At 41.5% G+C, this 60000-nt stretch overlaps 2 protein-coding genes, 1 long non-coding RNA gene and 1 pseudogene across 4 annotated transcripts; 2 read left to right on the top strand and 2 right to left on the bottom strand.

Moving 5' to 3' along the window:
• The first annotated feature begins 21397 nt into the window (after positions 1 to 21397).
• On the top strand, positions 21398 to 22950 carry LOC310737974 (uncharacterized protein). Its single transcript, XM_083562790.1, has 4 exons — positions 21398 to 21548; positions 21648 to 21989; positions 22573 to 22610; positions 22783 to 22950. The coding sequence occupies exons 1-4, from the start codon at positions 21497 to 21499 to the stop codon at positions 22900 to 22902; spliced, it is 552 nt and encodes a 183-aa protein (XP_083418916.1). The 5' UTR covers positions 21398 to 21496; the 3' UTR covers positions 22903 to 22950.
• Positions 22951 to 24980: 2030 nt separating this feature from the next.
• LOC310738414 lies at positions 24981 to 28906 on the bottom strand (annotated as a pseudogene). Its single transcript, XR_014538214.1, has 5 exons — positions 28453 to 28906; positions 27972 to 28322; positions 27784 to 27885; positions 27657 to 27691; positions 24981 to 25124 (listed from the first exon to the last, which is right to left on the bottom strand). The product of XR_014538214.1 is annotated as an uncharacterized misc_RNA (transcript).
• Positions 28907 to 31198: 2292 nt separating this feature from the next.
• On the top strand, positions 31199 to 32831 carry LOC310738468 (uncharacterized protein; the record flags this gene model as incomplete). Its single annotated transcript, XM_083563445.1, has 2 exons — positions 31199 to 32488; positions 32586 to 32831. The coding sequence occupies exons 1-2, from the start codon at positions 32159 to 32161 to the stop codon at positions 32829 to 32831; spliced, it is 576 nt and encodes a 191-aa protein (XP_083419571.1). The 5' UTR covers positions 31199 to 32158.
• A 25925-nt stretch (positions 32832 to 58756) lies between these two features.
• LOC310738016 lies at positions 58757 to 59343 on the bottom strand. The gene is made up of 2 exons (XR_014536960.1): positions 59228 to 59343; positions 58757 to 58927 (listed from the first exon to the last, which is right to left on the bottom strand). It is a non-coding gene; the product is annotated as an uncharacterized lncRNA (long non-coding RNA).
• Between the last annotated feature and the right edge of the window lie 657 nt (positions 59344 to 60000).

Below are 60000 nucleotides of genomic sequence, written 5' to 3'. Positions count from 1 at the left end.
TGTTCACTGAGATATTCAACCTCTCACTGGAACAGTCTGTTGTCCCCTCATGTTTTAAACAGTCCACCATTGTTCCTGTCCTAAAGAAGCCCCAGCCTGCCCACCTTAACAACTATCACCCTGTAGCCTTGACCTCAGTAGTGATGAAGTGCTTTGAGAGACTGGTCAGAGACTTCATCACTGCATCACTACCTGACCCACTGGACCCACTACAGTTTGCATACCGTCAGAATCGCTCTACTGAGAATGCCATTTCACATCTCCTCCACACTACAATCAGCCACCTGGACCAAAGAAATGGGAATTATACAAAGATGCTGTTTGTGGATTACAGTTCAGCATTTAACACCATAATTCCCTCCACACTCACCTGTAAGTTGGAGGTCCTGGGACTCAGCCTGCTGCTGTGTCAATGGATCTCTAACTTCCTGAAAGACAGACCACAAGCCGTACGGGTGGGAAAACACACCTCATCCACCCTTACCCTCAGCACTGGAGCTCCCCAGAGTTGTGTTCTGAGCCCCCTGCTGTACTCACTGTACACATACGACTGTGTGGCCACTTCCAACTCCACAACCATTATCAAGTTTGCTGACGACACTGTTGTGGTGCCCTGATCTCCAACAACGACGAGACGGCCTACCTACAGGAGGTTAAAAACCTGAAGAGATGGTGCCAGGAAAACAACCTTCTCCTGAACGTCAGCAAGACTAAGGAGTTGATCGTGGACTTCAGCACGAAGCAGGAGCGGTCATACCAACCGCTAAACATCAGCGGGACTCCAGTGGAAAGAGTGGACAGTTGCCGGTACCTTGGTGTTCACATCACACAGGACTTGTCTTGGTCCTGTCACACTAACACCCTGGTGAAGAAGCCCGGCAGCGTCTGTACCATCTGAGACGCTTAAGAGACTTTAAACTACCCTCTCAGGTGCTAAAGACTTTCTACACCTGCACCATTGAGAGCGTTCTGATGGGTAGCATCACTTCCTGGTTTAGGAACAGCACCATGCAGGACAGGCGAGCCCTCCAGAGAGTGGTGCGTTCAGCTGAACATACCATCCACACCGAGCTCCCTAACCTGCAGGACATCAACAGCACGCAGTGCAGGACCAGAGCCAGGAAGATTATGAAGGACCTCAGCCATCCAACAATGGAGTTTTTTTCTTTTTTGCGTTCAGGAAAACGCTTCCGCTCCCTGAAAGCGAACACAGAGAGAATGAGGAGGAGTTTCTTCCCGCAGGCCATTCGGCGTTTAAATACGATATAGAGATAAAAAGATATAAGATATATATCTTTATATCTTATATATTCTTATATTATTTTATATAGTTTTTATACTTTATTTATCAGTCTTCTTTTTTTTTGTTTTATTTTTCTTCCCATCTGGAAGGTCCCTGGTGGTCTAGTGGTTAGGATGCGGCACTCTCACCGCTGCGCCCCCCCGGGTTCGATCCCTGGTCAGGGAACCAACCCCAGCCACTTTCAGTGCCGGTACCAAGCCCGGATAAATTGGGGAGGGTTGCTTTACAAAGGGCATCCAGTGTAAAAACATGTGCCAAATCAAACATGCGGATCCTCTGCGACCCTTAATGGGAGAAGCCGAAAGAAAGTTTTATTTTTCTTCCCATTTTTCCTATTCCCTCATGCCGGACCATTGTAATAAGCATTTTACTGCATGTCGTACCCTGTATGTATGTGTATGTGACAAATAAAATTTTATTTGAAAAAAATAAAAATAAACAAAATAGTGCCTGAGGGCCAAACTTGGCTCATGGGGCCATCTGATTTGGCCTGACATGCCATATATAAGAAAAGGGGGAAAAATAGGGAAAAAATACATTGACTAATTTTATTTCCAATTCAGTATATTTTTCTGGTATACAGAAGCTCCAGCATCTTAACCTGCATTTAGACCAGGGGTGGGCAAACTTTTTGACTCACGGGCCACAACGGGTTCTAAAATTTGAAAGAGGGGCCGGGCCAGGATATATATATATATATTACATTAGAGATTTGGCCTGTAACATGTAGCAAAACATGAATATGCAAGGCTCATTGTACAAATTGTTTTCCAAATGCATTAATTAAATTAATAATTAATTTATTAAATTTCAGTTGAATAAACACAGCATAAAAACTCAAGTTCAGTTTCAGTAGGAACAGTGTTGTTGAACTCCTTGTTTTGCCACTTCATCAAAGTCTGGAGTAAGTTTTGTTGTGGCAATTCTCAGGATAGATACGAGGTGTTGGTCAGTTAACCTGGATCTGTGAGGGGCTTTTTGATCGGACCTCAGTGAAAAAATATTTTATTGTCCACTCCGTATTAAACACTCGGCGCTCACTATCCACTTTTCTTTTCTTTGATAAGATCATTTTTGCAGAAGGGCTCATAAGAGAAGATGAGAGTAATACACGCGAACAAGGTCAATGTAGCTGAAGTGCGCCATCTTTTGGGGAAACGTGGGCATTACAGGGGAAAGGTAAATTAAACAAGGTTAACCCGTACCTATTTTAATATAATTTGGTCACGTTCGGCTTTAAACCCAAAAGGCTGTGTGTGACCCGCGGACCGTAGTTTGCCCATGTCTGATTTAGACGGATGTTCTGTAACTACTAGTTCAACAGTAAAAGACCTGGGAGCAACTTGTCTTTTAAAAATCATATCAACCAAGTTACAAAAACAGCTTCTTCACCTTAAAAATATTTTTAAGCTAAAAAACATGTCTATATATGATGCAGAGAAGCTCGTCCATGCGTTCATGACCTCCAGACTGGACTACTGTAATGCATTACTAGGTGGATGTCCTGCATCATTAATAAACAAGCTTCAGTAAGTTCAGAATGCAGCAGCAAGAGTCTCACAAGATCGAGAAAATATGATCATATAACCCCTATCTTCTCATCCCTACACTGGCTTCCTCAATAATGACAAAACAGTAATAAATTGACATTTGGTGTCTATTCAGTGCCCTATGGGTTTCTTTCTGAGTCTGGTTCCCCTTAAGGATTTTTGCTTCATACCATCTCAGGGAGTTTATCCTTCTCGCTGTCACCACTGGCTCGCTCATAATGGATACATTTATAAGGACTAATTTTTGACCCATATATAATTAAAATTTTTTTTGCAATGTATATATATTACAGTGTATATAGACAAAAAAATGGAAAAGAATGGAGACAGACAAAAAAGAAACCAAGGTGAAATCAAACAGTCCACAAATACAAAAATCAATAATCCACTATAGGAAAAAATCTTCTCAAAAACTCTTTCCAGACAATGACTACAAAAATCTTCACTTCAGCAAAAAACTTCTCAAAGTAAACCGCACAAACAGACAAAACAGCATGAGATCGGACTTAAATACAAATATGAAATGAATCACATGTGGCAGAGATTAAATGAATGAAAGTAAGAAAACATGAGGGGGAAATGGGGACATCTGGTGGACAAAGGGAGTATAGCACAATCCTAAGTGTAAATAATAAAATAACAGGTCCTTTGAAGCCAAAAACTTTGACAACCACATTGACTGCATCTTTCCTGTTCTACAACTGTGACCAGAACAGAGAGAGAGAGAGAGAGAGAGAGAGAGAGAGAGTGTGTGTGTGTGTGTGTGTGTGTGTGTGTGTTTGTGTGTGTGTGAGAGAGAGAGAGAGAGTGTGTGTGTGTGTGTGTGTGTGTGTGTGTGTGTGTGTGTGTGTGTGTGTTTGTGTGTGTGTGAGAGAGAGAGAGAGAGAGAGAGAGAAAGAGAGACTGAAAAAAAAACAATATTAGTTTGCTTTGATCTTGGTTATGTGCAGAGGAGGAACATGGGATATATTGGTAGAAGAATGCTGAGGATGAAGCCACCAGGTAGGAGCAAAAGTGGAAGGCCAAGGAGGAGGTTTATGTTTACTGTTTACCTAATAATGCTATGTCAAATATTGAAATTACATCCCATGTAGCAACTGTCTCTACATAATAGTGGTTGAATAGAAAGTCCTCTGTGTCTATAAAAGACCTTCCTTCTCTTTCCTTTTCGTTATCTCAAAACAGTCTATGTGCTGTTGCATGTTGGGCTGCAGATTTGACCTATTGTAGAATCAGCTCTAGTCCGGGTGTGGAATATTTCAAAGCTGTTTATTTAGAAAGTTCATGAATAGTTGACAGTAGTTTTAAATTTCATTCGGATGTGATGTGAGCTCGCCTTTGACCTCTTGAGGTCCATATAGCAACATACAATTGACATAGGTTGTAATTCTTGACAATCTGCAATCAGCTGTAACTGCTGCTATAATGGTTGGTATTTCAGAGGATGGTTGAGCAAGTTTGATAGGACAACTCCAAACCTTGGCATACATGATTAAACCTTGTATATACCCTGTATATCATTGGCTGTTATCCAGAAATGATGAGCAGTCTGAAGAACATTTCAGTAGCCTAAATACAGACATGATGTGTACTGTTATGAGATCTTCACCTTAAGCCAGCTGCTGTTGCTTCCTACAGTGTTTATATATATATATATATATATATAGATAGAGAGAGAGAGAGCGCCAGCATTAGCCAAAAATACACAGTATTCACTGGCAGTTGTGTTCGAGCGCTTGTTATTGCTGGTGCGTGGGTCTTTGGCCTGTCTCCACAATACAAAGGTAATATTCATTAATAATCCCAACAATAAATACATATATCTATTAAAAAACTTTTTTAAATAAAGTTAGTGCTATTGTCAGGCTGCAGACGCGGAAGCAGATAAAGTCCAATCATGTTCTTTATTGAGGTGCAAAAAACTAAACACTCATAAACCGATGAAAACAAAAGCAAACACAGACATCCGCTCGTAACGGAGTATCCACTATGAGCGCGAATGTCCAACGCCTAATCCCAATGCAAGTAAAGCTTTCGGCAATGAGTACTTCAATAAGGAAATGGAGTTCGGAGAAATAGCCAGCGGTGAATCCCGGCGTTTGAGCAGCCACGCGATTTACCTGCATGACAATACAACGACCGACAGCCTGTGACTCAAGAACGTGAGTTTATGTAGTCTGATCTTTCATGAGCCACAGCTGTCGGTAATCTTGGGAAGCAGCGTGACTGCTATCGAGGGGGGCGTGGCAGGGTGAATCCCTGACAGCTACAGAGGGGGGCATGGCAGGGTGAATCCCTGACAGCTACAGAGGCCGGGTGAATCCCTGACAGCTAACAATTAAATGTCCCCCCTCAAAAATAAAACCTGTCCATGAGTCATTAATTTTATAATGTCCATATTTTATCATTGACATGAGAGAATTTGTATGTCAGCTTGGACAAGTAGACAGAACTTGCTATTTGGCCTGTCAATTATACTTGGCATTAATACACTATAAATCAATCCACTTTTATCCAGTGTTGTATGAAAGGTTTTACCCACGAACACCAAATGGTGCAAGAACTCTGTTCTTGTCTCTCGCTACTGCTTATCATTAGTGAAATGAAGATGTAGCCCAGTTTGTTTACCAAGAAAATTCACACTAATGCCAAGGAGGGGCAAATTTGCTGGATCTTGTTTACACAAACATGATTATTCAGTATTTTGGAATTTTACTTACCTAACATAAGTACCAAAACTAATCCTAACTGAGTACACTAGGCTAAGATAATAAGAATACAATTGGTGGTGTGGTATTTAGAAAATCCAGTGGTGGGCCGTCAGTGTCAGCAAGGCCTTCTCTACTGGCCTAAACACTATCAGAAGCACTGACCTACATTTACAACCTAAATTCTAATATTTGTTCCATGAAATTGTATTAATTTATTCCCAACAGTTTATTCTCTTCATTTCATAGTTTTTTATGCCTACGGAGGAAGAGAAATCGATTTGGTCTTGGACATACTTAAAATTCATTTTCAAGTAAAGCTAGACATCGTAAAAAGACGTCTGCCACCCGAGTAGCTAGCTTGTCTCAGCCCGGGAAAGGGTTTGTTCCCTACTTCCAGACCAGTGAATACGAGCGGTACCACTGGATTACAGCCTATGAGGGGCGCTGCACATTATGAGTCTGCATCTCTGGTGAGGAGGTTGTATTTTATTTACATTTTTATGTTTTTGTCATGTTATTAGACAAATATTGATTCAGAACTGCTCCAGATGACGTAGGCGCACAGTTGTGTTTGTAGTGTAGAGGTTTGGAGCTTGCTTTTGTCAAAATTGTATTCACCCTCCATTTGCGTAATGCTTCTCTCTCTGTAATGCCATGCGTTTGTTATATTGCGTTTTTGTATAGTATTGATGCTTTTTATAATTGTGACATGATAGTGGTGGTATTAGGTGGTAGATTAAGTCAGGTAAATCCACACTGAAGGCCCAGGTACCAAATGCACAGCCAGCCATTGAGAAAATAAAAAAACCTTCATGGTGGAATGTAGTGTAGGTATTCCACTTCTCACTATTTCCAGCTATCTTATTGATTTCCATTTTTCTCACTATTTCTGGCCCAGCTTGTCTCCCAGCAACTGCCAGTCGAACAGGCGATCATACACTGGATCCTACATTGCTTCTATGCCCATACACTCCTTGAGGTCGACTGGCCATTCACATTTGCACACCAACTCTGCGATGCTTGCCGGAAGTGTCTGCTGGTGGAGGGTCGAAACCAGATGGGATCCGTGACCTGTTGGTGCTAAAGCAGTTAATCACACAACTTCCAGTGAGGACTGTGGAGTGGTCAAGTTCCAGCTTCCTTAGATAACGCAGTCAGATGGCTGTAGACCATCGGGCATTATATTTGTTGGGCGGCGAAACCTCCACCTCTCTCTCTCTCTCTCTCTCTCTCTCTCTCTCTCTCTCTCTCTCTCTCTCTTGCTCTCTCTTCCTTCCTCCCTGCCTCTGACCACTTCCTTCCCATTTTCATTCCTTCAAAGCAGGTGCCAATCCACCCGAAACTAATTGCCTATCCACAGGCTCCTCCCCTCCCTCTCCTACTTCTCATCTTGCCGCATCGATGTTCCTTTACCGCAGGTGGGTGACATTTCCAGGACCAATGCCCCAAAATGGAATTGGGACAATGATCCGGGTCCCTGACATGCCACAGGCCGCCCCTGATTGAGGTGGAACATGTCACATACAGATAAGTATGTAAGGGGTTCCCATCAGGATTGTGCTAAAAGATTTATGACCAAACTTTTGATGTCACCCATATGAGGATGGGTTCCCCTTTGAGTCTGGTTCCTCTCAAGGTTTCTTCCTCATATCATCTAAGGGAGTTTTTCCTTGCCACTGTCGCCACGGCTTGCTCATCAGGGACAAACGCACACCATTCACCTTCACTGTTGTTTTCTGTAAAGCTGCTTTGAGACAATGTCTGTTGTGAAAAGCGCTATACAAATAAACTTTACTTGACTTGACTAAAAGTCTTTGCTCGATTCAGGCTTTGATCAGACTGCCTGGTTTGGTGCAAGACTTTGAATAATGCATGCCTAGTGAAGGTGAAGTGTGTGCACAGTGATATCCACAAATATCCAGTAGTGGCCATTATGGTTCGATTTGTGGGAGAAAACCATAGAATTGAGGAGTTAGTCCCCACCTCATACATCCACCACTAATTCTGGAAATGAACTGGCCCGCCTTACCACGTCTACTGAGAGAATTTTTGCAAATGGGTCCTGCTATAAAGTTAAGCAGTGTGGGATGTGTGCTGCCACACAACGTCAGCTCCACATCTGACAGACCACCCCTCTTTCATGGAAATTTCCTTTGGTAATTTTTCACTGGAGCAGACACAAGACAAAGCCCTCCAGCAAAACCTCAGTCCACCTAACAGCCTATTTTTATTGGCCTGGCATTTATGCCGATGTGCGTAGGTGGTGTGCGGCATGTTGCAAATGTCAGCTGGAATATCCACCAGCCATCCAAAAAGCGCCACTTCACCCATTACTGTTAAACAAGGTCTCCTTCAATAGATTTGGAATGGACCTCATGGAGCCAATAGAGTGGACTGCAGAAGGGCATCACTTTCAAATCAAATCAAATCACATACACATACATACAGAGTACGACTTGCAGTGAAATGCTTTATACGACTGTCCGGCATGAGGGAATAGGATGGGGAGAAAAAAAAAGCAAAAAAAAAAGTAGGCAGATTAATAAAGAGTATAAACTAAGGAAATATAAAATATATATGGGGAAAAAGTTTATATGCAAGGTATGCTTATGGATACAAGGTATGCTTATGTACAGTAAACAGTAATCACATAAAGTGGTTGATGTAATTGTCCTTAAAGTGACCGTGTGCAGTGTGGTGTGTTATAAAGTGACCGTGTGGGGTGTGGTGTGGTATAAAGTGCACTGTGCTGTGCAAGTCCACAGTTAAAGTGACAGTTGTGTTAAAGTGTTGTAGTGTGAAAAGAAAAATATTTCCAGAAAAGTGTGCGATGCAGAGAGTGGACCAGCTTTTAGATCCTGGGTGTTTCCTGGTTCAAACTCTGAATGGCCTGTGGGAAGAAGGTCCTCCTTATTCTCTGTGTTCGCTTTTAGGTAGCGGAAACGTTTCCCTGAACACAAACAAAGAAAAGAGTTTATTGTTGGGATGGCTGAGGTCCTTCACAACCTTCATGCTCTGGTCCGGCACCACGTGCTGTAGTTGTCCTGCAGGTTAGGAAGCTCGGTGTGGATGGTACGTTCAGCTGAACGCACCACCCTCTGGGAGCTCGCCTGTCCTGCATGGTGCTGTTTCCGAACCAGGAAGTGATGCTACCCGTCAGAACGCTCTCAGTGGTACAAGTGTAAAAAGTCTTTAGCACCTGAGAGGGTAGTTTAAAGTCCCTTAAGCGTCTCAGATGGTACAGACGCTGCCAGGCCTTCTGACAGGACCAAGACAGGTCCTGTGTGATGTGAACACCTAGGTAACGGAAACTGTCCACTCCCTTCACTGGGGTCCCGTTGATGTTTAGCGGTTGGTATGACTGCTCCATTGGCACAGGACCTCCAACTTAGAGGTGAGTGTGGAGGGAATTATTGTGTTAAATGCTGAACTGTAGTCCACAAACAGCATCTTTGTATAATTCCCATTTCTTTAGTCCAGGTGGCTCATCGTAGTGTGGAGGAGATGAGCAATGGCGTCCTCAGTAGAATGGACGCTATTGCTCTGCTTTGTAAGGTGATATCTGGCAGCATTGCCTCACTGCAGCATCTCAGCATGCAGTGTACTCTTCTGTGTTATCTTCTGGGTCAGGATGTCGAAAGAGATGATGACTGATCAAGGAAGTTCATGTCTTGAACACAACACAAACTTTTAGAATTATTGTGGATTAAATCTTTCCATTCTAGCGTTTATCATCCGCAGACAGATGGCTTAGTGGAGTGATTTAATCAAACCCTCAATAAGTATGATTCAGACTGTTGTTTACGAGGATGCATGGAACTTGGATAAATGGCTTAAGTCCCTATTATTCGCAGTATGAGAGTTCCCACAAGCCTCCACAGGGTTTTTTCCTTTTTGATGTATATAGCTAGATACCATCCATGGAAATTTTGAAGAGGAACCTTCCTACAGCAAAAATCTTATTAATTACATTCTTGACCTGAGAGCAAAACTCAACACTTTGGGTCAACAAACACTGGAGAATTTGCTCCAGGCTCAGGAACAGCAGTCCCAGCTGCATAATAGAGGTGCTCAGCTGCATAATGTACTTATGTTACTACCCATGTCGACCTCCAAATTACTTGTGAAGTCACAAGGACACTTTGATAGATAATAGATAGATAGATAGATAGATAGATAGATAGATAGATAGATAGATAGATAGATAGATAGATAGATAGATAGATAGATAGATAGATAGATAGAACTTTATTGTCATTGCATAGTACAGGTACATAGCAACGAAATGCAGTTTGGCATCTACCAGAAGTGCAAAATGTAGGCTACCATGTAGCCTCAAAATTGAGGCTACATGGTAAATTGGAGATGTGGTACCTGGAAACTGGGATTAAAGGTAAGTCAGAAAGTCACAACGCAATTCAATTTGCTCACCTGTGGAGACCTCCTCTCATCATCACAGAGAGCACCGGTTACGAATAGGTTGCAGAAAGTTTTTGAATGTGTTTTTGCCTCTATCTAGATAAACGAACCTCATAGAACACCATAATGAGACTCCTCCAGCTGTAGTGGTGTGCATACCGACTACCCAAACACAAATAAAAGGTGGTTCGGGATAAACTCAGGGCTATGCTTGACATGGGGGTTATTGAGGAGTCACACAGTGAATGGAGCAGCCCAGTGGTCATGGTGCCCAAGAGCAATGAGTTGGTCAAGTTCTGTGTGGATTATGAAAAGTCAATGTAGTGTCTAAATTTGACATACTGTATATCTAATGTCTCACATCAATGAACTGCTTGATCAGCTAGGCATGCCATGCTTTCATTCAAGCCTGGATTTAACTAAGGGATATTGGCTCATTTGATCCCCTTTCACTCCAATGTGTAGTGAAAAAAAACAGCATTTTCCACTCTGTTTACAACAGTTCATAACACTTTCGTTTGGTTTCAAGCCACAGCAATGTTCCAGCTCCTCATGGATGAATCTTCCAGCCCCGTAATGCATATGCCGTTGCCTACTTGGAAGAAAAGCAGCACTGTGTGTTGGAACGCTTTTATATTTCCCTGACTTCGCTCTCCAAATTGTTTTACAGACAGACACATCGAACAAGGGTCTGGGGGCCATGTTGTTCCAGGTGGTGGAGGGACAATCTTTGGTACAATCTGTTAGGATGGGCCTTCACTCTCTGTTCAGACCACACCCTGCTACAATGACAGGGGGTGCAGTGCTGCAAGCTCTATGGCAGTGAGGGCATAGCCAAGTGCTGTTTTGTGAATGAAGGTCAGAGCTGGAGGAGAAAAGAATAGAGAAACACACACCTGAATCCGACTAATCTGTGTTCTCTATTGCAGTGAGCAGGAAAAATATAAAAGGAAAGCGAAAGAAGCCTTGAGATATAGAGATGTGTGTAGGTGTGAAAGTGAAAGCAAAAGCATGAGATAAATATAAAATAAAGCTGGTTGTGCAGGTAACTTTCTGTCATCCCACTGTTCTTTCTTTTCCAAACCCAAAGCTCTTCTACAATCTGAATTTGAAAACTGTCAGGGGGGTGTGCTGCTTAAGCCCAGATCAGCCATATGCAGGCAGGTGGTCTGCCACAGGGGAGTGCGTGAACCCATATACAGAGCCTAACTAGGAGCTGAGGTAAAATTTATGATTATAAATGTGGACACAATATGGAACAGGAAATACAAAATATAAATTCAAAAACCAGCAACAAAATACCCAATGGATTTGGACAAAAGAAATCAGTCCACAAGAAAACCAAAAAAATAGATTCTAACAAGGTGGCAAATGCAAAGAGTACATTTACAATCCAAAACAAGGGAAACCAAAACAAAAATAACCAATAGTACGAGAGTCCAACAACAAAATAATGACTCCGGATATACGGAAAAATTTAAGGGACAAAATCACGAACAGGACGGCCATAAGATAGATGTTCCCTTTAAAGTATGGCTCCTGAGAAATGAAATGCTTTCTTCCTTAGTGACAGGTGTTGCACCTTTCATCTAACCTATGGGCACTAGACAATTACGAGACCTACATGTGGATGTGGTAGATGTGTGCACAGTCTTAGTTGTTCTGAAACCAAATGAGCTAGTTTACTAAACAGAGTTCCTCCTCTATATCTCTCTGACATAAGCCTTCAGGGTGCTTTTTTTTTAACTCTAGGCTTCGCCTCCTCTGGTTGGGTTCTTGCTCTTCATTCGTTCATTTTTCAGCCAGCACTGAATTATGAGTGACAGGTGACTCCACCTACGGCAGCAGAGAGCAAGAGACAAAAAGTAAAACACCAGTGGTCGGGGAACATAAAGAAACCCAGAAAATAGCACTGAACAATCATGATAGCACATAACAAAATAATGAATTATTTTGCCCACAGGGATTTGCAAAAAAATTGAGGCACTTTTCCAAGATAATCTACTTTTGTGTTTGATCATGTTGATATTACACTATATAGACATATTTTCTCTACATATGTGAAGCTCCTTGATGTCAGACATTTTTACTGTAAAAAGTGTGTGATATTTAATGGTTAATGATGTCAGTAAATGAGGTAAATATGTAATATTACTATTTGAAATGAAAGATTTGAAAATGTTCTCACCAGCTGTGCAGAGACAAAGCAGAGAGTAAAGCGCCACAAAGAGTGAGATCATCGTTCCTGTTCAGACACAGTGATAGTGAGGAAATCAACTCGTGTGTTCAGTAGAAAAGCAGCTCTCACTCACACCTGATTGGCTGTTCTGAAGCTGTGGACTGATCTGATTGGTCCATTAGCTGTAGTGAGATGTGAAGCTCACAGTAAATTCATGTCTATTCTGATACTGTGATAAGTCACATCATTTGGTGGTTAAGTGAAAGGTAAAAGAAGTGTTGAGATTTTTCTTAATGTAAAGTTCTTTATTTATAAAAGTTGGTTAGCTTGGTGAAGTGTCAAAGCTGTTTTTAAATCCAGGGGAGAGATATCTCTTCCTCTTGAAAATGGAGGTCTGAGGTTTGCCTCAACCAAACCCTGCTGCTCTGAATATAAAGAAGATACATAATCTCTGTGCAAATTCTGGATCCTGCTGGAATTTCTTATTTATTTAACAAATAGAGAAGAGAACATACATATTAGGGTCAGGAAGGAGTTATTCCCTGTAAATACAAATACTGAGGTCACATATATCAATAATGAGTATCTTTTCAATGATATATCCCTCTGTGTAACCTGAGATTATGAACTCCCCTTCCACTAACAAGCTGAGAAGCAGTTATGAGAGTGGATTGAAGAGTTAAGGCCAAGTGTGAGAAGGTTCTGACCACATTAGTCGAAGTGTTTGTGGCTACAGCAGTTCTCTCTCACCTGCACTTGTTTCAGTTGAATAAAACAGCATTGTGGTTTTGAGTTTCTGAGACTGAATGTTTTAGCCCGCAGCTCACAATGCATTATTTTGAGTCACTTTAACAATTCTATAAATAGTTTATATTATAATTTCATGTTAAAACATAATAAATATATAAATATACACTTATACAAATATCTTTAAGAATATACTGTGGAATGTTGATTCACTACTGATTCACACTGCTTTAGAAGGCCTGTGTCCACCCTGACAGACATGACAGAAAAATAATTGGTATTATTTAAAGTATAATCTCACACCTTTTGGTAGATATGAACTTTTTGCTGACTAAACTGTATAAAACAAGTCCAAACTTATTCATGCAAAATGTTTAGATAATGTGCTTCTGCAGATTGAGTCGTGTTCTTTCGTACTTTTGATGTGGTAAAACCCTTTTACAGTCAGATATGGTTATAAAACCAGGAGCTACTGAGCAACTCATAAAATAGCTCAACATTTGCGATCATCATAAATCCAACTCCAGCTTCTCCATGCCAGAGCCTTTAAACACTCAAGGAGGTCCAGTGTCCAAACTTCACATGAAGTGGGATCCTAATGGCACTGGTACGTCTCTAGATGGTTCGGGATGTTTGCAGCATCTACTTCTTTAAAGGTCCACAATCTTTATGAGGTGGGACATGACTGGGGCTGGGGCAACCTCAGGATGGCTCGGGATGGGGAGAGAAAGAGAAGCAGTAGAGAGGAATTAGCGTAGCTGCTGTTCATGATATTAACAGCACAAGTTGATAATGTGCATGTGATCAGATTGTATTCGATTTGAAACTTAGCCGCTGTTATTTGACTCCATTCCTACAGACTACAATGTGGAAAAAACGTTCTTGGTCTTATCCCTCTTTGGAACATAGATCTGATTATGCCTGGCTATATCCATAGTAAAACTGCTAACACCTGTCCAGTGACTTCCCCGTATGGGTCAAAAGAAATGCAGCCTTCCTGTTTTTTACATTCATTTAATAGTAGTTCATACTACTATTACATACAGGATAATCTGGCAAAAGGCAGTCCATAAATAATATCCACGGTGCTTTACGGAGGAAGCCCGATTGCGATGAACTCAATGTGGGCCGGGCACGCATGAGCGAAGGAACAGGGCATTCCCTGAAGCACCATGACAGCCACCGTAGGGGGCGTGGCAGGGGATTCCTGACTATTAATACGGCTAAAAACAGGAAAAAATAAAAAATTAATTATTGGGTATTGGTGGAGTTCGGGAACGGATGAATTGGTTTTCCATTATTTCTTATGGGATAATTAGGTCCGGTTTTCAAACATATCGGATTTCGAACGGTTTTAAGGGACGAATTAAGTTCGATAAACCGGGGGACCACTGTACATGCTTGTCAGAGTAGACAAGATAGCTAATAGAAAGAAGACATCAGAAGAACCGACACTGATGCCCTGCACACACTCAGAGAATCTAGAATCCACACCAAAGTGGGTAAAAACCAATCATACAATCACTTAACCAATAATCTGGTAGCTCAATAAACAGTGAAAAAAACTGCTCTACACAGGTAGCCACTACTAAAATAAGGAATATGGAATACCCAAGGGCCACACAGTTTAACCTTAAGTAAAAAAAAAGCTAAAAACAATTCACTTTTAACTGAAAAATACAATCATTAGCCATGCTACCATTTAAGCCTTGGATAATCCCCTCACACAAGTCTAGAAGCAGGTATGAGACTGGATACAAAAAAGTTTAGGCCAAATGTTAAACCATTCATAATGTGTGTATAGAAGTGACACTGGCTGCGGCAGCTCTCTCTTATATGCAGCAGTTTCAGTTGAATAAAAATAGCATTGTGGTTTTTGAGTTTCTCTGACTGTGTGTTTTAGCCAGCAGCTCACACTGACTTATTATGGGTCACTTTAACAGTCCAAATGTGTTTAAAACTCCAGGCAAAAAACGTAAAAGAAATATTTATATCTTGAAATATCTCTAATATTTTTATATAGAATGTTGACATTATTGTTAAACGGTGCTAGAGACTGTGTTCTGTCTGTGTCCACCCTAAGGGACATAGCAACAGAGAAAGGTTTATTTTATTTAAAGTATAATCTCACACCTATTGATAAATATGAATTGTTTAACAACTAACCTGTAACATGTTCCAAATTTATTCATTTAAAATATGTAAGCAAAGTGCTGCTACAGTCTATAAATCCAGCAGTTTTTACGCCTTTGATGTGGTGAAACTTTTTATGGCCTCAAAGCTGGTGTTTAATTTGAGACATGTGACTTTTAGTTTCCATCTAACACCGGAGAGTTGACAGTGTTAATGGAAACACACCGTTGTTTAAAGAAAGAGCGATTTACTAAGGAGGATAATTCTTTAATAGGCCTTGTTTGAAATGTCAGAATTTTATAAATCCAGTTTAAAGGATTAAATTTGTAAATAATTCAAGATGGAGATTTAAAACATCATGATATTGACACAATGACTGTTAGGATGTTAATGTGACGGTGCATGTGAGAGTTTATCTTCCACCCACTGTCAACATGAAACAACCAACAAACATTGACTGTTGTTACAAAAATGTTTAATGCTGTTAGTTAAGCTAAAACTCAAAGTTGCAGCTTTGGGCAGAATGTAGGTGATTTGGCAAGCTGAAACCTACCGTCATTAAGACCATAAAAACTCTCAGACATTTTCAATGGCAGAACTAGACGGCTTTCTGGCCAACATGTTAAAATCAACTGCAAGTCCTATTTGCAATCTTGCAGTTGATTTGAGAGCATTCTTCCTTTTAAACTTGACAACAGGCAACGATTGTGAGTTTCTTAGTCTTATATAGTCCATTAGCAAACTCCCTTATCAGCCTGCCATTGACTTCCTGTGACAAAGCGTCCTGTGTTTGACTTGTTTGAGTTCCGTGTTTGTATTTCAACCTAAACTTGACTATTTTTCTATCCTTTTTTCCTCCTTAAATAATTCTGAATTGTTTTTTTGTCTTCCTGACTTGTGCCTGTAGCTCGTTAAATCAACTGCCACTAGTGTTGACTACATTCATTGCCTCTCACTTTATAATAACTCTCCCACTTTATCTTAACTCTATGTCTATGTCTCAGGTGAGGACTCGTTCATGTTGCAAACGGTGAAGTTGGAGCTGGAGGCTTTGGAGAAACAGATTCGTGACCTACATGCAAAGCATGCCCAGCTGCAAGAGCGAAAAGCGGCGTTGGGAACATCTTGGGCGGACGCTCACTCGTCCCAAGTAAATTTTCGGGTTGAACCTAATGCTCTCAGCACCTCAACTCCACGTGTCTCCCTGCCCAGGCCCAGCGCACCTACAACGCAGCCCGCCCAGGTATCGTTCACTCCTGCACCCTGGATGCTGCAGCCATGGAAGACTCGAGTTAAGCCCCGGTTGAGGACGTCTCCCCTGCCACCTCACCGGCCTTCGAGATCTCGACCGAAAACCGATTCCTGCAATTCTGAACTTGAACTTCTGAGCTGTTGTTCTTAATGCCGGAACGAACAACACCAGGCTGAGGCAAATGGAGATCTTAAAGAGGGATTTCATGATCCTGGTGGAGACGGTACGCAGCACATCACCCACAATGAGGATCATAGTGTCAGGACCTCTTCCCACTTACCAGCGAGGGATTGAGAGGTTTAGTAGACTTTTTGCACTAAATGAATGGTTACAGTCATGGTGTCAAGAGCACAAACTTCTCTTTGTTGATAATTGGAATTGTTTCTGGGAGCGTCCTAGGTTCTTCTGCCCTGATGGCCTGCACCCCAGCAGAGTTGGAGCAGCAGTGCTGTCAGACAACATCTCTAGGATACTTCACACCATCTGACTGGTAAGACATCATGCAATTTATCACTATGACAACATTTATACAACAAACCAAATAGTTACAAGTTCACACACAGCCCAATTTATAGAAACTGTGTCTATTACTTGTGTAGTAAAACCAAGAAATAAATACACAAGATCAAGAAATAATCTTATTGCAGTTAAAACTGAACAATGGTAGATAAACAAACACAACAAAGTTTTAAAGTTTGGTCTTTTAAATATTAGATCACTTGCACCGAACGCACTCATTGGAGATGAAATGATCACAGAGAATAATCTCTCAGCACTCTGTCTCACTGAGACCTGGATTAAACCAAACGAGTATATGGGTCTAAACAAGTCTACACCGTCAGGATATGTTTATAAGCATGAGCCCCATCAGACTGGTCGTGGGGGAGGTGTAGCTACCATTTATTGTGCCCTTCCTAATGTTAGTCAGAGATTAGGATTCAGCTTTAAATAATTTGAAGTGCTCGTTCTTAAAGTTGTACTTTCGGAGATACATAGGAAACCCCTATTATCTCTCGCTCTGGAATATTATTAACTCCTCACTATCTTTAGGTCACGTCCCTAAACCCCCAAGTTGGCAGTTATTAAGCCTCTCATTAAGAAACCTAATTTGGATCCGAACACACTATTAAATTACAGACCCATTTCAAATCTCCCATTTATGTCTAAGATTTTAGAAAAGATTGTGTCTGCCCAGTTCTGTTCCCACTTACAAGAGAACAATATCTTTGAAGAGTTTCAGTCAGGTTTTAGGCTCCATCATAGCACAGAAACTGCTCTAGTCAAAATCACTAATGACCTGTTTTTAGCTTCAGACCAAGGCTTCATCTCGCTGTTAGTTTTACTAGATCTTAGTGCTGCATTCGACACTATAGATCATGATCTTCTCCTAGATTGCTTACAAAATTACATCGGCAGGCATTAAGCTGGTTTAAATTCTACCTGTCTGATCGTTACCATTTTGTAGACTTAAATGGAGAGCTATCCTGGTTAATGCAAGTTAAATATGGGTTGCCACAAGGTTCAGTTCTAGGACCCCTGCTTTTTACAATATACCTGCTTCCCTTAGGAAATATTATTAGAAGGCATGGGATTAGCTTCCACTGTTACGTGGATGATACCCAGCTATATATCTCAACAAAACCAGGCGATACAGCTCAATTGGCTCGGACAACTGAGTGTGTTAAAGAATTAAAAGACTGGATGACCCATTACTTAAACAGAATTATTAAATTTTTATAAGACAGAGATTTTGTTCATCGGCCCAAAAAACAGTAAACAGAAGCTCCAGCATTTCAACCTGCATTTAGACGTATGTTCTGTAACTAGAGTTATTTTAGACAGCAACTTGTCTTTTAAAAATCATATCAACCATGTTACAAAATAGACTTTTTTCACCTTAGAAATATTTCTAAACTAAGAAACATGTTGTCTATATCTGATGCAGAGAAGCTCGTCCATGCGTTCATGACCTCCAAACAGGACTATTGTAATGCATTACTAGGTGGATGTCCTGCATCATTAATAAACAAGCTACAGTTTGTCCAGAATGCAGCAGTCAGAGTTCTCACAAGGTCGAGAAAATAATCACCATATAACCCCTATCTTCTCATCCCTACACTGGCTTCCTGCTAAGTTTCAAATCCACTCCAAACTACTGCTTCTTACCTACAAAACACTAAATGGTTTATCTCCCTTGTGTCTCCAGTCTTTTAACATGCTACAATCCGCCACGTTCCCTGAGATCTCAAAACTCTGGACTTCTAGTAGTTCCTAGAATACTAAAGTCCACTAAAGGCATTCTCATATTTATCTCCTAAACTCTGGAATAGTCTTCCTGACAGTGTTCGGGGTTCAGACACACTCTCCCAGTTTAAGTGCAGATAAAAGACGTATCTTTTTAGCGAGTTCTACACATAACACACATCACATCATAACCTTGTGCTCCAGAACATCTGATCACATGCACATTATCAACTTGTGCTGTTAATATCATGAACAGCAGCTACGCTAATTTCTCTCCACTGCTTCTCTTTCTCCCCCCATCCCGAGGCATCCTGAGGTTGCTCCAGCTCCAGTCACGTCCCACCTCGTGAAGATTATAGACCCTTTAAAGAAGTAGATGCCCACAAACATCCCGAACCATCTAGAGACGTACCAGGGCCAATTGGATCCCACTGCATGTGTGGAGTTTGGACACTGAACCTCCTTGAGTGTCTAAAGGCTCTGGCATGGAGGAGTTGGTGTTGGATCTGATGATCGCAAATGTTGAGCTATTTTATGAGTTGCTCAGTAGCTCCTAGTTTTATAACCACAAATGACTGTAGAAAGAACATCACTTATAATCACACACTCCAGTGCTCATGTTAGTTCTCACTTTTCAGTGTTCTGTATTGATTTATGATCAAACTCTTGATGTCACCCAAATGAGGATGAGGTTCCCCTTTTGAGTCCGGTTCCTCTCAAGGTTTCTTCCTCATAACATTTATGGGAGTTTTTCCTTGCCACAGTCACCACGGCTGCTCATCAGGGATAAACACACACCATTCACCTTCACTGTTGATTTCTGTAAAGCTGCTTTGAGACAATGTCTGTTGTGAAAAGTGCTATAAAAATAAACTAACTTGACTTGATATAAAGGAGCAGCCAACTCAGCAAACTCTTATCTAAATATTGATAATAGCTAGTGAAACCAAGAAAAGTACACAGTTTAGTGACATAGGCCAGTTGATCCCACCGAAACATACTTTTCCAATTTTCTCTATCGCATCACCCAACAAATGATGAAAAAAAATCTCATCAGCAATTGACAAATGGCAGGCTCGGATTGTCTAGTGGAGTGTCTGGCAGAAGTGTCTAGTTTGTGTGTATATCAGTGTCTAAGACCAATTAAATTTATCTTCCTCCGTCAGTCATGGTGGGCATAAAAAAAGTCTTACTTTGATGTATTAATGTGTGCAGAGCTACAGACATGTTTTGCTAGTCGAACTGGGCTGCAAAAGTTTCCCTCTGACCAACCAATCAGACGACAGATGCTGACTTTATTCTGGGCCAGCGAGCTGCCCTGTGAGGCGAATTTGAAACCTGACTAGTTAAAGGAACAGATCCATTGCTGATATAGTCTAAGGTACAAAGGCCAGCACTACTGATTCTAAAGGCCCTGGGCAGATTAGATTGACATGGCAGCACATAGAAGCTGAAATCTGATTGGACAAAAAATCTTACATCCACATAGACGTACTGGAAGCAGTGCAGCCGAGAGAAACCCAAGGAAATTAAGAAAATAAACTGTTGAGAATAAATTAATACAATTTCATGGAACAAATATTAGAGTTTAGGTTGTAAATGTAGGTCAGTGCTTCTGATAGTGTTTAGGTCAGCAGAAGGCCTTGCTGGCCCTGACGGCCCACCACTGTTACATATATATATATATATATATATATATATATATATATATATATATATATGAAAAAAATAGGAGATTTGTATATACAGGGTATGCTTATGATACAGGTATGTTTATGGATACAGGATATGCTTATGATACAGTAAACAGTAAACACATAAGGTGGTTGATGTGATTGTCTTTAAAGTGAACGTGTGAGGTAAGGTATATTATCCTTAACCATATTTTCCTACTTTTTATTATACTATACTTTTAATATACTTATACTTGATATTTTATTTGTTTACTTTATTTTTATCCTCATATTCTATTTATATTTTTCATGTTTACATGTTGGACAAGCATTCAGCTACATGTTGTAGTCTGTATCAATGTGTATGTGACGAATGCAATTTATATTTGATTTGAATTTGGATGCAAACATGTGCTTCCTCTACCCATTCTTTTGTAATGATACTTGACCTCACATTTGTAGTCTCTTGTTATAAACAACAGGCTGCACACCTGATATTACACCAGTCCTGACTAACTGACAAAGAGTTCAAGAAGTTCAAGAATTTTCACCTAGAGGACTGAGTGGAGTGGCATGGCTCTGTTTGTGTGACAGCTTCTGAATATCTTTTCATGTTTCCTCTATTATTAACCAGAACCCTATGTACCAACTTAAGGAAACCTTCACACAAATGGAGAAAACATGAAAGAAGAATACTTAGTCAAAAAATAGATATTATGTAAGTACATAATGCGAAGGAATGTCAGTACTTATCCATCATTGACGAAGGCAACAACTATGATATTACATGAACACTAGTTCAACCCCTCAATATAACATTTTTAAAAGACAAACGCAACATCTCCTGTAAACCTTTCTTGTGTCTCCATCTTAAATAAGACAGATGAGCTTTTACCCTAATTGTCTTATATTTACGATAAGACCCCATATCCAATGATGTGTGAAAGAACCATACCGTACTGCATGTCCTGCCCAAAGTGGAGTAACATTATTCCTGTTTGGGAATGTTAGATCTGCTGAGTTAATAGCACTTCATTACACTTCTTCTAGGTTCCAGCACACAGGATGATGGCGCTCAAGTAGATCACCTCTAAAAAGGTCTTACGAGTCAACACAGTATCAGAATAGACCAAAATTTACCGTGAGCTTCAAATTCCTTTAGAGTGAAAGAACCAATCAGATCAGTCCACAGCTTTAAATCATCCAATCAGGTGTGAGTGAGAGCTGCTTTTCTACTGAACACACGAGTTGATTTCCTCACTATCACTGTGTCTGAACAGGAACGATGATCTCACTCTTTGTGGCGCTTTACTCTCTGCTTTGTCTCTGCACAGCTGGTGAGAACATTTTCAAATCTTTCATTTCAAATAGTAATATTACATATTTACCTCATTTACTGACATCATTAACCATTAAATATCACACACTTTTTACAGTAAAAACATCTGACATCAAGGAGCTTCACGTGAGAACAGTAAAGAGTGGAGAAGATGTAACTATAGCATGTGATCTCAGTCTGATCAGAGACAAAAGTAAAGTAGTCTGGTACAGACAGAGTTTTGGAAAAGTGCCTTATTATTTCGCACAATATTACGGGACAAATAACTACACATTTACTGATGGATTTAATGATAATCGCTTCAGTTTTACTGTAAATGAGCATCAGTTTGATCTCAACATTACGAACCTGAGAGAAGATGATGGAGGAGAATATTTCTGTGGAGAAATGGAGGGAACTACAATAAAGTTCACATCTGGAGCACGTCTGCAATTTGAAGGTAAACAGTTTGACTCTGATAAGCTGTTAATTCCAGATCAACACTTTAACCAGTATTATGTGTACATATGCAGTAAATGTTGAGGATTTCACTTTATTCATATTTACTATCATTTCTGTTCATCTGCTGCTTTTCTCATTGATTTATAAAAATCCTACACTTGGAATAGGAAACACCACCACAGATTGTGTTACACACCAGGATTCAAATAGCAAAGAGGAAAAACTTAAGTGTTTTAATCAAATCATTTTCTTTTCATTTTGTATAACAGAATTTTTTATTGTGATTTCCTTTCTCTGTTAATAAATCATCTACTATTCATACGTTTTACATGTTCATTGTTTCAGGAGATAATTGGATGATTTTTGCCTTAGTGACCTACAGTATAATATCTGTTATTGTAATGGTGGTACTGGTCGGACTTTTATTAAAAAATCTTAGAAAAGGTTTGTTTACTTTTATTATTATTATTATTATTATTATTATTATTATTATTATTATTATTATTATATACATTTCCCCTAAAACATTAAAACATGAATATATTTTCTTCATGTAAATATCCTTCTGTTTTATTGTTCAGGTGCTTCATCACAAAAGCCTGAAATCAGCACCAATCAGGTAATCCAGTCTTCTATTCACTGTGATTCTATTCTGATAAAGAAATCCACATCTGACCTACAATCCACAATGTACAGAGAATTTTACTAAACCATTTACTAAATATCAATGGACTTATTCTTTTTAGTCTTTAATCCACTCTGGTGTATAAACACCTCTTGTTCTTTATCAGGCTGATGATGAAGATGTCTTGAACTATGCAGCTGTGAGTTTTGCTAAGAAACCTTCATCCTCCAGAACATCCAGAGACCAGAGACATGAAGACGTTTATGCACAAGTTCAAATCAAATAGATCCAAAGAAATGAGTTAAAAATGGAAAAGAACAATTAAAATGAAATGATTGCCCCATTTTGTAATCAGATGTGTCTTATTTTATTCAAACAGCAAAATGTTCACCATTTCCAAACCTTTTTAATGTAATGATTTTCCTTAAATTATGGATGTAGTTTACAGTGGAACCCGGTTATGTCGCCGGCCTAGGGGACGCCAAAAAGCGTCGAGATAACCGATGATCGAGATAAACGAAAACCAATATGGTGGCAAAATATTAACGTGCTTGATTGCCCCCCCTTGTGCTCTAAATATTAGGGTTCGGTGACATAAAAAAATCAACATAACCGATTAAAAAATGTTAAGACAAAGCGAGAATTTGGCGGTTCCACTTCAAAAACGTCGACTTAATAGGGTTGGCGAGTTAACCGAGGTCGAGATAAGTGGGTTCGACTGTATTTACTATTACTTTTACTCAAAACCATTTGTTTTCTGAATTCTTTACATTTAACTTGATTTCTACATTGTAAATAAATACATTTTATAAATATAAATAAATAAATAAACATTAAGTATTATGAATAATGTACTTAATTTTGATTACTTACAAATTATTGTATTTTGTATTATTGAAGCAAAGAAGCTTACAGGCTTTGCCTCAGGGTCCAAAATGTATCTTTGCTATACTAAGCATAATTCTGAAATATCAAACACTGTATCAAGACTCTTAAATCCAGTTCTGACCCAGCAAACATGCAACTTTCGGGCCCAAGTGTGCCCACTGTGGACAGCTTACCCTAGGTCCTGTTACCATCTTGACATGTGAGGTAGATGCAGAGACCCATTGGGCCAGCTAAACTTGTGGAATGAGTGTGGGCTGCCAACACTAAATTGAACCCATAAATGAGCTTGAGCTGGGGGTTTGCTAGCCCCTGCAGCCTCATAGTGTTTGGCCTACACATACACCACATTTCATGGTGTAATATACACCATAGTGGGCCCCACACAATGCAGACCCCTATTATTGCCATAAGATGCGGGGCACACATGGGCAGTTCATGAACTTGCAGTTCATTATATCATTATTGGCATCCAATGGGAGGGTATACAGTGCCTTGCGAAAGTATTCGGCCCCCTTGAACTTTGCGGCCTTTTGCCACATTTCAGGCTTCAAACATAAAGATATAAAACTGTAATTTTTTGTGAAGAATCAACAACAAGTGGGACACAATCATGAAGTGGAACGAAATTTATTGGATATTTCAAACGTTTTTAACAAATAAAAAAACTGAAAAATTGGGCGTGCAAAATTATTCAGCCCCTTTACTTTCAGTGCAGCAAACTCTCTCCAGAAGTTCAGTGAAGATCTCTGAATGATCCAATGTTGACCTAAATGACTAATGATGATAAATAGAATCCACCTGTGTGTAATCAAGTTATTACAGTTTTATATCTTTATGTTTGAAGCCTGAAATGTGGCAAAAGGTCGCAAAGTTCAAGGGGGCCGAATACTTTCGCAAGGCACTGTATGTACACACAATATATTTAAAAAGGTTATAATACAGGGATTGTTAAACAGGGCAGGGCAAACTCAAAGTCAGGATGGGTGTAGGTCAATACCAGGCTATTACAAAACAGAACCACAGAACAAAGTGAGCATCGGCCAATTGAGCCCCGCAAAACCCAGCTTCCAACCCGACTTTATATGGTAGCCTCCTGGTGACTTTATCTACAGAAATTCCTTGGCATATACAAATAAGCCAGTACACTGTTTAGTCTTTATTCTTGCCCCAAGTGTTTGGTCATTAGGTTGTGCTGCAGGAATAACAACTGGGTCGTCACATCCTTTGTTTGAGTATCCTGTGTCACACCGTCATATGACGTCTAAGGCCCCAGCAATGCTTCCCCAGAGAATGCTACATACATTCACCCTAATAAGTGCTGAAAACTGGGTAGGTGAGGTTGGGAATAACCACATATATATAATATCATATTATGCTATGAATTGAATAGAGATAGCTACCAAAGGGGAAAAAAAAAATACATGAATACACACCTTACCTCCACCCGGCATGCAAACTTCAAAGCCTCATACTGAATCAGGCTGTGGGGCATCAGAGATTCCAAGCACTGCCCCACCTCCATCACAGGTAATTGGTCCTGAAAATTGGCCCAGGCTCTCCACAGCACTTGCAGACTGGCCTAGGCTTAACAATCAGTCCTGTGATACCAGAATCACCCACCTGTGAGGAAAGAACAAGCACAGTAGAGAAAAGTGGCACCTGGATTTGGGCAACAGGTCTTGGCAGAATTGACATTTTCCTAGGAGTGGGAATGGGAGGAGTACTGCTTCAGTACCACAATGTTGATAATATTATCAGCACCACGCCAATACGGCCAACCTGATCTAGGAACACTTGCTTTAGTTTGGGGTACTCCAGCATGCTCACAAAGTTGTTGGGTTATGAGCCAAGCTTCCTTGACAGCACTGGCAGAGTGCATGCTTGGAGTCTGGCCAACACCATGTTTGTCACCTTTATGAGCTATACTGTATATGCTCAAACAGCTCCAAAACAAAGGCTGTTGCTTGAGTACCCTTCTTCTCCATGAAGATTTGGAGTAATGTCTTGGAGAAAAGGTACTGCTCCTGCTAAAGCTAGAGGAGGGCCTAATGTCGGTGGTTTGCTGGACATGGGTGAGTTTACTAAGCAGTAAGGGCTCCATAATGGCATAATTCCCTCACTCCTGGGTTTTGGCACCAGTGTAGAGAGAGTTCTGGCCGAGGCAGGAAGACTAGGTAAAAGGTTCAAACTTAAATAAACTAATCTAAAGTGTACACAGCTTTTTTTGTCTCTCTTTCTTTAGGTTTCTCTATCTCTCTCTGCCTTTTCTTTCCTATGCTACTCCTTTAAAGAACTCTCATTTATCAAAATACTTTCTGGTGTGTACTCCTTACCACTCATTTCCCTCGCTTCAGCTCTCTGTTAACAATCTGGAGCTTGACCATGCTTTGTGTGCCACAATGAGCAAAATGTGACTGTAAATGTTAAGCATACTTTCATCGCAGCAGGCATCTCTATGAGGGTTAGGCCCAGGAAAACAAATAATAGTTGCTGTGTGATATTCTGTGTCTACCAAACTGGGGATTGCTAATTGTGAGCTTAAGACTTGGTTATTGGTACATTGGAAATGCTGCTCTATGCTAACAGCTGCTACAAACCAACGAGTAGTGAGAATACTTGGCTTGCTGTCTTGTTTCTGTGTGCAGTTTTTTATGTTATGTAAGTCTTAGGCTGTTAAAATATTATCGGATGTTAAATGTTTGACAAGGTATTGTTTATAATAGGTGCATGTGTGGGATTTCTATTGGCAATCTGACAGCTGAAATACCCAGAGAAAACATTTATAGGGTCTAAATGGGTACCACTGCTGTGGGTCCTGTATAGACTCAACCACATGGGGTCTAAGTGAAAGCAGTGTATGTTTGCTTTGCCTTGTCAGGGTTCTTGTTTAAACCCTGTCAAATGATTTGATGTTTTATTTTGATTGTTCATTTGTTTTAATTAGTTTCCTTTGTGGATTTAAACCTTCCTGTGTTTGTATGCCAGTGTAAAGACCTGTCCATGTGTGTGTGTTTCTGATGTGAAATGAGAAACATGGTATTTAAATTGAGAGCAATTAATTGAGAGAAATAATACTCATATTTTACATAATGAGATATTTGAAACTGGCCATGTCCTTTGCACTGTGTACTTTCCTGTGTCTCACTTGACAGGAAGTGATGCAACCCTTCATTTTCTCCACTCACACAGTCACTGCCTTTGTGTGTCTGCTGAAGTAGTTTTTTTTTTACTTAAATTAAGACTAAAATAGGCATCAGATTTTATCTGAACCTTGTTTTACACACAAATCCTTCACAATCATATGCCTTAATATCCTATGTTACCTAGCTACTTATATTTTCTCTAAGAGGGAGATTGATTTACTATTTACTATGTTTTTTATTGTGAGGATCATTTGTTAGCCATTTCTCAGCAATGTACAGATTTGTATTGTATTTCAGCATCGGGAATGAAATGTTTTTGAGTTAGTTTGTTAAAAGGTAATGAACATTTGGAAGTTCATTTATTGAAATATATTTAATGTATGGTAATATGTTAATGTATGCATCATATAAATGAAGAAGAATTATTATTATTATTATTATTATTATTATTATTATTACAATTATTATTTTGAATTGCAATAAAAGAAACATCTTAAATGTAAAAGCATAAATTTAATTAAAGCTATTTATACTAACGTAAATGTGAAATAGAAAATAAAACAAATTTCACAATATATAATTTTTATTGCATATATTTCCCCCTTTTACAAACTGCCATCCTAAACAGTTTCTTCAGCAATTATTTATTCTTTTTGAATGAATGAATACATTTTAACAACAATAAAACTTCAGTGTCTGGATTAATTTCCTTTTGGATCTATTTATATATAACTTGTGCATAAACGTCTTCATGTCTCTGGTCTCTGGATGTTCTGGAGGATGAAGGTTTCTTAGCAAAACTCACAGCTGCATAGTTCAAGACATCTTCATCATCAGCCTGATAAAGAACAAGAGGTGTTTATACACCAGAGTGGATAGATGGATGAGTGTATCTTGTAAGATGATATCACTAAAAATCCTACATTTCCTGTAGACTTGAACAGATCTGCATTTATATCTAAAAAAAAAAAAAAAAAAAAAAATCACACTGGATAAAACACTGGATTACCTGATCTGTGTTATTCTGATGCTCGTTGGAAGCCCCTTAATACAACAATAATAAATATCATTAATGTTGAACTGATTGTGAAACTAATAAAAATTCATTTTAGAAAAATCCTAAAAAGCAAACAAACCTTTTCTTTGTTTCTGAAGTAAAACCCAAACCAGAGCCATGATTACAGTAATAGATATTATATTAGAGGTGATTAAGACTAAAACACTCCACTGGATCTTTTCTGAAATGATAAAAAGCCATTATTTGGATCAGTATCACTAAAACTGACTCTGAGTTTTCAACAGGAAAATGTATAAAAGCTCTTACCTTCTCCTTCACCTTCTTTAAATTCAGTTCCATTCCCAAAGAGGATTTGTCCACACGCAGCCACAGCACAGTAGAACGTTCCCTTATCAGAGGTCTGGAGCTTCCTCTTGGGGAGAGTGTAGACACGGCTCTGTGGAGGAGAACCAGCCTCAGAGTTCTTCTTACACTCATCACTGCCGTCTCCATGAGTGTAAACGATTCCTGGAGGAGATTCTCCTGAGTCGTGTCTGAATCAGTACACACTCTGGTCTCCACAGCTTGAAGTAAACTCTTGTACTGAACACTGGAGTGTGAGCGAGTCTCCGTTCGCCATCAGCGTTACAGTCGGAGGAAGTCGTTTCATCTCCTCAGCTTTAACATCAATTAGTAAGAATAATACTATAAATAAACAGTGGTGTGAAATTCGAGAGAATTCTAGATAAAGTGTTGATCTGGAATGAGTTTGAGTTCAGGAGCAGGTTATCAGAGTAAAACTGTTTACCTTCAACAATCAAAAGGGTTCCAGATCCAAAGAATAGTGAAGATTTCAGCACTTTTGCACAGAAATATGTTCCTGTATCCTCTTCTTTCAGGTCTTTAATGGTGAGAATAAACTGATTATCACTAATACTGAAGCGTTCATCTGGAAATCCTTCACCAGGTCTGATTTTACTATGAGCTCGTCTCACTACCATCTGAGGAACTTTTCCAAAATCCTGTTTATACCAAATTAAATCATCACTGGACAAGTCACATTTTATAGTAACACTTTCTCCACACGTTTCTGCACCTGAAGCTTCTTGATGTTAGAAGGTTTTACTGAAACAAAACCGACCATCTGCATGTCAGTAATAAAGACAAATATATACTGAAATTATTTTATCATTTTTAATGTAATTTATATAAAAATATACAAAATCTAACTGACCTGATGTAAAGAGACAAAGAGCTACAAAGAGTGAGATCATTGTTCCTGTTCAGATGAAGTGATAGTGAGGGAGTGAACTCGTGTGTGCAGTGTAAAAGCAGATTCAGACTTACCTCTGATTGGATGCTATGAAGTTGTGGTTGGTTTAGATTGGTCAGATGCAGTGACCTTGATTTTATACAAGCAGATTTTCTACTACAATGTAAAGCTAATCTCAGGAGATAGCAGTCAATTGTAAAGTTATTTTATGCATCAATGATTGTGAGTTCGTCTGGAAATATTGTGGACCTACACAATATCAGAAAGGTGGGTTGTGACTGATCATAGTTTGTGGAGGGGAAACTTATATTTATGCAACATAACCAAGACTAAATATTTTCCTCTTGTGGTAAGTATTGAATGTTTGGCTATTCTTTGTTTAATGTTCACCTACAAAGCCAAAACAGACCAGCATCCATCCACCTCACAAATCTTCTCTCACCTTTCATTATACTCTCTCTCTAATCCTAAACCACTGCTCAACTGATCTTACTCTCCATCATTGTATAACTTTTAACAATGTACATCAAACTCGAGTCAACTGCATTTTGGAAAGAAACTGTAGCAGTATGCTAAGTGATAATCAATGACTACAACCGCACTTTTTACTTCAGATTTAGCAGGAGTTGTATTTGTTTTTTGTTTGTTTCTTTTATTTTCAAATGTCAAAAAGAGGCAAACAAGGGGAATGGGAAAATAGCAGTGACGGAAAACTTCAAGAAAATACAGTAGAAAATAGAAAACTAAAGCCACACATACTTGGGCAAAAAGAACATTCAGAAAAAACAAAACTTACACTCAGGAAAAAAGGAAAGTGTAGAAAAAAATCAGTATTACCATTGGCATACAAGGACCAAGCAAGGAACAGACCAAAAAAGCGGAAACTTAAATATACTATAAATTAGGCACAGGTGGAAGACATGGGTATTAATAATTGGAATGGGAACACAATTGTGACATCTGGTGGGGCAAGAAAGGAAAGACACAGAAAAAACAAAGAACAGGGCACAAAAAATGAAATCCTGACAAGTTTAACACTTCCTAAAAAAAAGCCTTTAGACTAATGGTATTCTTAGTCTGACTCCTAATACATTAAATGTCATAAATATAAAAGTAAATGTGTAGGCAGCCCACACATTATTTTGGGCTGGCCCACTGGGGCCCAAACTGGCTCAATAGTGTGGGCCCACACAACATTATCCACATTTCATTCCAGAAATGGGACCCAGTGTTGAATGCACACAGTGAACCCACATGGACCCCTCAAAAAAAGGGGCCTTTTAACTGAGAGAGTGTCTATAGTGATACATTGAATAGGCACATTGTACAGTATATTTTTAACTGTGGAGTGAACTACCTATTAGATATTGGTGTGTGGAAGCCTCTACTTACCAGTTATGACCAGGAAATCCTGGCCCATGACAGTAAGTGAAAGAAGGCTGCTGTTTGTTAATTGTTCCAACAAATCCAGCCAGCAGGTAGGTTTGTCCAAGTAGGCAGATGATGGCAGCTGGAGCCCCGTCCTAGGTATCAAGGAGTTGCTGTGATCGTAATGACCTTTCCCTATGGAAAATATTTTTGTCTAAATTGACCTAGAATTTTGATGTTCAGTCTTGAATTTACCCACTGAGGTTTCCTCACACTAATTTTCATCTATGGTGCTAACTTACCTGAATTGTTAAACAAAATAGACTATTCAGCAAAAATGTAAATTGTAAAGCTCTAGCATGCATAGTCTTTATATACAATTGAGTAATTCTGACCTCTGGGCTGTTGGAAAAAATACAATACAATAAATTTAGTACTGGTAATACAATTGCTAGTTAACCGGAGACAACCATCACTACAGTCCTCCACCGATCTGGGCATAATGGCAGAGTGATTAGACCGAAGACCCACAAAAAACCCACATAGAGTTTGCCAACAGGCACCCGAAAGACTTTCAGACTGTGTGGAACAAGAACTGGTAAATCTCAATTCTAAATGTTATGTTTGGAGAAAATCAGGCACCCCTCATCACCTGCAAAAACCATCTTAAAAGTAAAGCGTGAGGTGTAGAGGTGTTTTTCTGTAGCAGTGACTTGGCAACTGTTCATAGTTAAGGGAAAGCTAAATGGAGCTAAGCACAGCAATATATTTATTAGAAACTTGTTTTACAGCATTCAGTACCCCAGTCTGGGCCCAACTTTCACCTTCCTACATAATAACAACCCTGAGCATGCAGACAAGACAACACAGGAGTGGCTTAGCACTAGAATTGCTGACTTTTTTATTTTCTGGTGCAAGTCCCGAGGTGTTAATCCCCCCTGTTGAGATTTTCACAGTTCTTCAGCTTGATTCTTATCCTGTTTTTGTTGTGCAAACCACCCAACACCTGTGAGGCCTGGCACATTTGCATTTGTTTACTCAGACTAGCTCAGATCAGAACTGGCTGTATCTCTAGGCTCTTCATTAGGGGCATCTATGACTTGCTGTCGTCAGGGGGCTAGCAGAGTTGTCTGCAGCTTTACTGTTAAATTCTGCATATCCTTGAAAAGGACCCTAAGTTGTCGGAGTTCCTCCAGAATGGCTGCCTTATCTTCACGGAGTTGCCTAATCTCCTTTGATGTCATAGGTAGCTTGTCATTGCTTGGTAAACTGTGTGTCTGCCTCTAGTGTAGAGCCTGGAGATATAGCCAGTTCTGATCTGTTCGCCCTCGAAATTCAAGCTCTCGTGGGTCTCCTGAACTCATTAGGCTCTGAGGGAGATGGTGAACTACGATGTGAACTACATGTGGCCATTTGACATTGTGCAACCTTTCACTTAGCACTGACTGTTCAGCAGAGTCACTCAGCAATGACCATTCAGCAGTGGTAAACCAGCAGTGGCCTTTCAGCATGCATTCTGCATCACGCAACCTACCGAACAGCAGCTAACAGAAGATAGCAAGAATCACCTCATATATGATCAGTTCTATACCCAGTAAAGTTGAGTGTTCTGAATCCTGTACCGTGTTTTGACTGACACGCTGGGGCGAGTACAAGCCCCTAATCAGCGCACACCAGATAGTAAAAATCCCAACATTTGGTCATTCGAGCTGGATAGGAAACCTTCTTAACAATTGGTCGTGATTCTGTCCATTGTGACTGTGTATGTAAGGGAGTGGCATTGCATGACTACAGCACAGTGCTGTGCATAAAAGCAGACCGACCCAGGCGGGAGAATCATTTCTTCTTCGCATTTTTGAGAACACACATCAGGATGGCCTCCGTATCACTGCTACGCAGGAAGAACCTCTCCGCGCAACAGGCTTTAGCCTGGCTTCAGGAAATGGACAAAGCTGACTCTGATGGAGGAGAGATTTCATTTGTCCAGCAAGCCACTGATACCTCCTCAGAAGAATCCGAAAAGGAGACGGAACAAGAACCCAACATGCCTCCACGGAAAATGCACCGTGGTACTGGGAAGCCCTGTCTGAGCCAGACAGCAAAACACGGCATTGTGTGGGTAGAGGAGGACATTGGAATGCCCAGTGCAGTAGCAAATCACTCGTGCTTCACCTCGCAAGCTGGACCCACAGAGTCTGCTATGGTTTGTCATTGCCATAGTACATATGATATTTATATAAACCCATTTAGAGTGAGGTTCATGTAAATTTACCACTCTCTATTTGTTTATCTTCCGACAGCGTAAACTTACAAGCGTGCTCCAAAGCTTCCTTTGCCTGTTAGACGTGGAAATGCTGCAGACCATCAGGGAGTGCATGGTCCTTCAAGCCCGCAGAACAGAGCCGGACTGGAATTTGGCAATTCATGAACTAATGGCATTCATTTCAATTCTGTTTGTAAGAGCAATCATGTGTCCCGTTGGTGCCATTGTGGATTGCTGGTCAGAAAGCTTTCTGGTGCCAGTAATCAAAAAGACAATGCCCTGAGATAGATTAATTTCAATTATGCAACACCTTCGATTTGATGACAAGGACATGCGGGCAGAACAGGTGAAAACAGACAAATTTGCTGCAATCTCCGACATCTGGACACGCTTCAACAAGACCTGTGCTGAGAGTTTCACTCCAGGAGAACACATGACCATAGATGAACAGCTGTTCCCTACCAATGTTCGTTGTCCATTCACACAGTATATCGCAACCAAGCCAGACAAATTTGGGATCAAGTTCTGGATGGCCACAGATTTGGAGACCAAATATGTCTGCAATGCATCTCCTTACTTGGGAAAGGACCCCAGTCGTCAGAAGGGAGAGGGACTGGCAGAGAACGTGGTCATGAATCTGATGGAGCCATTTTTGGATGATGAGAGATATGTCCCCTCCTTGAACTGCCACCTTAACGTGGTGGAGGGGTTTGAGTACCCGAATGACCCTAGGAGCTATGTTGTCCGGGGCTATATGCCCCTGGTAGGGTCTCCAAAGGCCAACAGGTCCTAGGCAACGGGTCAGACTAAGAGCGGTTCAAAAACCCTTATGAGAAAAAACAGATCTAGGACCGTGATGTCGCCCGGTATGGCCCAACCCCGGGCCTGGCTCCAGGGTTGGGGCTCGTATGCGAGCGCCTGGTGGCCGGGCCTTCCCCCACGGGGTCCGGCCGGGCTCACCCCGAAGGAGCGACGTGGGGCCGCCTTCCCGTGGGCTTACCACCTGCAAGAGGAGGCTGGTGCTAAGAGGATCGGGCAGCAGTCGAAGGCGGGGGCCTCGACAGCCCGATCCCTGGACACTGAAGCTAGCTCTAGGGATGTGGAATGTCACCTCGCTGGCGGGGAAGGAGCCTGAGATTGTGCGTGAGGTTGAGAGGGTAGAGATAGTCGGGATCACCTCTACGCACGGCTTGGGCTCTGGAACCACACTCCTCGAGAGAGGATGGACTCTTCACCACTCTGGAGTTGCCCATGGTGAAAGGTGGCAGGCTGGTTTGGGATTGCTTATAGCCCCCCATGTTGGAGTTTTCCCCGGTGAATGAGAGGGTCGTTTCCCTGCGCCTACGGGTCGGGAATAGGTCTCTCACTGTCGTGTGTGCCTACGGGCCAAACGGCAGTGTAGGGTACCCGGCCTTCTTGGGGTCTCTGGGAGGGGTGCTGGACAGTGCTCTGACTGGGGACTCTGTCGTTTCACTGGGAGACTTCAATGCCCACGTGGGCAGCGACAGTGACACCTGAGGGGGCGTGATTGGGAGGAACGGCCCCCCGGATCTGAACCCGAGCGGTGTTCAGTTATTGGACTTCTGTGCTAGTTACAGTTTGTCCATAACGAACACCATGTTCAAGCAAAAGGGTGTCCAATAGTGCACGTGGCACCAGGACACTCTAGGCCGTAGGTCGATGATCGACTTTGTGGTCGTTTCATCTGACCTGCGGCCGTATGTTTTGGACACTCGGGTAAAGAGAGGGGCGGAGCTGTCAACTGATCACCACCTAGTGGTGAGTTGGATCCCATGGCGGGGGAGGAATCTGGACAGACTCGGCAGACCCAAGCGTACTGTGAGGGTCTGCTGGGAACGTTTGTCCGAGTCTCCTGTCAGAGAGATCTTCAACTCCCACCTCCGGCGGAGCTTTGACCGGATCCCGAGGGAGGCCGGTGATATTGATTCCGAGTGGACCATGTTCTCCACCTCCATTGTCGAAGCGGCCGCTCGGAGCTGTGGCCATAAGGTCTCTGGTGCCTGTCGAGGCGGCAATCCCCGAACCCGGTGGTGGCAACCGGAAGTAAGGGATACCGTCAAGCTGAAGAAGGAGTCCTATCGGGCCTGTTTGGCTTGTGGGACTCCTGAGGCAGCTGACGGGTACCAGCAGGCCAAGCAAACTGCAGCCCGGGTGGTTGTGGAGGCAAAAACTCGGGCCTGGGAGGAGTTCGGTGAGGCCATGGAGAAGGACTATCGGCTGGCCACGAAGAGATTCTGGCAAACCGTCCGGCGCCTCAGGAGAGGGAAGCAGTGCCCTACCAATGCTGTTTACAGTGGAGGTGGGGAGCTGTTGACCTCAACTGGGGATGTCGTTGGACGGTGGAAGGAATACTTCGAGGATCTCCTCAATCCCGCAGGATCAGCACTTCCAGAACTGCTAAGGACCAGAAGGCATTCCAGAGCACCCTTAGGAAACAGACTGTTCTTGCTGCAACCTTTGTGTCTGCTGCTCATGTCCTGCTCAACAAGATGGGGCCACGGGGCAATGTGGAAATGTTACTCCAACTTCTCTCCAAAGAGACTAATAATAGGTTATGTTGGACTACACAACTCCCGAGTCAGGTTCCCCCCCAAAAATCAGGACTGATCAAGGCATGGCGTTCAGTCATGGACACTACTTGAGCTTAATTATTACGTATAGTTTAGACCGATGGTTTAGTGGAGTGATTTAATCGAACCCGCAAAAGTACAAATTCATGAGGATGCCAGAACTGAGATATGTGGCTCAAACCCCTGTTGTTCAAAGTAAAACAGGCCCCACAAGCCTACACAGAGTTTATGCAGTTAAAAGTATTATATGTCTATAACCCACACAGAGTGCTAGATTTTATTCACAATAATTAGGATTGACTTCTAGCAGCAAAAATGTAATTCACTACATTCTTGACCTGAGAGGAAAACTCCACAATTTGGGTCAATCAACACTGGAGAATTTGCAACAGGCTCAACAGTCCCAGATGCAGAATAGGGGCATGCAGTTGCATGAGAGATAAAGTACTTGTGTTACTACCCACATCAAGCTCTACATTACTCACAAAGTGGCAAAGACCCTTTACGTTTACATGGCAAGTTGAAGAAGTTTATTATGAAAACAGGGTGCACAGATAGAGGCAGGCAGGGCATTACAAATATACCACCTCAAACCATGGAGAGAGGTGGCACCTGTGTCTCTAGGCATTTGGTTTGTTCGGAGCCCCAGCAACATTTAAAGGTCTCATGGACTTAATTCTCCACTTCATAATGCGTATGCAATGAATTTACAACACCTCAAAGCGGTCTTGAAAACTTTGAGGTGGCAGAACTCACAGCAAACGCAAATAAGTGTGCAATCGGGTGAACGTATGGTATCTCTGCTTCTAATTGAGTCATGGGTAGGTGCATACCTAAATTGATGACAGCAGTAATTGCAGGCCCATAACCAAAAAAGGAGGTGAGCCAGTTTCTAGGTTAAGCTGGCTATTATAGGAGGTGTGTTCCTAATAATTCAGACAGCAACAGCTCCCTGACTGGTTTCACTGATTTCACCAGATCTGGCCCAGTGGGTGATGTCATACCAGCAGGCTTTCACTCAGATAAAATCTGCTCTCTGTGGTGGGACACACCACAGAGAGCACAACACAGAAAGCTTTTACATTTCCCTTACTTCACCTCTCCCTTTTCTTCTATAGACAGACACAGAGCATGCGTTGGACAACTGGCACAGGTTTTTACTAACATTTTCAACCTGTCACTGGCCCAAGCCACGGTACCAACATGCCTAAAGACCACTATTATCATACCAGTGCCTAAGCACTCAGCTGCTAAATGCCTGAAATGACTTTCGCCCGGTTGCACTCACCCCCATTGCTATGAAGTGCTTTGAGAAACTGGTCCTAAATCACCTCACTCTGGGCCTACCACCTACACTGGACCCACACCAGTTTGCCTATCGCCCGAACAGGTCAACTGAGGATGCAGTTTCCACAGCTCTTCATTCTGCTCTCACCCACCTGGATAAGAGCAACACATACATCAGAATGCTGTTCATTGACTTTAGCTCTGCATTCAATACAGTCCTCCCCACTGTACTGATCACTAAGCTCAGTGAACTGGATATCTGCACCTCCACTTGCAGATGGATTCTGGACTTTCTCACCAACAGACCTCAATCTGTCAGGTTGGGAAACCAGGTATCCTCAACCCTCATTCTGAACACTGGCATACCGCAGAGCTGTGTTCTGAGCTGGCCAGATCGAAAACAATGACGAATCAGCCTACAGGGAAGAGATCCGTAATCTGGCAGCATGGTGTGCCACCAACAACCTGACTCTCAACGCCACAAAGACCAAAGAGCTCATTGTGGACTTCCGGAAATCCAACAGCGGGAGACATCTACCAGTAAACATCAATGGAACTGAGGTAGAGCGAGTCTCCAGCTTTAAGTTCCTGGGAGTTCACATCTCTGAGGATCTGTCCTGGCAGCAGAACAAGTCAGCTCTGGTAAAAAAAAAAGCACAACAACGCCTGTACTTCTTGAGAAGTCTCAAGAAATCTCATCTGTCCCCAGGGATTTTAACGAGTTTCTACCGCTGCATCATTAAGAGCATCCTGACCAACTCCATCACTGTATGATACGGAGGCTCCACTGTGTGTGAACGTAAAGCACTGCAAGGGGTGGTCAAAACCGCCCAACGCATCCCTGGCACCCAACTACCTGCCATTGAACACCTTTACCACCGCAGATGTCTGCGCAGAGATCACAACATTATCAAGGACTCTTCACATCCCAGTCATAAACTGTTTAACCTCCTTCCATCACGAATAAGATGCAGGAACTTACGCACCAAAACCAGCAGGTTCAGGGACAGCTTTTTTCCATCCACCATCACATTACTGAACTCTACACTACACTGCTAAATCACTACAAAACAAACACAAACAAACAACTGTATATAACCTCTGTACAATACATGTACATACTACATATTATATCTTTTTCACTCCTCATTACATCTGCACTTTTTATATCTGTATGTATCTTTATATCATTACTGTACATTCTGCCCAACATTTCACATTCATTTGTGTATATGATGTATGTGTGTGTATATATTTTGAGATATATATATATATATATATATATATATATATATATATATATATATATATATATATATATATATATATATATATATATATATAGTATACTGTTTATTCAGCTTGCTACTCCTTAATGCCATAATCTTGTGATCTTGTAACCTTTCATTTCTGCACATTTTTCTTAATTACTGTACGCCTCTATATTTATTCACTGTATATACTTTCATATATACCACTTGCTGTAAATATGCTAGGTAGTTATCTACACTGTAAATATGCTAGATATTTATCTGCACTTTTGCACAACTGCTACATTTTGCACTTCTGGTAGATGCCAAACTGCATTTAGTTTCTGTGTACCTGTACTATGCAATGACAATAAAGTTCTATCTATCTATCTATCTATCTATCTATCTATCTATCTATCTATCTATCTATCTATCTATCTATCTATCTATCTATCTTCTGACAAGAGGTCAGAACGCGCTTGCCATTTTCAAACAAACTTTACTATTTTATCTATCCTTTTTTCTCCTTAAATAATCCTAAATATTTTTTTGTCTTCCTGACTTGTCTTCCTGACTTGCTCGTTTTCATTGCCTCTTACTTTATCATAACTCTCACACTTTATCTGAACTCTGTTTGCTATTATAAGCACCATGCCGGTTGTATGTCTGCCTTTGACCACAGGTGAGGACTCGTTTGAGTTACAAACGGTGGAGTTGGAGGCTTTGGAGAAACAGATTCGCGAGCTGCATGCTAAGCATGCCCAGCTGCGAAAGCGGAAAGCAGTGCTGGAAACATCCCGTGCAGACGCTCACTCGTCCCAGGTAAATTCACGGGTTAAACCTAATGCTCCCAGCACCTCAACTCCGCGTGTCTCCCCGCCCAGGCCCAGCGCACCCACAAAACGACTCGCCCAGGTATTGTTTACTCCGGCACTGGTGCACCATGGACCCTGGATGCTGCAGCAGCGGAAGATGCGAGCCAAGCACTGGTCGAGGACGTCTCTTCCGCCACCCCCACCGGCCTTCGAGATCTCTACCGAGAACCATTTCGCTCCTCTCCACGATGCAGTTATTCTTGGAGATTCCTTCGTCAGGCATGTCCGCGCTACTGGAGCCAAAGGTAAGGTGCACACTCGCTGTTTCCTGGTTCTTGTGTTCTTGATGTCGCTGCTCAGTTTCCTGCAATTCTGAACGAGAACTTCAGAGCGGTTGTTCTCCATGCTGGACCGAACAACACCGGCTGAGGCAAACAAAGATCTTAAAGAGGGATTTCAGGATCCTGGTGAAGATGGTACGCAGCACATCGCCCACAATGAGGATCATAGTGTCAGGACCTCTTCCCACTTACCAGCGAGGGATTGAGAAGTTTAGTAGACTTTTTGCACTAAATGAATGGTTACAGTCATAGTGTCGAGTCAAGTTTATTTCTATAGCGCTTTTCACAACAGACATTGTCTCAAAGTAGCTTTACAGAAATCAACAGTCAAGGTGAATGGTGTGCATTTATCCCTGATGCGTCAGCCCGCATGAGCACTTCAGGCATTACCACAGAGTAATTTAACAGAGTGGGAATTGGCTGCCTTCGTCGACTCTGGGGCTGATGCCGAATTCATCGACCTCAAGCTTGCCCAGCAACTGCTGGTTCCCATGGAACCCCTACCTGAAGCTCTGCTGATCAGAGCCCTGGACAGCAGCCTTTTAGGCCGGGCCACGCACCGCACTTAGCCTCTACTCATGTCAGTGGGGGAAAGACATCAGGAGTGGCTTTCCTTCCTGGTCATCTCCTTTTCCCAAGCCCCCATAATGCTCGGGTTCCCTTGGCTTCAGAAACACAACCCACGTGTTGATTGGATGACAGGGCGTATTCTGGATTGGGGTGTGCATTGCTTTGGCCACTGCCTTGCTTTCCCTCCACCCAAACCACTGCCGGCTGTCACTCCCGAGCACTCCGATTTAGCATTGGTTCCTGAGATCTATCATGGCCTTGTGAGCGTGTTCAGTAAGGCCTTGGCTACCTCCCTGCCTCCCCACCGGCACTTCGACTGTGCCATTGAACTGCTGCCAGTCCCCCTAGGGGGCGCCTGTATCAGTTATCCGCCCCAGAGAGGACTGCCATGAACCAGTATATTCTGGAGTCCCTGGCAGCAGGTATCATCCTAACATCCTCCTCCCCAGCTTTCTTCTTTGTCAAAAAGAAGGATAAGTCCCTACGCCCATGTATTGACTACCGGGGTCTTAATGCGATCACTATCCGGAACCGTTACCCCTTGCCGCTTATGGCCTCGCCGTTCGAGCTCGAGTGCCACGATCTTCACTAAGCTGGATCTACGCAACGCGTACCACCTGGTGCCTATCAGGGAGGGCGATGAATGGAAGACCGCCTTCAATACCCCAGCCGGTCATTACGAGTAGCTCGTCATGCCGTTCGGCCTAACCAACGCCCCGGCCGTCTTTCAGGCTCTAGTCAATGAGGTCCTCCGTGACATGCTCAATACATTCGTGTTTGTCTACCTAGATGATATCCCTATCTTCTCCCATTCCATGGACAAACACGTCCTGCAGGTACGTTAGGTCTTGGAGAGACTTCTCAAGAACGGGCTCTACGTAAAACCCGAGAAATGTGAGTTCCACACCTCACAAACCTCGTTCCTGGGATACGGTTAATACCCGGATGGACCCTGCCAGGGTCCAGGCAATCCGGGACTGGCCGACCCCACCTCCCGCCGCCAATTACAAAGGTTCCTGGGCTTCGCCAATTTTTTATCACGCTTCGTAAAGGGCTATAGTTCGGTGGCGGCACCCCTCCACCTCCTGACGTCTTCCCTCCACTCGTTCTTTTGGGGCCACGAGGCTGAGGAGGCATTTCTGGAGCTTAAGCGGAGATTCACGGAGGCGCCCATCCTCATCTTTCCTGACCCAGCTCGGCAGTTGTTGAAGTCGACGCCTCTGGCATAGGAGTAGGGGCGGTGCTCTCCCAGGTCTGCCCTGAGGATAACCGCCTGCATCCTTGCACCTTTTTTCCCAGGCGCCTTAGCTCCTCGGAACGTAACTACCCGGTGGGTGAGAGGGAGCTCCTTGCTGTCAAACTGGCCTTGGCGGAATGGCGCCATTGGTTTTAGGGTGCGGAGGTCCCCTTTCTGGTCTGGAAGAATCATCGCAACCTTGAGTGCCTCCAATCGGCTAAACGACTCTTCCCCCGACAGGCTAGATGGGGCCTTTTCTTTGGCCGCTTCCAGTTCTCTCTTTCGTTCCGGCCTGGGAGCCGAAATGTCAAGCCTGATGCGCTCTCTAGAGTTCATGCCCTGGAGGAGGAGGAGCCGTGCCCAGAGACCATCCTTGCCAAGTCTGTGTCGGTCCACGCTCTTAGTCTCGCCTTGGAGAAGCGGGTCAAGAATGCCCGAGACAGGGTCCCTGTCCCCGAGGGTTGCCCCACTGGTCTCCTGTTCGTCCTCGAGGGTCTCCGCTCTGGAGTTCTTCAGTGGTGTCACAACTCCCTGTTCTTCTGTCACCCCGGTCAGCCTCGCACCTTGTCTCTGGTCAAGGCACGCTTCTGGTGGCCTTCCATGGTAAATGACACCCGGGACTTTGTTGCAGCCTGCCTAGACTGTGCCCAACACAAGAACCCTTGTCGCCGCCCCCAAGGTCTTCTTCGGCCCCTTGCTATCCCGAAACGCCCGTGGTCGCCCATCTCCATGGACGTCATAACGGTCATTGATCGGTTTTCTAAGATGGGCCACTTCATCGCTCTACCCAAGCTGCCATCTGCCAAGGAAACCGCCAAGCTGGCCCTCCAGCACATATTTCGCCTCCATGCTTTCCCCAGAGATGTCGTATCGGACCGCAGACCCCAATTCTCAGCGCAGTTTTGGAGGGAGTTTTGCCACCTTCTGGGCATCTCGACCAGCCTCTCATCTGGGTTTCACCCCCAGACGAACGGACAGACCGAGAGACTCAACCAGGATCTTGAAACTGGTCTCCGCCTCCTTTGCAGTCGGGAACCCTCCTCCTGGTCGGACAAACTTTTGTGGATTGAGTATGCCCATAACACTCTTCCCACTGCTGCCACAGGACTTGCGCCCTTCCAGGTGGTCCACGGTTTCCTGCCGGCAACTTTCTCCAACCAGCAACCCCGGTCCGCCATTCCTTCTGCCGCCCTTTTCTTCCGAATGCTGCCGTCGAGGCTGGAGAACGGCCCGAGCAGCATTGCTCAAAAATGGCATAAGGCTTTGCCAGGGGGCCAACCGTGCTGGGCAACGTGTATGTCTCTCTACTCGGGACCTTACCCTTAAGGCCACCTGTCGGAAGCTCACCCCATGCATCATCGGCCCCTTCCCCATTTCCACGGTCGTCAATCCCGTGGCCCTCCAACTCAGGCTCCCCAGGGCGCTCCGGGTCCACCCTACATTTCATGTGTCTAGGGTTCGACCCGTTCGTTGATGGGGGTCCTGCCTACACCGTGCGCCACCTGCTCCGCTCTCGTCGTCGTGGTTGGGGCCTTCAGTACCTTGTGGATTGGGAGGGCTATGGTCCTGAGGAACGCTCCTGGGTCCCCTCCCGCTTTATCCTGGACCCTGACCTGATTTCTGGCTATTATCGGGCTCACACAGGGCAGCCTGTTGGGGCGTCCGGGGCCCTGGATGGGGGGGGAACTGTCAGCCCGGTTGAGCACTTCAGGCATTACCGCGGGAACGCCCCTCCCAACCAGCTGCACGGAAATGGCCTCTAATTTTCTGCCACTTATAAGGACGCCTGACTCCTCCAGACAGTGCCAGATTGTCTTTAGGCTTGCCCTGATAACTCTCCAGCGTATTCTCTGTTTTGTTTGTTCTTTTGTTTCTGACCTGACCATTCTGTCCTCCGGTTTTCTGGCCCTGCTCTGCTCGCGCTGAACCCGCTCCGGTTTCCGGCTCGCCTCTGCTCACGCTGAACACGCGTTTCGGTTTCCGGCTCATGCTGAACGCGCCCCGACTTCCGGCTCGGCATCCTCACCCTCCACGCACATCGTCTCCCTGAATCGGCTCCCTGAATCGGCTTCCCAATTCAGCTCTGCACAGCTTTTCTTCCCTGCTCTTTTGCAGCTGCCTTGGATCCTATAACCTGAACTCTCTGACATGATGAGCAGCCGTGGTGACTATGGCAAGGAAAAACTCTTTCAGATGTTATGAGGAAGAAACCTTGAGAGGAACCAGACTCAAAAGGGGAACCCATTATCATTTGGGTGACATCAAGAGTCTGTTTATAGTCTTTTTTAACAATACAGAACACTGGAGAGTGAGAACTAGAGTGTAAGATTAGTAATGTTCTTTCTACAGTCTTATACAGTCATTATGGTTATAAAACTACTATAAAGCTACTGAGTACTATAAACAATAAAACTACCGAGCAATTCATAAATTAGCTCAACATTTGAGATCATCAGCGATCCAACACCAGCTTCTCCATGCCAGAGCCTTGAAACACTCCGGGAGGTCCAATGTCAAAACTTCACACATGAAGTGGGATCCAATTGGCACTGGTACGTCTCTGGGTGGTACGGGAAGTTTGCGAGTTCGGCATCTATTTCTTTAAAGGTCCATAATCTTCATGAGGTGAGACGTGACTGGAGCTGACCAAACCTCAGGATGCCTCGGGATGAGGAGAGAAAGAGAAGCAGTGGAGAGAAATTAGCATAGCTGCTGTTCATAATATTAACAGCACAAGTTGATAATGTGCATGTTATCAGATGTTCTGGAGCACAAGGTTATGATGTGATGTGTGTTATGTGTAGGCTTTGCTAAAAAGATAAGTTTTTAATCTGCACTTAAACTGGGAGAGTGTGTCTGACCCCCGAACACTATAAGAAAGACTATTCCAAAGTTTAGGAGCTAAATGTTCTATGCTCTATGCTAAATGCTCTACCACCTTTAGTGGACTTTGCTATTCTAGGAACTACTAGAAGTCCAAAGTTTTAAAATCTCAGGAAACGTGACGGATTGTAGTTGATTCGAAACTTAACAGGAAGCCAGTGTAGGGACAATAAGATTGGGGTTATATGATCATATTTCCTTGACCTTGTGAGAACTCTGGCTGCAGCATTCTGAACTAACTGAAGCTTGTTTATTAATGATGCAGGACATCCAAAAGGAGGTAGATGAGGTTAAGGCAAACACTCTTTAGTGATTTTCAAACAAAAAGTGTTTTGTTATTGCAAAGACTGTATGCTAGAGTTTTTTTTTAAGTTCAAATACTCAATGCTTGGTACTGAATTTTCTTTTGTATGTTTGCCTCACCAATATCTACCACAACTGCTAGCCTGCTGTACATACAACTTAGAAAATGGCTGTGTACAGGGAGTTTTAGCCTCTTTATTACCTCCTAATGTATTCCTCTGTATACACACACAAGGATTAGAGGTGAGTGCCATCCAATGTATTTTGGCTATGTCAGCTTGGCTATGGGTAGGGAAGTTGTATTTGTTCTTTTCTTTGATTTGGCACCATCACAGAGTCCCCTTATGATATTCACCAGTGTACTGTTTACATTACATTGATTTCATTGATTGTTTCTTTTTGTTTGCTTTTCTCATTGTTTATAGTTCTGTTTATGATGATTTTGTCAAGATCTGGGGGGTTTCTATCTTTTAGGTTTTTTCTTTCCTTGTGTTTTGCATTTTCTACACCAGATGTCACTAGTGTTCCTCAGTTCCTGAGGTATATAGCTATAATGACATGCTGCTTAAATGCTAGCACAAAAAAAAAAAAAAAAATTATAAATTAAATAAAACTAGAGCAAAAATTATTTAAGCCCGCTTGCTTAAAAATGATTTATGGATTTTCAGCATCAATTCATGATTCAGAACATTTCCACTTGTAGGAAAGAAAATTTTCATTCTGACCCAGAATCAGTCCTAGGAGTGAACAGAAGTATTTAAACTAAATATATAAGCAGAAGTGTTACTGACAGCACTCTCTAAAATTAAGCAGCAGTTTCACATGAATAGAAATAACATTGTGGTTTCAAGTCACAGAGAGAGACTGAGTGTTTTAGCAGCAGCTCACACTGTCTTATTTTCCAGTCCAAATGCACTCTGAGCTGGAATTTTGAATGAGATAATCTGTGCTTTAACTTCAAACTCTTTCAAACTTACTTTGAAATATTTCTGTTTTGTTAAAGAACTGCTGCCTCCATGTTCAGTGGAAGTGGGTGTTTTGTCGAAGTGGGTATTTTGTGTGTTTTTTTTTTCTTTTTTCAGTTGTAGATGAGTCTTACTTTACTCATCTCTATATACAAAGACAAAGTGTGAAAAAAGATATTCCATGTGTTTGCGTGTGTGTGGTTATTAGAATGCATGACAATATATGTGCGTATAGTCTGTGTGTGTCAGTCCAACTGTGTGTCTGAGCTGGTATGTGTGTGTGTGCATGTGTGGGGGAATATGTGTATGTTTGTATGTGTGTGTGCTCATGTATGTGCATATATATATATATATATATATATATTACTGTATTTTTCGGACTATAAGCCGCTACTTTTTCCCCACGTTTTGAACCCCGCGGCTTAAACAACAAAGGGGCTAATTTATAGATTTTTCCTGGGTTTTTACCGGTTTTACAAACTTCATGCCCAAAAACTGAGCGACATAACATAAGACCAATGAAATTTCCGAAAGGAAACGAAAAAACACACCTCACCTGTGTTCTGAGCTGCACGGCTTCGGGAGAAAAACTTCCACCGGTGGCCACGACGATGCCAAAAGACAAACTCCCCAGAGAAATAGTTGTGAAAGAAAGGAGGAAGACAGTGAACAATGACTTACTTGGTCGGCTACTGTTTAGATACAAGCCGTTGAAGCGCGTTGAGTCAGGGTGAAGGGAAAGCTCGCTAACTCCAGTTGCAAATGAAATCATATAAACACAGACAGGTTTCCAAAACTCATGCTTTTTTATTTTTCTTGTCAACAGCGTTATGGGTTAGTCAAAGAAACTTAGAAATGAGCATCAGAAAATAATAAGGACATAATCCTCAGTCTCACACGCACACACACACACACACACACGCAGTAATACTGGAAGAATGCAGCATGCTATCTCCAAAATGCCACTCTGCTCTTAAAGTAGCCACAACATATTTCTGTCTTTCGGTAAAGCCTGTGTAAAGTTTATTAATTTTAGTGTAGACACCTGCGGCTTATAGACAGGTGCAGCTTATAGACAGGTGCGGCTTATTTATGTAAAAATAAAAATATTTGTAAAATTCAGTGGGTGCGGCTTATATAAGGGTGCGCTTTATAGTCTGGAAATGACGGTATATATATATATATATACCAATGTATGTGTGTCTATTTGTGCATATGCGTGTGTGTGTGTGTGTGTGCGCGCACATGTGTGTGTAAGTCATTTTCGAATAAAGAATGAAGAATGTTGTTGCGCTGGTCACTACAACACACTCATTACACAAATAAAATTAAGATTCTAACATTGATTGTGTTGAAATTATTCTGATGTAACCCACTAATGAAGTCTGCATGAAAGAAGTCAGTGTGAGCTGCTGGTTAAACACTGAAGTGAGAGAGCTGCTGCAGCCACGAACACTTCTACAAATGTGTTCAACATGTTTTCACACTTGATCTTAACCCTTTAGTCCACTCTCATGACCGCTGCTGGACTTGTGTGGGGGCAGGGATCATAATCTTGTTGCTGGTTTACCAGTTCTACTAATCCACTGAGGAGTGTAGGTTTGACATTTGTCCTCCAGCAAGAGAGCCTTAGTTCCATCTGGAAAAAAACTGAACTGTGTCAGTCAACGAGTATAAAAAATTTAGTCTTCTGAACAATTAAAAGATCATTGACTTGCTATTGGGTATTGATCAGTCTAGTGTAAATCATTGTAGTGTCTACATCATTACTAGTCTTTGGGGTTGTTGGACCTTCTGACTGAAAAATCACTTCATTATTCTTTTATCAGAGAGGTTCCAGTGCTGATCGAGCTCCAGTAGATCACATCTGTAAAGTCTTGTGAATCATTACAGCAGTGGAATAAAAATAATTCCTTGGGAGCTTTACATCTCACTACAGTTAATGGACCAATCAGATGAGTCCACAGCTTCAAATCATCCAATCAGGTGTGAGTAAGAGCTGCTTTTCTACTGAACACACGAGTTGATTTCCTCACTATCACTGTGTCTGAACAGGAACGATGATCTCACTCTTTGTGGCGCTTTACTCTCTGCTTTGTCTCTGCACAGCTGGTGAGAACATTTTCAAATCTTTCATTTTAAATAGTAATCTTACATATTTACCTCATTTACTGACATCATTAACCATTAAATATCACACACTTTTTACAGTAAAACATCTGACATCAAGGAGCTTCACGTGAGAACAGTAAAGAGTGGAGAAGATGTAACTATAGCATGTGATCTCAGTCTGATCACAGACAAAAGTAAAGTATCCTGGTACAGACAGAGTTTTGGAAAACATTACATTATCTTTGCAAAATATTACGGGACAAATAGTTACAGATTTACTGATGGATTTAATGCTAATCGCTTCAGTTTTACTGTAAATAAGCATCAGTTTGATTTTGACATTAAGAACCTGAGAGAAGATGATGGAGGAGAATATTTCTGTGGAGAAATGGAGAGAACTACAATAAAGTTAACATCTGGAGCACGTCTGCAATTTAAAGGTAAACAGTTTGATAAACTGCTAATTCCAGATCAGGTAGGTTCTGTTGGAGATTTACTTAAAAGTTAACGAAATATTTTGTTTAATTTATTATTATTATTATTATTATTATTATTATTATTATTATTATTATTATTATTATTATTAGTTTTACTGTATAAAATATCTCCCAAAATGTGAATCATTCTACATTTAATGTTTCCTTTTGTATATTATTCTTCAGATCCTTCATCACAAAAGCCTGAAATCACAGTGGTGGGCCATCAGGGCCAGCAAGGCCTTCTCTGCTGGTCTAAACACTATCAGAAGCACTGACCTACATTTACAACCTAAATTCTAATATTTGTTCCATGAAATTGCATTAATTTTTTCCAACAGTTTATTCTTTTATTTCTTCAGAATCAGTAGTGCTGGCCGATGTACCTTAAATTATATTAGCAATGGGTCTGTTTCTATAACCAATCAGATTTAAAATTCGCCTCTCAGCACCAGATTAGCTTCATAATTTTTCTGTCCTCTGATTGGTTAATCAGAGCAAAACAGCCAAGTGCGACTGGCAAAACACATCTATAACGATCTTCACACATTAATACATCAGAGTTAGACTTTTTAATGCCCACAATGACTGACAGAGGAAGATAAATTTATTTGGTCTCAAACTTAAATTTTCAGAAAAGATAGACATCGTGAGGAGAGGACAGCCAACCATGAAGCCAGCTAACTTGTTTCAGCCCGGGAAAGGGTTTGTTTGCCACTTGTAGACCAGTGAATACGAGCGGTACCACTGGCTTACAGTCTTTGAGGGGCGCTGCACAATATGAGTCTGCATCTCTGGTAAATAGATTGTATTTTATTAAAATCCTTATCGTTTTAGTCATGTTTTTGCAAATATTGATTCTGAACTGTGCCAGATGATGTAGGTGCACAGTTGCAGTTGTAGTGTAGAGGTTCGGATCTAGCTTTAGTAAAAATGGTATTCACCTTCCATATGTAAAATGCCTCTATCTCTGTAATGCCACATGTTGTTTTTGTACAGTATTGAGAGTGGTAGACTGTCCTGGTATATCAAGGGGGATACACACCGAAGCCCCATGAGGTGACAGATCTAAGGACTGTCATCTTCAATAAGAGGGCTTTGAACAAGAGTTCATGACAGGACCTTTTAGGGGGTGACCAGAGGGTGTGTAGCACCGCCTTCCTTGGTGCCCATTCCTCTTTGGCCCCTGGTTTGTTAACCCTGCCACAAAGAGTATTCCAGAGCATGGCCAGCTCCAGCGAGCTCCCTTCTCTGTTTCCGCCTGGTGTCATTGCGGTCTGTCAGATCACTCACTGTCAAGCAGTTTCATAGATTGCTCGGGCTCATGGCTCTGTACACCCTCAAAGTTTACATGTATGCAGTTTCAGCGTATCATGCCCCCATTGCGGGGCATTCTTTCCTGCACCCTAGAGTGGGTTACGTCCCCAAGGTGCCCTCTGTCCTCCCAAGACCAGTTAGGTTCCAGGCATTCAACCCTCCTCCATTTCAGACCCCAGACCAAGAGAAGCTGAACAGGCTGTGCCTGGTCAGAGCACTGGACTGCTAGGTCCCTAAAGAATGTCGGAAAAGTTATTTGTCTGCTATGGCCCTCCAAGGAGAGGCCTACCTGCTCATAAGCAGACCCTCAGCAGATAGATTATCAATGCTATTGCATCTTCCTATGAGTCCTCTGGTCTCTCCGCACCATTCGGGGTCAGAGTGCACTCGACCCGGAGTGTGGCCGCCTCTAAGGCTTGGTTCTCTGGAGTGTCCTTCCAAGACCTCTGTGATGCTGCGGGCTGGTCCACCTTGTTGACCTTCATCAGGATTTATAACCTCAACCACTATGCCACTCCTGGCACCTCTGTCCTTAAATGGGATTTTTCTTTACTTGTGATAAAAATTCTACCTAAATTATTGTTTTTCGGAAAGCTTTACATTTGGAATGTTTTATTCATCAGTTTCTCTTACATTACTGCACATGATTTCTAGAATTTGATAATATTATTATTTTTTTAATCCTGAAGATTAAACTATAAAGAAAATTGTTCAATTTAAACAACTTTCCTAATCTTTCGCGTTAAAATTTATTTTGCATGTAAGCTTTATAAAGATACTAAATCTCATAAATATTGTAATGATTTTCGATTAGTTAAACATGATTTTATCCTCATGTCATGATATATGCCACAACTGGAGCAGGAATTACAGGCCTTACTGACAGAGCCAACAGTTTAACCCCTGACCTTCTGATCAGTAACCCAGAGCTTTTACTGTTAAGTCTCCACTGCCCATAAGATGAGATGTTACTGTGTTACTGATGAGAATCATATGCTTAAAAAGCAGACTCCGACTCAAAGCTAAAAAGACAATCAGCTAAAATGCAGGATAAACTAGACTAGTCTAGGGATCAGAAATATAAAACACTATCAAGATTTAAACTTCAGCTCTTTTGTACTTGAGATTTTAAAAAAGTCATCTGGACTGTTGAAGAGTGAGCTGCTGCTAAAAAACTCTGCAAGTCAAGTCAAGTCAAGTCAAGTTTATTTGTATAGCGCTTTTCACAACAGACATTGTCTCAAAGCAGCTTTACAGAAAACAACAGTGAAGGTGAATGGTGTGCGTTTGTCCCTGATGAGCAGCCGTGGCGACAGTGGCAAGGAAAAACTCCCTTAGATGATATGAGGAAGAAACCTTGAGAGGAACCAGACTCAAAGGGGAACCCATCCTCATATGGGTGACATCAAAAGTTTGGTCATAAATCTTTCAACAATACAGAACAATTTGTGATCATCATAGATCCAGCATCAGCTTCTCCATGCCAGGGCCTTTAAACACTCGGCATCTACTTCTCCATGATCATCCATAGGTCCATAATCTTCACGAGGTGGGACGTGACTGGAGCTGGCCAAACCTCAGGAAGCCTCGGGATGGGGAGAGAAAGAGAAGCAGTGGAGAGGAATTAGCGTAGCTGCTGTTCATGATATTAACAGCACAAGTTGATAATGTGCATGTGATCAGATGTTCTGGAGCACAAGGTTGTGATGTGATGTGCGTGATGTGTGTTATGTGTAGGCTTTGCTAAAAAGATATGTTTTTAATCTACACTTAAACTGGGAGAGTGTATCTGAACCCCGAACACTGTCAGGAAGACTATTCCAGAGTTTAGGAGCTAAATGTGAAAATGCTCTACCGCCTTTAGTGGACTTTGCTATTCTAGGAACTACTAGAAGCCCAGAGTTTTGAGATCTCAGGGAGCGTGACGGATTGTAGCGTGTTAAGAGACTGGATAGATACATGGGAGCCAAACCATTTAGTGCTTTATAAGTGAGTAGCAGTAGTTTGTAGTCTATTCGAAACTTAATAGGAAGCCAATGTAGGGACGATAAGATTGGGGTTATATGATCGTATTTTCTTGACCTAGTAAGAACTCTTGCTGCGGCATTCTGAACTAACTGAAGCTTGTTTATTAATGATGCAGGACATCCACCTAGTAATGCATTACAGTAGTCTATTCTAGAGGTCATAAACGCATGGACGAGCTTCTCTGCATCAGATATAGATAACATATTTCTTAGCTTAGAAATATTTCTAAGGTGAAAGAAGGCTGTTTTTGTAACTTGATTGATGTGATTTTTAAAAGATAAGTTGCTGTCTAAAATAACTCCCAGGTCTTTTACCGTTGAACTAGTAGTTACAGAACAACCATCTAAATGCAGGCTGAGATGCTGGAGCTTCTGTGTACTATTTTTTGGGCCGATGAGCAAAATCTCCGTTTTATCAGGATTTAATAGCAGAAAGTTATGGGTCATCCAATCTCTTATTTCTTCAACACACTCAGTTATGCGAGCTAATTGAGCTGTATCGCCTGGTTTGGATGAAATATATAGCTGGGTATCATCAGCATAACAATGGAAGCTAATTCCATGCCTTCTAATAATATTTCCTAATGGAAGCATGTATATTGTAAAAAGCAGGGGTCCCAGAACTGACCCTTGTGGCACGCCATAATTTACTAGCATTATCCTGGATAGCTCTCCATTTAAATCTACGAAATGGTAACGATTGGACAGGTAGGATTTAAACCAGCTTAATGCCTGTCCCTGAATACCGATGTAATTCTGTAAGCGATCGAGGAGAAGATCATGATCTATAGTGTCGAACGCAGCACTAAGATCTAGTAAAACTAATAGGGAGATGTAGCCTTGGTCTGAAGCTAAAAACAGGTCGTTAGTGATTTTAACTAGAGCAGTTTCTGTGCTATGATGGGGCCTAAAACCTGACTGAAACTCTTCAAAGATATTGTTCTCCTGCAAGTGGTTACATAACTGGGCAGCGACAATCTTTTCTAAAATCTTAGACATAAATGGGAGATTTGAAATTGGTCTGTAATTCGATAGCGTGTTTGGATCCAGATTAGGTTTTTTAATGAGGGGCTTAATAACTGCTAACTTGAGGGATTTAGGGACATGACCTAACGATAGTGAGGAGTTAATAATATTTAAAAGAGGCTCACCAGCTGTATATAACACTTCCTTCAGTAGTTTAGTGGGAATTGGATCTAACTGACATGTTGTTGATTTAGCTTTCATAATAGCATCATACAGCTCTTCCTGTCCTATACATGTAAAACAGTGTAGTTGTGGGGTTGTAAGTACGATTGTGTCAGGAGATGCTGTCAGAGGTTGAACTGCCACAATTGTTTTTCGAATGTTATCTATTTTTTCAGTGAAGAAATTCATAAAGTCTTCACTACTAAACTGTAATGGAACACATTTTTCAGATCCCTGATTTGTTGTTAATTTAGCGACTGTACTGAAAAGGAACCTGGGATTGTTTTTGTTATTTTCTATGAGTTTGCTCAGGTGTTTAGCTCTAGCAGCTTTTAGCGCCTGTCTGTAGCTAAGCATACTGTCTTTATACGCAATTCTAAATACCTCCAATTTAGTTTTCCTCCATTTTCTCTCCAGATTACGTGTTGTTCTCTTTAGGGCATGCGTATGACTATTATACCAAGGTGCAGTTGCTTGTTCTCGAACCTTTTTTAACCGGATGGGGGCAACAGTGTCTAAAGTGCTAGTGAGGATAAGGTCTATGTTGTTCGCCATCTCATCAAGATGATCAGCATTTATGGGTTTAATGTGAAACTGAGATAAATCAGGCAGGTTATTTATGAATCTGTCCTTAGTGGTTGGAATAATAGTCCTACCAAGTCGATACCGTGGTGAAACACGGTTAATCTGCTCTACCGGTAGTGTGTACAGTAGGAGATAATGGTCTGTGATGTCATCATTCTGAGGTAAAATATTTATATCAGTGACGTCTGCTCCGTGGGATATTATTAAGTCTAGTGTGTGGTTAAAACGGTGGGTTGGTCTGGTGACGTTTTGTTTAACTCCAAAAGAGTTTAGTAAATCGACAAATGATAATCCTAGGGCATCGTTTTCATCATCTACATGAATATTAAAATCTTTTACAAGCAGCACTTTATCAAAGCTGATCAGGAGGTCTGAGAGAAAACAAGCAAACTCATGAAGAAAATCAGCGTAGGGTCCTGGGGGTCTGTACACGGTGACCAGAGCGAGTTTTCTATGCATCTCTGAAAGTGCAAGCATGATGCTATTACTGTTAAACCGTCAAACTGCATGGTGTGAAATAGCATTGCTGCTGCCAGTAGCACTTCTACAAATGTGTTAACATTTTCACATTTTGAATTCTGGAGTCCACTTTTTTTACTCGTTAACATGCCTTGTGGTTTATCCCCAATCTCACATTTCAGTGGACTTAACTGCTACCTATACAGTGTAATGCACTGGCCGGTTGGACCCAAAATGCAGGAAGGCAATGTACACAATAAAAATTATTCATTAATAAGGCAATAGGTAGATGAGCAGAGTAAACAATTCCAGAGTCCAGACACAGGCATTCAGAGGTTGGCAGTGGCAGGAAGAGACAAAGTCAGTTTGAATAAACCAAAACCAAAAACATAGCAATACAGGGAAGGCAATATCAGAGTTTGAAAACACAATCCAAACTTTTATTTTCCAGTTTTTCTGCGACTAGGTCACTGTAATCAGTTCACCATCAAATAACTGTAAATCCATGTCTCATACTGGCCTAAAAACTTTCTTTTAAGCTTCTCCCGTTAGGGGGCGCTACAGCGGATCATCCGCATGTTTGATTTGGCACATGTTTTTACGCTGGATGCCCTTCCTAACGCAACCCTCCCCATTTATCCGGGCTTGGGACCGGCACTAAGGCTTTTGCAACCCTAATGGCTGGGGTTGGTTCCCTGACCGGGGATCGAACCCGGGCCGCAACGGTGAGAGCGCCGCAGCCTAACCACTAGACCACCAGGGGACCTTATGTCTTATACTGGCCTACATGGATCTAAATCTTATATGAGAAGGAAATCATGACTACGTATAACTTCATGAAGACACACTGCTTAAATGCTGATGCCAAAGAAATGTAATTACAATAATAAAATAAAGTCTTAATGCATGTGAAGAAGTTTAACTGACTGCCTCAGCACTCTCTCACATTAAGCAGCAGTTTCACAGGAATAGAAATAACATTGTGGTTTCAAGTCACAGAGAGAGACTGAGTGTTTTAGCAGCAGCTCACACTGTCTTATTTTCCATCACTTCAACAGTCCAAATGTGCAGCTTACAATTTCACACTAAAACACAAATGTATGAAACTCATCAATGATAAAGTTCCTGAAAAATATCATGTAGAATGTTGGGATCAAAAGGACTCCAGTGGAGAGAGTGGACCAGTATATTGGTGCTCACATAATTAAAATCCTGAAATGGTCCAGTCACATAAACACCCTGGAGAAGAAGCATCAGCAATGATACCATATTGAGGTGCATAAAATACTTTAAACTGCCTTCTAATGTGTTACGGAAGAAGCAGCAGTCAAGATTCAGCCTTTAGAAAGTGGTGTGAAAAATATCTTGATGTGAAATATGTGTGAACATCTGATCTCTTGGTGAGAGAAGGTGGTGCACTCTGAGCTGGTGATGTCCGGTTCGTGAACGAATCGTTCATTTGAACTGGTTCTTTTTAGTGAACCGGTCGAACCAGTTCACCAAATCGGACTGAATCGATTAAAACAGTTTGCGTCTCAAATCAGCACTAATCAACAAAATTACTCAAATTACTCACTTTTGAATGTGTATGAGTCTATCCGACTCAAAATAAATCAATATCCCTGAGAATGGGGTTCTTCTCTAGTTTCTCCAACAGTACACACATTAAACTGAAACATGCTGCTGAACAAGTGATCGTCACTGAGCATGCGCATACCTGCCGATTCCGAGCAGCACACACACTGCTGTTCTCGAGTCACCAGTACTGCATCAAGAACCGTTTCTTTCCGACACGTCCGACATGCTACTGATACCAGCGAATTGTTGATACTGAGCATGCGCCACCTACCGAGCAGTACGCGTGCTGTCTAACATTAATACACACACACACACACACACACACACACACACACACTCACACTTTTTGGACTCTGAATCAGATGCGTTCGACATACTGTAAAGGCTGGTGCTGCGCTGCTGATATATGAGCACAGGTGAACTGAGGACTTAAATGAAAAGTAAGTTTATTTACTAACAACTTAAAACATCAACGTTTTGCACATCAGTGCCTGAATTCTGTGATTTAGTGCAAAACGTAAATGTAAGGAACATTTCTAAGAGATAATGATGATGATTTAATTTAAACAGATAAGCTACATGCCCTCATGCAATAGACATGACTTTATTTAAATGTGTTAAGTGTGTAAGTTCATCCGCCGAGATTATATTTGGATATGCATGACGTCATGACGTAAGGACGTAAAAGAACTGGTGAATCGTTTTTTTTAAACGAACTGTCCGAAAGAACTGATTCGCAAAAAAGGATCGGACTTCCCATCACTACTCTGAGTTGGACTTGTACATGAGATAATCTGGACGTTTACTCCAAACTCATTAAAATCTGCTTAGAAAAATTTCAAAGAACTGCTGCCGCCATGTTCAGTGGAAGTGTGTTGTGGTTTGTTCAGCTGTAGATCAGTCATATTTATCTCCTGTTGATTGGTTGAGGTGGAAAGAGTGGGCGGGGCATGAACTTTTAAAGAAACAGTCACATGGGTTTTAGATCAATCAATTTTTTTATAAAGACTCAGTACAGAGACAAAAGTGTGAGAAAATGTCTGTGCTGTGTTTCTGTGTGTTCTTATGTGTATGCATGTCTATAAATGTGTGTATTGTGTAACCAAGTGTGTGTGTGTGTGTGTGCATGCATGTGTTTGTGCATGTGTGCCTAAGTATGTGCATATTGCGTTTGTTTGCAGTATTTGAGTGTGTATGTATGTATGTGTGTGTGTGTGTGTGTGTGTGTGTGTGTGTGTGTGTGTGTGTGTGTGGGCATACATGTGTCCGAGTGTGTGTGTCTATTTGTGCATATGCACGCACATGCGTGTTTGTGTGTGTGTGTATGTATGAGTTCATGAACGTTAGCATTTTTGAATAAAGAATGAAGAATGTTGGGGTGTGAATGCGCTGGTCACTACAACACACTCATTACACAAATACATTGAAATTCTAACATTGTGTTGAAATGATTCTGATGTAACACACTGATGAAGTCTGCATGAAAGAAGTCAGTGTGAGCTGCTGGTTTAACACTGAAGTGAGAGAGCTGCTGCAGCCACGAACACTTCTACACATGTGTTCAACATGTTTTCACACTTGATCTTAACCCTTTAGTCCACTCTCATGACCGCTGCTGGACTTGTGTGGGGGCAGGGATCATAATCTTGTCTTTCTCAGACACAGTTGCTGGATTTAATCCTTTTATTGTATTATTATTGATTCAATTTGCACCTGCACTCAGGCAGGTCTGAGACTCATGGACTTAAGACACTAATTTCCAGGTAAAATGCTGTAAATATCATGAAATATCACTGATCATGAAAGTAATTGTTGTAGTTAGAAAGATATTTAACACATGGAAGGTGTGGATTTGAAAGTTGGTAAGAACGAGTCACTAAATATTTAATTTACTCTTAATGTCTAACATTAAATATTTACTCTAAACGTTGCTATTTGACGTCTCAATGTTTTTGAATGGCTTCTGAAGAATAAAAAGTTTATACCGCTATTTATTAAATCTTTCTGGCCCATGCTGTGGTGGTTACTTCCTATTTTCTACTTCCTGTGGAATGAATAAGAAATACCATCTGCACCAAGAACAGGAAGTGTCATGATCAATTTTAGCACAGAGATCAGCTTCCATACACAATCTGCAGATCACAGCTTCCAAGAGGACCAGGACTCTGAAGAGATCTGAGCTGTGATGTGTTCAGTTTCTTTATAACAATAAGTATGAAAATGTTTAGTTTTAAACACACAATATTTGACCTGCTTTTGTGTATGTGATCAGTTTACTGTAAACCTTTTTAGTGTCTACATCATTATTCCTCTTTGGGGTGTTGGATCTTCTGATCTAAAACCACTTCATTACACTTCTTTTAGAGAGACTCCATTACTGATAGAGCTCCAGTAGATCACATCTGTACAGTCATGTGACTCATTACAGCATCAGAAGAGACAAGAATTCACTGTGAGCTTCACATTACAGCAAATGGACCAATCAGATGAGTCCACAGCTTCAAATCATCCAATCAGGTGTGAGTGAGAGCTGCTTTTCTACTGAACACACGAGTTGATTTCCTCACTATCACTGTGTCTGAACAGGAACGATGATCTCACTCTTTGTGGCGCTTTACTCTCTGCTTTGTCTCTGCACAGCTGGTGAGAACATTTTCAAATCTTTCATTTCAAATAGTAATATTACATATTTACCTCATTTACTGACATCATTAACCATTAAATATCACACACTTTTTACAGTAAAAACGTCTGACATCAAGGAGCTTCACGTGAGAACAGTAAAGAGTGGAGAAGATGTAACTATAGCATGTGATCTCAGTCTGATCAGACAAAAGTAAAGTATCCTGGTACAGACAGAGTTTTGGAAAAGTGCCTCAGATTTTTGTAAAACGTTACGGCACAAATAACTACACATTTACTGATGGATTTAATGATAATCGCTTCAGTTTTACTGTAAATGAGCATCAGTTTGATCTCAACATTACGAACCTGAGAGAAGATGATGGAGGAGAATATTTCTGTGGAGAAATGGAGGGAGCTACAATAAAGTTCACATCTGGAACACATCTGCAATTTGAAGGTAAACAGTTTGACTCTGATAAGCTGCTAATTCCAGATCAACACTTTAACCAGTATTATGTGTACATATGCAGTAAATGTTGAGGATTTCACTTTATTCATATTTACTATCATTTCTGTTCATCTGCTGCTTTTCTCATTGATTTGTAAAGATAAAGAGATGAAACTCTGTCCTTCACCTGGACCAGAAATCAAGACCACAGGTTCTGATCCACACCAGGGTTTAAACGGAGGCTGTAAAAAACATAAAAGTTTAGATTTTTTATAACAGAATTGTCTTTAGTACTTTAAAATCACTTCATATTTTTACATGTTTTACATTGTCATAGTTTCAGGAGATGATTCTTGAATTTTCTTTATGCCTTAACAACCTTCAGTATAATATCTGTTATTGTAATCGTGGTTCTGGTTGGAGTTTTATTTTAAAATCCTGGAAAAGGTTTGTTTACTTTTTATTATCATTATAATAACATTTCTCCAAAAATATGAATCCTTTCTATATTAAAAATTATGTTCTTTATATTAATGTTCAGGTGCTTCATCACAAAAGCCTGAAATCAGCACCAATCAGGTAATCCAGTCTTCTATTCACTGTGATTCTATTCTGATAAAGAAATCCACATCTGACCTACAATCCACAATGTACAGAGAATTTTACTAAACCATTTACTAAATATCAATGGACTCATTCTTTTTAGTCTTTAATCCACTCTGGTGTATAAACACCTCTTGTTCTTTATCAGGCTGATGATGAAGATGTCTTGAACTATGCAGCTGTGAGTTTTGCTAAGAAACCTTCATCCTCCAGAACATCCAGAGACCAGAGACATGAAGACGTTTATGCACAAGTTCAAATCAAATAGATCCAAAGAAATGAGTTCAGACTTGAAATACAATAGAAATTGAATTATTCCCCAGTTTGTAGACAAACGTGTCATATTTTAATCAAAAAACAACATTTTTATTGCTGTAAATTTATCATCATTTTCCTTTTTAATGTATTTATTTCACTTTCAGGACAGATGCAGGATTTTACATTCTTAAAAACTCTCATAGTTTGTTGTCTCTTCGAAAGCTTTACATTTGAGATGTTTCATTTATCAGTTTCTTTTACATTAGTGCACATGATTTCTAGAATGTAAATTTTTGTTGTTGTTGTTGGATCCTGAAGATTAAACTATTAGGAAATGTCTCAACTTACTTAAACTTTTCTTATAAAATGTATTTTGAATGGAAGCTTTATAAAGATGACAGATGATATAAATTTCATGAATGTTGTAATGACTTTAGATAAGTTTACATTTACATTTGCAGCTTTTAGCAGACGTCCTTATCCAGAGCGACGTACAAAAGTGCTTTGAGTCTCTAGTAATGAATAAATCTACACTGGTACACAAGATTACAAACTCAATATAAATATAACTCTTGAATTCTACAAACTTGGAAAGCGCTAATTTAAGTGTTTCAGGAAGATGAAGGTCTTCAATCTTCGCTTGAAGATAGTCAGGGATATCTAGGGGAAGTTCATTCCACCACCTCAGTGCCAGAACAGAGAAGAGCCTTGAAGTGTACTTACCTCTCATTCTGAGAGAAGGTGGTACCAGTCGAGTTAACCATTGTAAATGTAATCTGAAAAACTAATTGCTTTTATGTGTAACAGTGCAGGATGAGGAGAAGATGCTTTTGTTTGTCACACATACAATACAAACCCCTGGTTATTAGTATCAGAGCACAGGTGGAAGAAATCACCGAAAGGCGTGCTTCCAAAGCCCATAAACGAGAGCTGGACCGGGTAGAGCAGGTAGGAGAAAGAGACAAGCCCGTCTCCTCGAAGAGTGCCCACCGGGAGCGGAGCGATCGCATGGGCATGCGAGGGCAGTGCTGGCAGTCCCTCGAGAGACGACTTTGCATGGTACGCTCCTAAACAAGCCACACAAAGGCTGTGTGTACTCCCCCATGATATACCAGGGGCAGGGAGGGACACATGACCGAAAGGTTTTCTTGGAAGCTTTCCCGGATCTCCGTTTTTTGACAGACAGACAAACAACATTACATTTACACAGAAGCTGGCGCTGGCTTCACTTCATGTCCGTTTTATACTTCCTGGTCGTGGCGTCACACCACCGGTTACAGCCTGCCTCTAATTTTGACTGATTACACACATTATTCAGACATGGACAACATGACCGTGGTACCAAGCTCCTGGTTTCGGTGTCTATGTTTAAAATCCCTGCACGGTAAGTGCACCCCTGTGGGAGCCCACAGTTGATTTGCCCAAAGAAAACCCTCATAGGGTCCAAAAGGGCAAAACTGCTGTGACTTTGAATAAGCCAAGCCACAATGAATAGTGTAATCCAGGCTGCTTAATCTTTGTGCTACATCTAGTC

The sequence above is a fragment of the Silurus aristotelis genome (genome assembly GCF_946808225.1).
Source record: "Silurus aristotelis genome assembly, chromosome: 15".
In the NCBI taxonomy this organism is placed as follows: Eukaryota; Metazoa; Chordata; class Actinopteri; order Siluriformes; family Siluridae; genus Silurus; species Silurus aristotelis.
The sequence above is the reverse complement of the archived record's forward strand: the minus strand, read 5'-3'. Positions and strand labels throughout refer to the sequence as shown.

Coding starts and splice junctions, on each gene's coding strand:
- LOC310737974 (XM_083562790.1), top strand. CDS start 21,497: ATGATCTCACTCTTTGTGGCGCTTTACTCTCTGCTTTGTCTCTGCACA. Junction 21,549..21,647: donor GCTTTGTCTCTGCACAGCTG/GTGAGAACATTT, acceptor CACTTTTTACAG/TAAAAACATCTGACATCAAG. Junction 22,611..22,782: donor CTGAAATCAGCACCAATCAG/GTAATCCAGTCT, acceptor GTTCTTTATCAG/GCTGATGATGAAGATGTCTT.